At 46.5% G+C, this 59,869-nt stretch overlaps 1 protein-coding gene and 1 long non-coding RNA gene across 2 annotated transcripts; one reads left to right on the top strand and one right to left on the bottom strand.

Annotated features, from left to right (window-relative positions):
* Nucleotides 1–21,671: 21,671 nt before the first annotated feature.
* Nucleotides 21,672–38,706, bottom strand: LOC140581493 (uncharacterized). Its single transcript, XR_011984572.1, has 2 exons — nt 38,540–38,706; nt 21,672–21,978 (listed from the first exon to the last, which is right to left on the bottom strand). It is a non-coding gene; the product is annotated as an uncharacterized lncRNA (long non-coding RNA).
* Nucleotides 38,707–38,776: 70 nt separating this feature from the next.
* Nucleotides 38,777–40,782, top strand: LOC111836537 (transcription factor HES-1-like). The gene is made up of 4 exons (XM_023797897.2): nt 38,777–39,198; nt 39,312–39,407; nt 39,574–39,661; nt 40,001–40,782. Exons 1-4 carry the CDS (start codon nt 39,091–39,093, stop codon nt 40,501–40,503), a joined length of 795 nt encoding a protein of 264 aa, XP_023653665.1. The 5' UTR covers nt 38,777–39,090; the 3' UTR covers nt 40,504–40,782.
* Nucleotides 40,783–59,869: the final 19,087 nt, after the last annotated feature.

Genomic DNA, 59,869 nt, shown 5'->3' with positions numbered 1-59,869 from the left:
CCAGTCTAACGAAGGACACTGACGTTCCTACCCACAGCTACGCTTTGATGAGCGCCAGGCTGCTGTGGATAAGCTCTCCCTTGGCTTGAATGAGAAAGCAGGCTGCATGCAGAGCCTCACATTCTGTTCTTCTGGCTCTAGTAATTCCTCCTTCCAAATCTGATCCACCTTTTCTCCACGAGAAGGAACTTTTAAGGAGATACAAGGGGGGTCCGGATCTTTTCATCTAGATCCATCTTGATTCCACATCTTCATAGGTGAGATATTGGGAAGAGACATGTTAGCTTGTGGTGATAGCAGGTATGTATTTGTATCTGGGACTTGGGTGCTCGACTGTTGGACCTCGGATTGGCTGTGTGTGTGTGTCTTTCCTTGCTCCATGTGAAGTGGACCTTGGCCAACCATACAGGAAAGAGACCCACACCAGTCTAGACTCACACTGTGGTGTTATCAGTCATACTGGGTATATACAAGTCTCCCTGTAGGTCCTACATAAGGCACTTTTCCTATTTAATGTGACACAATTGTTTTCTATGATGGATATTTAATGAATGTTTTGAATCACTTTACTTAAGGGACACAAGTAACAAATAATAATAAATAATAACTCTGACAATGACTCTTTATGCTCAACTGGTTGGTTGAAACAAAATCTTCATCTGGATTTGTACTTTCTGAACCTGAACTTTCCACTTCTGCCAATTAATTTTATTAATGAAATCATCTTGTTGTTGCTGATTATTTTTCCTTAGCAAGGTTGTGTTTCCGGTTGATCTGTAGGCAGCAAATCCAGCAGACATGTTCCAGTCCACAGGGATGACTGGTGGAACTGGGGGGCCTCCCGGAAGGGGTGGGATGCTGGGACATCCATCCCGCGGGTAGTTCCAGGTTTTGTCCTCCTTTTGTCTCTCCACGGTCCCCTGCGCCAACTCTTTCCAAGAATGGCTGGGGCAACTAATTTCAAGCAGCAGGAGGCTGGGTTGCAGGAAATGGGCCCCCACCGGGCTGAATTATCAGTACCTGCCACCCCCGGACAGGCCCCCCCACCCCAGCCCTGCTGTGACACATGGGGCACCATGCTGCTTTTTGGCCTTGCTTTGGCCCGCTTTTGGAGTGGTGGGGGCTGTGGATTATTTCTATATAGAGATCCGCGGTGCATTGTGAAGGTGACATGCCACACAGACTGTCTGATCTCATAACCTGCAGCTCATAAACTCTCCACACAGGAAGTGTGGCCCCCACATGGCTTTGAGGGCCGTAGGGGGCCTCCACTCTCCATATTACAATGGTTATTGGACCCCCAGCACCCGCTCTCGACGGATTAGGAGATCCTTCGAGAGCGGGCGCTGGGGGTCCAATGACCAACAACAACAAAATGACTTTATACAGCTGAATAATTTAAGATTTTACAACAGCAGGCAAGAGGACTGACAGCTTATTTGCTTATTTAGTCGCTAAGACGATCGCATGTCCAGGTTTGCAGTCGGATGTTAGATGTAAAGATGAAGAACCTTTTTCGAATATAGCCTGACCCCCCCCTTCATTGTACAAGTCAGTCTTCTTACTCTCGGGGCGCATGGAAACCCCTAGTTTTGGTCACACTGACAACATAAACGCAGCCTTGCAGTACTCTGTGAACCACCATATTGCAATTACAAAGTCTTCAAAACAACACTGCTTTTTTCAGCTTAAATAGAAATCAGAGGCTCATATTACACTTTCAGGTTCTTCATGCCCCTTTGTTCCATGAGAATAATTTCATAGGAATCTCATCATTTAGATTATTGGCTCATTCTTTCCTGTCCGTCTTTCGTCATTCGAGGCGCGTCCTACGCTACCACGGGACTCTGCGGAAGAAGCAAAACCAAATGATAATTCGAAACTCATTTCATATGTAAAATGCTTATATTGTTCAAAATTGACACTGGAGATGAAACGGAACGTCATCGTTGATTTCTGGCAAACGGTCCCCGAGAACAGAAGAACCTTTTGAACAATCAGAGCTTGACCGCATTCTGCCGCCTCCCAAACAGTTAGGGTCGGAGCTTTCTTCTAAACGCTTTGCTGTGTGGTGGATTCGCTTAAATGATTCCGAAAGGCAAAACACTGCCAGCAGGAAGATGACATATAGTCTTCGCAGGCCCGTGCTACGATTGGCTGTTTGCAGCCACTTTATGAAATGGGATACTTTATAAATCTGAATATCAAAGTTCATTCACTCCTTTGAGGAACGCCTCACATCCACGGACGCGTGTGACAAAACCATTTGTGCAGAATCCCCGCTTTCTGTCCGAGTGCGTGTTTAGGAAAATAAAAACAGATAAAGAATCAAATGGGGCTGAAATAAGGGGGGGGGTTGCCTCAGGGTATCGTGGATAGAGCTACATTGTGTGTGAGGTGCAGAGGACGGGGCACATGTGGGACCGGCAAGCCCGACAGGCCGCCTTAGTCCATAAATCTTCTTCTCAGCCGCTGTAAGCAACTTTGACCGAGGGAGCGGCCTGTGGCCGGACCGGGCCGTGACCCGTGGACCGGCCAGGCTACCTGCTGCTCCGCACAATGTGATTGGACACGGTTTTCATGATGATGGAGGGTGCTCGATTTGACATGCTGACCATTTTGAGATCCCCCCCCCCCTCCCCACCCCCTTCGGCCGTATTGGGCTGTTTCTTCCGCCTACATGATCACATACATTCCGTAATTCCACCAGAGTCCTATAAGACTCTTAAAAAAAACAGGTCTTGTTCTGCTTTTAGGTACGTGGCTGATATCACTGTGCATGCACTTGTCGTTACGTTATTTTGTATTTTTTATTTTGCAATTGTCCTACAGTCCTATTGAAACTACTATGATTGGATGGTTGGGATCAGTCAGGGCCCATTTGTTCTTATTAACCACGTTTTGATTTAATCCTAAGCCTAACCCTAACCCTAACCCTGCTTCTGTTTCAACAGTTATGTTTGCAGAAATTCCAAGCAGCGCAAACCTCCATTCCCCACTGCCTGGCAGGGAACAATTACAGGCAAATCACAAATCTATTGGCTCATTGTCATGTGATTTTATAAATGCCTCTTTAAATAGGAACCACAGGGGTCGCCCTCCCAGCTGCTGTAGTTCTGCGCTCCACATTCAATTTGTTCCCGTAGGCCCCTGCTGCTGGGGTAATTGCTGACCTGAGCCCCCTACCCCACCCCAGTGCCTCCGTGAACTTGCTTCAGCATGTGGGGCTAAGAATGTCCACTGAGAGAGGTTATCACCCTCTCGCCCCGATGGTCGGAATCTGTCCTGTCGTTGGTCAGTATGCCTCCTGCAAGCCTGGGCCTCTCCTGGTCAGGTGTTACACCTCCGACCATGCAAACATGCACACAGGGAAGGGATCGTCCTGGTGATTAAATTATGGGATGGGGCTGCAAACAGATTAACAGTGAAACAACAGAGTTGGGGCAATTACATGCTGAAAAGACAAGCGACTGGGGCTAATGAGGAAGGAGTTATGGTTAAATCATGTGAGTCTGGTCCTACTTTGAAATGGTATGTGTGCTATAAAACAGAAGTAAAAAAAACAAAAGGTGTAAGTAATTTGACAGCGACCTCACGCACATGTCCACAAAGTCACGAGGCATCTGCGTTCCATGCATAAAAAAGGACGCTTCAGTTTGGGATCAGACACCGGACCTTCTTTCCGGGGACAGGATGGACAGAGATAGATGGTCAGGGTCATCAGCTTCTTCTGGAACAAAGGGCCCAACACCTTATCTTTAACCCTCAGCAGCCAATCGATTGGCTGCGGCCCATTACTCATCGCCCGTGCCTGACGCAAGGTTTTCATCGCCTTCGCGCGGCTGCGACGCTGCATTGTTCCCCGGCATGGAGGTGTTTATTTACGGTGCCTGACGGGTGCAGAAATGGGGGAGACGTTTCTTCAGAGCCATAAATTACTCTGCAGGGATAAACTATGCATCAGAGCTGGTGTACAAAGGACCCGCAAGCTCACGATCATGGGCTGGCAAGCTCACGTTTCCTGTTCATGTAAATATTTAATAAATTCTCCAAAGTAAATATGACTTTCTACTTGTTATTTTATTTCAGTGCTTTGCTTACTTAGCAAAGGGCGAGGGATTAAGTCTCAGAAGCTAATGAAAAGTTTTAGCTATTATCTTACCTTGCTGGAGTCACTACACTACATGGGAAATTTAAGTAACACTGAAAAACATATAAACCCGCAGTATGACTCTACAATTATAAGCAATTGCTAAAATGAAGCATTAATGGAATGTTCTTTTGGAAAAGCATCAAGCATAGGCCTATAGCGTTGGTTAAAAGTGTGTGTGTATGTGTCTGTGTGTGTGAGTGTGAGCGGGTTTACCTATCCTTATGGGGACATAATGTCCCCATAACTTGATAAATATCCGTTTTTTCCCCCTTATGGGGACCGGTTTCCTGGTCCCCATAAGGGAAAACTCTATTTTATAAAAATTGGTGACTGCTATGAAAAAACTAAAAATGCAAAAACTCTTGTATTTTGTTAGGTTACTTATGGTTATGGTTAGGGCAGGGTAGGGATTAAGGTTGTCATAGTTAGCGTTAGCATTTTTCCCATTGAAATGAATGAGCGGTCCCCATAAGGATATGTTTACCCTACATGTGTATGTGAGTGAGTGCGCTGTTACGCCCTTGAGCGACGCGATGAACCCTGATAAAGTCTAGAACTGGCACTTTGGTTGAAAACCTAGGTAAGGCGATGACAATGACAATAGAATGATATAAGGACAAGAACTGAAAGGGGTGGGTGTAAAGGTAGGGGCTAGAGTGACATCACAAGGGGGGCATCCCTGCTAATGTAAGCCATTAGGAGAGAGCTCGGGGGATCCCCAGTTCCGGTATGATTGGGATCAAGGCCCCGAGGGTCAGGAACAAAGTCTATCCTTTTGTTTAAGAGCATTACCTACTGCCACATTACCTCCAATGTAAAAGTCAGCAGGGGCCATGTTTGGGGCTGGGCTGGTGGTTTTGTTAATATTACTCTTGAAACTACAGGGTTTTAGAGCCACATGGAGTTAGACAGAATGAGTATGGAGTCATCGACGTGGAACCCTAGCGTTTGGTGCATCTCCAGATCTCGACACGTGGTTCCTCCCCCTGCAGCTGCTGGTCAGGTCTGGTCGTCACCTCTGGTGCTCTTAATCCAGAAGGCTGGACCAGCAGCTCTTGTGGTCGCCCTCACACGTCTGAGGGAAATGTTAATTGTCCGCTAAGCTGCGCCAGATTGGCTGATGGCCTTTAATTCCGCAATCCCCCATTGCTTATCTGAGCTGTGATTCTTATCCTCCTTGCAGGGGCTTGTCTTTGTAGACTTTTAGGTGATTGTCGACGGGCATGGCGAGGGGGCCGTTGCTCCTTAACATGCGCTGAGCTTTTCTCCCTCTTCATCTCACTCCATTGTCCTGTTTTGTCTGTAGGCCATTGAGCCGCAGTCCCATTGTCCTTTTCACGTAGGAACACAGATGTGCTCTTAATTCGTATAATTCATCCCACCCCCTACTCCGAAAAACTTAAGCTTGTATCGTAGCCGTGATCCCAACTGCTGTTTTGGCAAACAACCATATGTACAATGCAGGATCAAATGGAAATGGGGGGTTGGTGTTGTTTTGCCAATTGTGCCAGCGGTTGATATGGAGCTTCATGGAGAACTTCAAAGCCTTTCCAGCACCTCAAATCCCAGCTCCCCACAAGCCATTGCTTGAATGTAATATTGATGTGTCACTGCTTCCAGGACATTGTTCATCTTCCCAAGGTGGAGATAGACCTGCCAGCTATGGCTGCAGCTTCTGAGGTAGGGGGGGATGCTCTTCTTCACCAGTGTAAACATTGCTCCAACACCCCCGCCCCGAACTCCCCATGCATTATTTTTCGACGTACTTTCTTCCATACTTTTAAACTCTGCCAGAACAATTTAAAACAGCACATAATACAAGGTTACACAAAAGAAGTAATTACAAATTAGCGCTTCACAAATCTATAGGCAATTACCTCATAAGACTAGGCAACAATTTTAAACAAAACAATTTAAATCAACGCAAATCTAGCAATATTACAGACCTACAAAAATAATAACATTTAAGACTAAACAATCTCAAAAGTTATAGTTTTTAAAACAGACACATAATATATATCAATAACAATACAAATGCAATAATTCAATGAAAACTCCCAATGAAGTTAATAAATATACACATGCTGTCAGGCTCAGCCCCTGCTGTGGTCCTACCGTGTCCCTTCCCCGTTTGACCAGCAGGCGTTGCTGGTCATCCCGTTCTTTATGTTAGTCCTTGTTCTCCTCTGTTACCTGTCTGGTCATGTGGGTCAATGTGTTGAGTATGTGGTTGTCTGTGTACCCTTCTGTCCTGTGTTCAAATCCCGCCTCCTCTGTTTTTGTATTTTGCTCCCTAGTGTTTCATTTGAGTTTCTTTAGTTCTTGTGTCTGATTTTGTAGTTGGGTTTGGTTTTGTTCCTTGTGCCCCTGCTTGTGTCTTTACCTGTTTAAATTCCCTAGTGTTGGTTTCTGTTTCCCTATGTCCTTAGTTGGTTCTTAGTTTCCCTGTTTTTAGTTCCTTTGAGTTTATTAGTTTCACCTGTGCCCCGTTTCCCTGGTCTTTGTTAACTAGCCTCACCTGTCCTGTGTTAGTCTCGTTACCCCTTAGTATTTTAGTTCCTGCTTCTGTTTAGTTCTTCAGTGGTTCATTGTGTGTGCGTGTGCGCGCGCACTGTTGTTGATTTGGTTTGTGTGATGTGTTGTTGTTGTTTCATGGATGTTTGATGGTTTAGATATTTTCAGTGTTCAACGTGTTTTCGGTTTTTGTTATTTAATCCCCTTCAATTTTTGACCCTCGTGGTCCTTTTTGGTTTTGTAGTTTTTTTCTGTTTTTTAATAAACCCTGTTTGTTTTTCTTTGAGCCGCAAGTGGTTCATCCGCCCTTTTTTGTGCCTGATGCCACGTCCTCGTGTCCGAGCCGCCTGGAGCCATGACACATACACAATAGATACACAAACACTTAATCTAAACACAACCGAACTCTAGCCACATACGAAATCTTTTTGAGTAGATTTGATGGCATGATGACATGCAGCATGATGACAAATTTTTCAGCAAAGTCTTTTATTTTTTCACCCTGAGATGGGTTGGCATCCCGTCGTAGGGTATTCCCTACCTTGCGACTGATGGTTCCAGGATTGGCTCCGGAATCCCCCGCCACCCTGCATAGGACAAGCGGGTGTAGAAAATGAATAGCAGGAAGGATGAGGTATTTATTTTACTCCATCCAAAACTTCAGACATACATGCAAACACAATATTCCTAATGTCACATTGAGTGATGATCAGCCATAGATTGTAGGAACAAGGAGAAGACTTTCGCTGTTTTAAGGCGTCATCACCATAACATAAAGGTTCCGGTTATCACTTGGTGAGTGTTAATACTGCCAATGGAAGAGTCTAGCAGTGTTTTAGAAAGTGCTGTTAGTGGCATGTCTTATAAATACACGAGAAGAACTAAAGAGGTCAATCTGCTACGAAAGACGCTGCGACACCTGGGAATGGTGTTAGTTACGGAGTTGGACTGGTAACCCAAAGGTTAAAGGCATAGCTAAACGAGTAAATATATTTCAGGCAGCTCTCATGCACCATAGTGCTACAGCAGCAATTCAAAACTGAGGAGGAATTCCTACTATTTTTAACTTGGGTTAATTCCGAAAGGGCTTCCCCACCAAGTCCGAGGCGCAGACAGCTGAACCATCTGCCGTCGAAGGCCATTTGTGCCCACTGATGGGCACAGAGTTAAAAACAAAACAATGTGGACAATCAGCCCAAACAACTTGTTAATGAATTTATGGGCCAGGAGACAACACCGTGCAAAGTAAAACTACAGGACCCCTACTACAGCCTTACATGGTTGTAAACGTGTATTAACTAGATAACAGGACTTGTTTGGAAGCATTTAAGAGAGACAAAGCCTTCATCCTCACAAAAGAAAGTTCTGAGAAAAGAGCAGATTCTATTTAACAGATGAGGAGCTTCATAGAGATGGAAAGGAGTAGGCTTTAGGTGGGGGTGGTGATAGCCCCCTGGTGTCTTCTGATAGACTGTAAAGTGTTTGAGGGTGGGAGGGCCTGTTATCTTGGCTGGAAATTGTGGCCATGCTAATTTGCTTACTTCGGCAAGCGTTAATTAGGCCCATGAGCTGTTGTAGGGGTGACCCCCCCCCCGCCTGTCAGGTCAGAGAAAGACATTTGTGACATGCAAAGTTTCAGCTTCAAGTGGACATTGCAAAATGGCGGTCTGGGGAGTGAGCCACACAAGGACCCTCCAGACCCTCTGGCCTCTGCTGGAACTGCCCCCCTAACTCAGAGAGAGGGGCCAGAGCGATGGTAGCGGCACCGGACTGGATGCCTGGCTGCCCAAAGTGAGCAAAGGCAGTCAAGATGCTGGCTTGAGAAAAGAGCACTCTGTAAATTAAGCTCCCACATCTGGCAGCCATGTTTTTGTGACCTCACACGAGGGCAGCCAATAGGATAGAGCTTAAGGCGCTGAAATCCCCAAAATTTACCGTTTCAAGTCCCAGATGTGTGTCACCTTTCTCTGTACAAAGGCCCTTCTCTGAATGGCCCAGTAGAGAGGAGCAAAATTAATTCCTTTAATACAGCAGATCTTGTTTGGAAGTGGACAGTGGTCTCAGTGGCCATTCTGAGAATGTTATCTGACAGTAGGTTCCCTCTGTTTGAACCAGGCTTAGCACACTAAGACCTGATATTACCATTCCAATAGTCATACACCAGGGACTGGGGAGGGGGGGTTGGCTGGGTCAGGACACGGGCAGTGCCACTGGTGTGGAGTGGAGGGGGGGGTTTCTTTGCACTTAAGATTATTTGCAGGGTGGGGGGTGAGGCCCATGCCTGTGTTTGCCTCTCCTGTAATTACAGAGCTTTTGTCACAGCGCAGCCTAAAGCCGGGACCCATTCCCCTGGAGTGTGACCAGCTCCCCCAAATCTGGCAGCCCGTCCACGGGAGCACGCAGGCCAGATGCGCCGTGCCAGCTCTGCCACCCCCTTTCCCCCACCCTGAGCTCCCATCCCGTGACAGTCTGTCAATTTCACAATAAATCAGCAACTGTGTTGGATTCAATGGGCGACAAGAAGCGATCCTCGTAGGCACAGATCCATTATAAAAGCTATTCAAGAGACTTATTTACTGTTCAGATGCTAATTTTTCAATTGTACTATTCGTTATTTCCCATAATCCGATCCCTGATGCTGAGACAGCATGGCAACAACACCCAGTTCGTCTTAAAGAGGCATTTTACGCAAGTCATTAATGATTTGCACTCCATTATACTAAAATTATTGGCTTAAAAATGTATATTGAAAATGATATGATCTTAAGAGTAAATGACCGTGGGTGACACTAAAGTGGCATCAAGGACACAATTTCTCGGAAATCCTTTTTCTGAAAGCGGCCCAACGGGTGTGTAAGGACGACAAATATTTGTGCTAAATCTAGAAGATGGGTTAGAGCTCTGGGAGTCTGCAACTGTCACACTTTTGAAAATGGGAAACTGGTTTCCCCAGTCAGTTAATAATCAAAATAATAATACACACAGAGGTTCGAACCACTGCTGTCAAACTTCTCATCCTAAAACTGTCATTATATCTCATTTGTTTTATCTCCTTTAGAATTTTTTCGACAAAGTACATTTTGATTGCCTTCATTATTCAAAACACAATTTTATCTTTGTGTCTAAAATTATACTGATACAATTTATTAACTGCATTGTGTTTTGATGATTTTTATAATGAAATCCATGTATTTACTGTTTATGGTTATACTTTAACCAATAACATTTTTTATCAGAATCAGATTCTTTATTGTTTGTCCAATACAAAGTGTGTCAATGCAAGGATATACAAGATAAATAAAAATATAAATAGGTTATAAACAAGCAAACTGCAAGTAGAAACGATGCAGGACGTAGTAGCGTAACATTAAAGTACAGCTGTGCATACTGTATGTGTACTGACTGCAATGGTGGAATGTAGAAATCAAATATGGACCAAATAAATACATTCAATGACAGAAAAAAAGTGAATCACCCAGACGCAGAAATTAAATGAAAAGTGGCAGAAATTAAATGAAAAGTGGCAGAAATTAAATGAAAAGTGACGGAAATAAAATGAATCTGCATGTGGTGAAAGGTGATGTGACTATCACAATGACTATAGTATCAGATCAAACAGTATGGGCACACTATTGGTCCCATGTCAGTGTGAGTAAGGCCTTTCAGTGTGTGACTTCAAAAAGTCCAGTCTTATCAGTTGTATATGGAGTTCCCCAAAAGTTATTTAGAACATAAAGGTCAGAGGACAGAACCATCGCCAATACGCTTTTCACCTTGATGTCAAACATAATGATGTCACGCACAATGATGTCACACCTCAGCTGAGGTGTGTCAGTTCATAAAGTCATTGATGTAAAGTAGACACTATTAGTCAAAGCTTATCTTTCCCAGAGTCACAAATAACACTAATATTGTGCATAGACAAATGCTGATTCTTCTTGCTTTCATGAGAAAAAAAAATCACCGTCACACTGAAGGGCCACAATATTGCGCCTTACGGGCTGGAAACATGAAAATCCGGTATAAATACGTCAGAATGCACCGTTAGCTGTGTAAGGCTCTCTATGTCAGAGATGTGACTGTGCCGCCATAATGAGTCACTGCACATGTGAAACGGGGACCATCTCTCAGCAGAGTAAAGTCCCAGAGGTGTGAAACCCATTACCAACTGCTTAAAACCGTTCCTCCTCACCCCCGGCCATTTATTTAATGGGTTTATGAGGTGCCGGTGGCAGTTCCTGCTTCATTATGTCCAATTTAACATTAATTTGCTGGAATCACTTGGGTGACGAATCTGGCACTTAGAAGGACTTAGAGTGGTTAACGCCGTCGAGGGCCTGACAGCGACATTGCGGGCCTTGAAGTGACTCATTTTAAAGATCTGTTTATGTCTACTCTGGCTGGTTTAAACTAACCAGCAATTATTTAAAAGTTAAAAAAAAACTTAAAATCATTGTGGCATTTTAGAAAATGACCCAAAAAGAGCCGCAACTCGGTTTTTTAGTGGGGAACAATTAGGAGCGCACTGTTCTGAAATTGTTGTTTTGAAGGATAGAGTCTGCGGCTTTAGCTAATGGACACGGCCAAACAGTACGGATGGGCGTGCAGAGAACGTCACCGTGCTCTTGGGCAAAAAGCACTTGGCATTTGAATGCGCAAATTGTGCAGTGTTTTCTTCAATTGGTACTTTGCATTTCCAGGTTGAAAAATAGGCCTTTTTTTTCTTACACTGAGGTATTTTTCTCTGTCCAAGGCTGGCGCTAGGTCTGTTGTGTCCGGTGTTGCAAGAATTTTATATTTTGTTTAAAGACACATTGTAAATAACAAAGAAATAATATACTTATGCTGTGGTTGGTAGAAGGGAGTTTTCATATGTATTTTTGTGGTTCAGTTCAGCCGTCATGCACATTTGTTTGTTCAGATGGGTAGGGTATGAAGGACACCACAATAGGCGCAGGACTTGCTTGAAAGGGGCTAATGTATGCTAACTGAAGGTGACTGAACTGTCCTCTGTCATTAAATAGAAACCCTTTCAGACTGGCCATTAAGGCCTTGAACCTCATGCATAGAATCCTCAATAGGGGATTCCAGGGATTTCAAGCGTTATTAAAAACAGCACAATATGTTGTTGCATCATCAGCCATTTGCACGTGCGTGCCTAAAATGACTGCTCAGTATGCAAGTTAGGATTCCATGGATGTCTAATATGAGCTAACAGTCACCCCCTTGGCAGGAAATGGATCTCTTTACCTGTTCACCTTGGAACTTGGAGGGGGGGTGGCCTGGGGCTCTGTACCAGTTATAGAAGGTTGTTGGTTCGAATCCCATGCCTGACAGAATAGCCACATCGTTGGGCCCCAGCGGTGCCGGATGGACACCTGATCCTGCGCTCAGACCCCAGGCTTCCCTCTCACCTCTATATGTAGCTGTATAATAGACCATAGTTGATCCACGATCCGTACGGATCCTTCCCCTTGTGAACCGCAGATTAATTGCTAAGTCCAACCATATAGTTTAACCAATAGTGTGAAACACTGTTTTACTGCGTATGTTACTTTTTAAAATAATAGTTCCCTGTCTCTCAATGATACGAAAGTACTCAGGACATGGGAGAATTCCCCCCTTTTGTGTAATACGGGGGGGGGGGGGGGTATGCAATAAAAAACTGTATGGATTCAATAGCATTAGCTTTGGCATCTTAAGTGAAATCCACTTCCCTCTTTATTTATAAATACATTCAATGACAGAAAAAAAGTGAATCACCCAGACGCAGAAATGAAATGAAAAGTGGCAGAAATTAAATGGAAATGAAATGAATCTGCATGTGGTGAAAGGTCATGTGACTTCCAGAGATAACGACTTTTATTTAGTAAACTCAAGAAAATAATTTGCAATCTTGAGAAATATTCCCATAGTACTGTTTAAAGTGCAATGCCAAAAATGCCAGGTGTTTCGACAATTTTGGCCACTACTGTAGAGTAACAGAGTTACTGTCATTATACAGGATCTGGGTGCATCTGTCTCATCTCCAAATCACTGGCTCAAAGGTCAACAGCTCATCATTATTGGCCTCATTCATTCTCAGATTATGATCGATTTGCAACCAAGTGCGTTAAAGGATACCTGCCAGTATAGATGATGTCATGACTGGAAGACGCTGCACGGTGCAGGCCTGCGTCTCAAGATTTCATTTTCCACTACCACCAAGAACCGAGCCCATACCAGACCCGTACCAGGAACTGGCGCTTTTCCATTGCAAAGTATTCAAGCCGTACCCGAACTGCAGCCGTGCTGACATGGCCCTGCTTTATTGGCCAAAAGTGGGACCAGACCGAGCTATTTGCATCACCACCATCTGATTGGTCGAAATGCATGGCGATACCGGTGTTCTGCACACGGATTATCTGAAGGAAAAAGTGTATATTCTATACATTATTATTAGCATTACACATTGCGATGTATTGATGCATTTCCAATTACTCGTACTTCCAACCTCCTACTGAAAAACTACTACTATAGAGCACCTGAATGAAATGGATTCGCAATGCAAATTGATGCAAGTTAATGTTAATTCTGCTAACATTTCATACTTGCATAATGCAGCAATTCTCAAAGAAATGCCAGCAAAAATTAGCACACGGTAAAATAACTGCACGTACTAAATCATGATGTACACCGTGAGAAAAGTAAATAAGAGTCACTTCACACAGTTTAACTTCACTTTCACTCTCCGAACCCGACAATGCCTTTACTAAGCTGATCCTACTGCAGTGGAACACCGAAGCAGACTGGAACCAGGCTGTACACGCGGCACAGCTCGGGTGCAGGTCAGGGACGGGTCGGCTTCTGTATGACAGTGGAAAAGCGCCGTAAATGATTAGAAAGGGTCGGTGGAGCTATAAAACACTGTCAGCGATCGTAAGTCTGATGGGAAGGCGTGCTCACCGAGGCCATGCACAGTGAGTGATGTCACGGCGCCGTGAAGGATGTGCCAAGAGGTGCAGAGCCGCCCAAGTGTCTCCTCGGAGTCGTTAGGGTCCTTTTAACAGGTCTGCGGGGTGACTTATTATGTGCCTGATTGAGTGTGTCGGGCCACACCTGGAGTCTGGTCTACTGGGGAGGGGGGTTGTGGGTTGGGGAAATGGCCCAGTTTGCAGGTAATTTATAGGGCCAGCCTAAACATCGCTGCTATGAACTCATCAGTGACTCAGCTAATAGCTTAACCTGTGACTGATTAATCTGTGACATCATGTTCTGTGTTTTATGGAACACGAAAAAGCCAGTTGCTCCCAGAATTATTTATTAATCCAAAAAGGCAAAAATTACACCCGATGCTAAGTAGATGTGAGGCTGTAGATGTGTTTCTGGACCAACACTACAACCTAAATAACCAGAGAAGTATTAACCACAGTAAACAAACTCATTATAAACACTGTAGCATCACATACGCAGTATTCTGGGTGAGATACAATAAATTGTTCTGTCTACAGAATAGGGGTCTGGTTTAAAAACAGCTTCCAAAACTGAACTTTAATCAAAATTGTCAAAGAAAATCTGGGTGGGAAGGTTTCTGTGAGTGAAACCGTCCATCACAGTCTGAATTAAATTAGAATTAACAGACTAAAAACCAGGAAACTACTCAAAAAGACCATTTATGTTCATTACCTCTGGATAAAATTCGGCTTGCCAGCTACCTCAAGATTTTTCTTTTTGCATTTCAAATGCTGTTATTTAACTAATTATCCCTTAGAAATTGGTGTGGATAATTGTCATCATAACCTAAAAATGAACAACTGTATACCAGTGAAAGACCAACCTTAAGAGCTACAAGTTTCCACCGAATACAGATACGGTTTGATCGAACTTCCTGTAGTGTGTGGGACCCCTGTGAGGAGGTGCCGTCTTTCCTAAGGGCTTCCCCTGCCGAATGTGCAACAGTTCCTGAGATAATCTCCAGGTTAATGTCGGGAACAATGCACAAGTGGTTATGCAAGGTGGATTGGTCGATGTAGCGCTGTACAGATTCAGCTTTGCGGAGTGTAAACATAATCAGAGCAGTCAGAGAATCATAATAACCAAGGAATCAGTGAATGGGCACATTTACATGCAGGGTAAAATCTTCCGTTTTACACAGGAAGCTTATTCCTTCAGAAAAACTCAGGTTTACAGGAAGTCCAGAGGTTGTGTGATGGTTTACTGTCAGCTGATTGCTGCTTCGCGGCGAGTCGCGTGTATAGGTCTGCCTGTGTGTTTTGCGTTTTCTGGGTCAATGCTGGAGCTTTTGTTGTGAGCGAGGATATGAGACAAGCGAGCGTGTGAACGCGGGTTAGCTCCAGTGACTGGGACACGCAGCATGTGGCGGCGGTCACGGTGCAGACTTCGCAGTCAGATTAACACTTCATCTCTATGCCAGCCATCGGCTGCAAGGCAGCCCCCGGGGAATTTCCCAGACCACCCGCCTGAGGTCATGACCCCTCCATCCTCTGGGCAAATAAGGATGTTTTTATAGGGTGCTTAGTGAATCTGAAAAATGAACTTTAACAAGTTTTAAACTGACTTTGTTCCCGCTATGGCCCAGCAAAATCAGATAAAAAAACAGCTTATTTTGATCTTCAATTTTAAATTTTTAGCTTGGTGTTTAGATATTATTTATACATATAATACAAAATACATGGTGTGTTTTAACTGCTACTTTTTATGCATTTTTATCATATAGTTTGTGAGTGAAATATTGGAAACACAATATAATATATTTTTAAAACATATATACTCCGACGTCATTAGTGAAATATCTTTATAACAATTGCTAATTTATGCTTATTGTATGTAATCTGAGGAGTGTTTAGGTGTGTGTGTCTGTGTTTGCGTGTGTGAGAGCGTACGCCAGGGGCCAGTAAAGCCAGGAGGTCAAAGTTCACCGACTGCCAGCGAAAGATGAACCTTCTCCAGCACCAAAGGCTGGCCCTTGTTTATGGCGGCTATCAGATCCTGCGGGCCACGTGATAGCTTTGTAGACGCCCGGCGGGACGTCCCCACCCAGGCTGTGCTTGGGCACACCCGCCCCCCCCCCCCGCCCCCCGCCCCCCGCTCCTGCAGCCCTTTTGTTGTTCCCACGCTGATAAGGATCTGGAGTGTGCCATAAAAAAAAAATATAGATCACCGCGTGCCTGCCATAAAGCGACCCTTCTCCTCGGCTGCTAGGCTCACTCAGCAGTCGCCCTGATAAGACCCCCCCCCCCCCCCCCTCAACCCAACCCCGTCCCTTCCCCCGGCGCCTCTCCCCCCCATCTTCACCCACATAGCTGTCGCCTCATTACCGCAGAGGCCATCGAGAATGCTTCATTAGCCGTGTGCTAACGGCACTCCCCCTGATCAATGGGGGGTGGGGGGGGAAACAATTGCTAGTGATACTTCTACAAAGGTTCCTCGGACCAGCCGTGTAGGGATGGTCGGGTTCTGTTCCTATGAAAATATACAAGTCATAGGTCCTGTGTACCTTGAATTATTTGAGCCGAATTCCTATATATGTCATCAGTTCTATATCCCTGTGAGATGTTTTTTAAACTCACATTCACATGTCAGAATCACTTGTCGGCTGCCGTCGGATTTATGTTCTTAACGACGGAGCCTGTTCAGAGCTCCGGATGCTCTAAACCTCAGAATGCCTCTATATCCAGTCTTTGTTAAAACACACGTCAAGTATAACCCTCTGTTATCCGATGGCTGTGAACATCAAGCTGCTTTAGGGAGATCTGAGAGTTTCCACAAGGTTTAAACCTTCAAAAACCACTTGTGTCGGAAAACGAGAGAGCACCAGCTAAGTGTGTCTGAAATAGATTTCAGAAATAATTGTCCCAGGGAGGAGATCCCATTCAATATTCTACATATGCTTAATTTTTAAAAAATTAGATTGCCTGTAATGAAATAGCTTTTGTTTTGATTTCTGTTCCAAGCTGCGAATTTGAATATGTCAAGACCCCGGAACCAGACAGTACATTTGTAAAATCATTAACTACCTTTTATGGTGCAAGGTTGTGGTTCCAGGACGTCAGTTATGACATCACTTCCTTTTATGGTATTAAATGTACATCTGTACAAACTCAAGACGAAGCGTTAATAGGTCTACTTAGTTTCATGTAATCATCTTTTATGTCAATGGAGAAACAGAACAAAAGACCATTTTCCTTGAATGGAAGCAATATGAAAATAATTCTCTGTATTTCTTTAGTTTTTCAGGTCCTCTGTGTTCTTAATGGGTGAAATATTCACCTTCTTACTCTCTTCTCTGCTGGGGTGGGCCTCACCTACAATAAAATTTAGTTCAAGCTGTAGCAAAGCCTGAATGTTTGATTTTTTTTGTATGGTATCAAATTTCAGCTTTTTACAATGCCATGATTAATTAATGTGCTATCTTTTAAGCTAACACTGTGAAAATGTATTAAAGAAACACTTTAGTCATAAATAGTTTTTATGTGTAAAAAATTGTTCTGTGAAATCCTAAAATATAAATTAAATGTTAAAATTAATGTAAACCATGTGTAACGATGAGAAGCGTGGCGGCTTGGTGGGTAGCTGGGGGGGGGGAGGGGCCTGTCTCTCTGAGGGAGCGTTTTGCTTTTCCTCTCCTGGTTTTTTTCCTCCTCTGGTTCCCTTCAGGTCCTCTCCTTCTCTCTCACAATCCTGAAACATGGAGGTGGGTGGTAAAGTGTGCCTTGTGGTGAAATGGGGTACTGCCTACGATGTCCTCTGCCTGGTGCCCTATACTTCCCGGGATAGACTCCATACTCACTGTGACCCTGTACTGCAGTGTTTCTCAACCCAGCTCTCTGGAACCCTGCCAGACAGTCTACAGTCCAGACAGTCTACAGTCCAGACAGTCCCTACCAGGGCTGGGAAACACTGCTCTACTGGATCAGCAGTATGGAAGATTGATGGATGTGAAATAGAAAGAAAAAAACAGAGCCGATGTTCTGGTGAAGGCTTCAGCCTTTAGGACTTTCCTAGCATTTTTGCATCTTCACAATTCGCCCCAACACAAGGGGCCAAGAAGCATTTCCTTTTATACTTCTCAGAAAAAAAATCAGATTTCTAATTTCAATCTAAATATCTGAAACATTCAGAACTGATGCACTGTATTCAGTAGGAGTGTCAAAACCATCCCAGGGAAGGAGCAAGGAGCAGCTTTGCTACATTTGCTAAAAACGCCCTTAGGAGGCTCACAGGTCACTAGAGGTCACACAACACGAAATCCCTGTAAGAGATCATGGCAGATATCTTCAATAGCCTGGCAGTATATGAATTTATAAATATGCATGATTTTACTACTGAGCGATTAGCACAATCTCGCCCGGCCGTTGAGTGCCGCCCCAACCTGTCCTTGAGCACCACTGCCCCCCCCCCCCAAGCCCACCCAGAGATGGTCTTTGTTCTGCAGTCACGATTCCTGAAGGGCCACGTGGCCTCCACATACTAATGAAAGCTAATGAGCTGCCAGAGAGATGAAGGCCAATGTGCCTGTCAGCATAGCGGTAAAGTCCCCCCCCCCCCCACAGAGAATTCTGGAAATCGGGCTGTAATCTGTTTGGGGAATGGTGATCTACGGTGTGGGAACTGGCGGACGGGAGACAGCTGGTTCTGAGAGTGCGACGGTTTTTGGGAAAGGATGGCCCAGCAGCACGGAAGCCCCCACCTCAAGCAGGAAACGGGCTTCAAGGATTCCCTCTGCCAGGAAACGATTGCCCGCAGCCTTGCGCTCTCCTTCCTGGAAGCCCTGGTCCGGGCGGCTACTCCCACCTGCCCTCTGCTTTCAAGGTCCCTGAAATGCCAGTGGTAAGAGATTAGCTGAGTAGATGAACGGGGAGTCGGAAATCTGTCTGGATGGCCCAGGTGGTTCACTGCCATGACCCCAGGCTTGTAGGCTTGTTGCCCTCCAAGGGAAGTGGGAGCTTTAATGGACCAGACACTGCCAGAATGCATCCAGTTGGGTCAAGTCATCCCATTACTCTGATTCACACTGAAAAAGCCTCGTGCACTAGAGGTGAGACAAGCACAGCTAAATGCCTGTAGGAGGGATTCTGACGTGCAACACACTCCAAGAGAAACCTCATGCACGCTTACATTTTTTCTGCCATGAGCCTTATCTGCTTGCTCAAACTCTTGGAGAGACATCGTAGCATTAAAAGCAGATAATACTTGTGGTGTTAATGGTTCAGGAGCAGAAGCTGCTTTAGGGTCTTTAGGGTAAGCAAACTGCTTGGGGCTGCATAAGGAGATTAGGCAGAGGATCCAGACAGGCTGCAGTAGCAGAGGATCCACGCCAGAGTATCAAGTGAGCATCCTCACTGGCTGCCAAAGGCTTTCAGCTGAAAAGCCACACAGGTTTCTCACAGGATTTATAAGTAGCTCAATTAGGGTGTGGAGCCACTAGGAAACACAATATAATATATAGGAAAATGGCCAAAAGTCAAAACAGTTCAGCTAAAAACCAATTTAGCCCAAGCCTGATGTCCACATTTTGCGGAAGATATTAGTTTAAGTCGTGGAAGTTCCTATAGAATCAATAGTATCCCGATGGCACCCAACTGTCTCAGTCTTTTTCTATATAACCCTCCTAAAGTGACATCACACATGTGATTGTGATCAGCTCATATTTCTCAGATCTTGATCTTCCAAGAACAGTTAGTGGTAGTTTCCTTACCATGTGGGAAAAGCTGCTGAATCGGCAGAAAGAGAATAAATCCAGAAGAAACCGTCAGGTGTGTATGAGACATTTACGGCTGCTCCACTGACCAAGGAAAAACCCCAACATCTGTTACGTCAATCCCACGTGTCTGCGTTGTTGGTGGGTCAACAGACGGATTACCCGCCGACTTAAGAAAAACAAAGATGGTACATTCATTTTGCAGGTGGTTTCCTTTCCTGCAAAACTCGACCGGGACCAAGTAATGAGCCATGAAGCACCCCAACTTGGCCAAGTCACAGGGTCCCTTGGAAATGAATGGTAAAAAGTCAGCTTGCATCCCAGCTGTGCAGAATATCCCGGCTGAAAATTGTTTATTGTTCCTTTCCTTCTTCAGGAAGCTTTCAGAATCTTTTAGGGAAACCTTTGAAGGCAGTAAACAGAGGGACTGCTGTTGTCACTTAAAGAACATAGCAGACAACAGGAAATGAGCAAAAATGATTCCATCCAGAAAAAAACGATTCCATCCAGAGAATTAGTCACTATAGCTGTGTGCTCTCCTACAACCAAGAAGGTCACACTTACTCTTTTGTTCTGCCCACTTGTATGATAAAGTCTGTATGTCATTCGGGTTCAGTAATTAATGCTAATGACCTTTACTGTCAGTTTTCAGGCCAAGACGTGTGAACCCATAACCTCCTGCCACCAGCTCAGCAAAACCAGGTACTGTGCCCCGTGTGCCGAGTCATCACAAATGACAGGCGGTCACCCCCATTCCCACTTTCCCATCCCCACCTGTGGCAGCAGCCGCTGTGTGAAACACGCAACCCCCATTCTCAGTGTAAGGGGACACCGTGAGGGCCTGGCCGGGGTGGAGGGCAAAGGATGGGGCCCTGGTGGGTGAAAACACGTGGTGGTTGACAGGTGCTAAGGGGGATGGGGGCCAAAATATGATGCTCGCTTGAGCGTGTGAAGAAAGTGGCCTCGACTAAGGATCGCTGATCTCTGATGTTTTGTCATCTGATGTATGGATACCCAAGCTATGTCTTCTTATTCGAAACATGGCTCCCGGTGCTTATTTATCTATTCTAGTAGCCTTCCTTTAACATCCCACTGCTTCTCGATGTAACACTCAGCGGGGAGAGTGTGAATATCAGAACAAGCAACGGTGCACTAAACCTGCAGGCTCCGATGACAACAAACCAGGCGGCATCGTCCTCCTTAAACTGTCTCCAGACCTGCAAACCTGCCACTGAAACACAAGATCATAAACACCCAAAACATTCAGATTCAGATTCAGATGCTTTATTGTCATTCTCGTTTCCACAGCAATGAAATGTTATAGGTGCATCCTCTCCAGTGTCACATAAAAGCAGTAGTTACATTAGTCACAGTAGTCAGAAACATTGCTGATTTCATAAATAAAATGCTGTGTAGTGTTGCATGCGATTGGCCTGGATGACTTTAGGTGGCTGTACTTGTTTAAAACATGACTAGTATAAATATGCGCTGAAAATGTCTATTGAAAAGCACAGAGTGAACTCTGACTGTGAAGACAGAAGGACGTTTTAGAATATAGAGTGATGCCGTCTCCCTGTAAAAATGGCTCCTCTAACATGACGTGTCAGATGTGTGTTCTGCAGTTCAATAGTTAGAATCTGAAGTATTTCTGTAATTTGCTTCACGTGTTTCTGATATGTTACAGATCGACTCGCCCGTGTCCCAGGCAACATAGGATCTCCCCGTAGATTTTAAAATATTCTGAAAATGTCAACAGATTCAAAATCATCATTTTGTGAAAATATTGCATTAGCTGTGATTTTACTTGCTAGTTTTGAAAAGCCATTTGCCTAAGGTGAAATGAGTCAAGCACAATCCACTGGAAAATTACATGTCTAAAATCGGATAAGATTTGCTATTGCAGGAAAGAAAAACAAGGTTTGTTTATATGTTGCTGGGGTGGAATTTTGCGTGTCGCTTCGAAGCTCCTGTGCCCATCTGTATGGTACTGTTAGAAGCTGTGTCTCCAGACATGAGACAAGACTGGGTGCTGTCACATCTCCACCAGCGCAGGAACAAACAGTCATAGCTAGAGACAATGTCCCCTCTTTCCCCGTTTTCCAGGGAAATCTGTCATCGGGTGTCATGGGATCTTCCTGCATCTTGTCGGAGTCACTTGATCCCGCCGTCTGCCTCGGGGATCCTCGAAAGGCCTGCCGTCTTGTGCGCGGAGATGAAGCACAGCAACCAAAGATGTGAGACCCTCCTCACGGAATAAACCGAGTCACCAGGAAGCGTCTTCATTCTCGCGCCTGACTTGCTCTGTGTATCAATATGAACGCATCAGTGGCGTCCGACAAGTGTGCCCGTGCAGACAGACGGCGCATTTGTAGGCCGCGCGTCTTTGGGAGGCCAAGGTTAGTGTTGGCGCATCGTGTGGTTGGATGCTTCGCATCTGCACTCACCCTAAGTGCTTGTTTTGTACACTCTCTGTGTGGGGTTTAAGTGTCCCTTTTTTGTGTGGGTTTGTGTTCCTCTGTGACAGCCCGGGGTCCAGCTGGACGGGGGAGGATCCTGGCACGCCTGCCTGACAGCCGAGGCCACTGGGACGGGCTCCCGCTCGCCGGAGGCACTGCAGAAGGACCATACGGGCGTCGCGTTTAATCGCATTTAATCCCCCGCCGAGGTTTCGCCACCCCTTAGCGTTGCTATTTTCCCATGCAGCTGCTTGGCATCTGAGCCAGCGGAGCTCACGCGGATCAGCGTGGGCGGGGCCTGGAGAGGGGTGCGGCTTGGCCAGGGGGGGGCGGGGCTTGGCGTGTGCCAGGCCTGCGGTCCCACGCGGAGCACTGGGCTGCCGTGTCATTCCTACGGCTCCTCACGCCTCTCAGCTAATTATCGGAATGATCAGGTCGGTGGAGAAATGTCAGCAAGTAACCATCCATAACCTGTCTAACCTGAATCCCGTCTGAAGCACACCAGCCATCTAATGAAGGGATCTACTCAGTCCTTTAGCTGATGAAATGCCCTAAATTTACCATGAATTCACCCTAAATTACTCTACTAAAAAAATACACAGTGGTTTAAATAGCCAGTTGCGTCAAATTGTAAGGTATGTCAGTTTCTTAGGATAAACAGGTCTTGCTAAATATATGTCTTAACGTACAGCCGGCGGAGTCGTCTGGGAATGTCCCTCCTGCCCCGGCAGGCTCCCTGCTTGGGCTCCACCCACCACCAGTCCCCCTCACACCCCCCCAAGCCCCAAATGCTGTTGTCGTCGCCGAAAGACGCGGTGCGTCACCGCGACATGTGGCAAGTGGGAGGGGGCCATGCGCAGCAGGTGTGTGCTGGTATTTTTAGCTCAGGTGAAGGGGTGGTGACAACTCCAGGGGCGTTGGATGGGGGGGGGGTTCAAGCAGTCTCAAAACAAACTGAAGCATGGGGAGAAGAGGTTCGAAATTAACCAGGATGTCTCTGGGCTTCCTGGACTTCTTGAGCTGGCACGGCGCCCACGGCCACATGGGGTGTATCTATTTATAAGCAGCGCTCTGTGCCATAGAGAGGCTGCGCTGTCCTACCCCAGGACTGAGGCAGGCTGTGGTCACATGACCCCATCCAGCTAGGGCCCCTGAGCGGATTCGGTGCTCCGCGGGCATCCTCGGATCGAGCACACTTCCTGTTCTGATGGTTTTTTTGTTCCCAGTATTCCACACTGAATCCCACTCCTGTAATCGGCCTACATTTCGCATAGTAATTGGTCTCCAGGGGATGGAGGAGGGGGGGTCTGATGGCCCGGAGAAGGTGTGATCCGGAGCGCGAGCGTGGTTTTCGGTCGAGTGCCGCAGGTGGATGGGGGGGGGGACCATGCTCCCACCTCCCGCCAGACAGACACGCAGCCAAACCACGTTTCCACTTCCTGCCGGAGAGACCTATCAGGAAGAGGCTGCACTCACCTCTCTCTTGCCAAAAAGGGCCGGGGGGGGGGGGGCGCAGGCCACAGAAGCCGTGCCTCTGGGGGAGGGGGGGACGGTCCGCTTCCCCTCCTCCTCTTTGGCCTCCGCAGCACACCCACAGTGCCCCTGGGAGAGGGGTGGGGAGGCAGCCAGCGGGAAGCCGGAGCGCGCGCAGGCGGCGGCGGCGGGGGGGGGGGGGGGGGGGCGGCGAGGGGGCGGGTGAGGCGAGTTCAGCGAAGAGCAGCACTTTCCCACAGTCTGGGGATTTGACACACGGCTTGGGCACATTCCGCAGCCTCCTGCCGCCGCCGGGTCAGGCAGACAGTCAGGGCACGCAGCCTGGGGGCGGGGGCGGGCGGGGGGGGGGGCACTGTGCGCCGGTTGCACCCTTGGCACTCGTTTCAGCATGAAACAAGTCATGGGGGGGGGGGGGGGGGGGGGTGGTGACTCCTCAGCTGTTAACTCTTGCCTGACACACTGCCATAGATGTTTCTGTATTTTGTCTGAAGACACAAAATGCAAATTTGATTTTTATCCTACAGTGAAATTTGCCTACACCTTTAGTGTTCTGCGCGTAAGTCATAAAAAGCTTCCGGGGGGGGATTATTTATGAAGATTTTGTCTTTGGCACAGGTCTGTACATATCTTGAATTAAATAGGCCTTCCGGAAGCTACTGGAACAATAACACAGGTCTGTATGTATTACGAACTTATACAGGTTCAGGCTGAATAAGTGAATAACTGATGTGCTTTCAGTCATTCAGTCATTCCTTCAGGTCTTGCAGAAGCTACCAGAACAACAGGCTACAATGAACCGGAACTCTATGTCCCTTTTTAAAGACTTGCCTGACACCCCCGAGCTTTTTGGGGAATCTGAGGGGCGTTCGAGGGTGGGGAGGGCCGCAGACTTACCCATTAATCTTTCATGGCGATGAGCTTGGGAGGAAGGTTCAACAGGTCCCAGAGACCCAGAGGCAGGGCCATTTCCTCACCCCCCCTCCCCCCCAGGAGCCCCGGGCTTCCTTAAACAAATGCTCGGCACGATATGGAGGGGAATGGGGGGGGGGTGTCATCCACACGACGATTATAATCTGAAGTAGAAACTAAATCACCCCCCAGCACAGACCACCCATGGCTCTCTGCCGGCACATCTGGGCTAAAAGACCAAACAGAAAGTGGGGGGGGCAGATAAGGGGAAAAAAGTGTAAGGCATAAATTATTTTCACGTGAATGACGGGGGGGGGGGGGGGGGGGGCAGTAAAGCAGCGCTTTCCGCGGGCAGTAGGATGCATACCTACATGTTTCTTAAACCAGTCCGTGGGGGGGTGCAGGACTGTCCGGGGGTCCCCGAGTACCAGGTTGGGAAACACTGTACCAGTGCAATATCAGCCGGGAAAAGCACATGGGGGTGGGGGCAATGAAGGGTGAATTAGGGCCCAAATTTCGATCTTTGGGCGACAACAAAGCCAGGAAATCAATATAGAGATTGGGCCAGCAGCAACCCCCCCCCCCCCCCCCCCCCAGCAACCTCCTGACATTGTCACTTCCTGGGTAATTAAGAACTTGCCCCCTGTCTCTGTCAGACGCAAAAAAAATCACCCCCCTTCTCTCTCTAGGGGCAATTGGTGAACCCCTCATCTGCAAAATGCCGGAATAAAGGGCGGTTTGTTCAGAAGAGTCGGAGCAGGAGAGGAGGCGGGCCGCGGAGATGAAAAGAGGCCGGCATTTCTCCCCCGGTACAGTCGGCGTCTGACATGGGAAAATGGCGGGCAGAAGAATGGGAAGCTTGTTCGCGCGACTCTCGGCCGACTCGACTATCTGCGGGAGACAAAGACCCATATTGCAGAGGATGGGAGATGCATCCCCCACCCCACCCCAGAAAACCCATAGGTCTTAGCATCACAGCAATTGATGCTCTTGTGGGAGAAAAATGGCGCATGTTCCAAGGATTGGCCCCTAACCTCGGTCTGGAGAGTCTTTCGTAGGCAGTGAGTAGGACTGGACACCTGTACGTAGGCCAGCAGGTAGGGGGAGGTGTGGGGCACGGAGGGTTGGAACTCCGTGCTTATGATCAGAAGGTTTCCAGTTTAAATCCCAAGGCTGGCAGAGAGTGGCTTCACCAAAGGGCTCTTGAGCTATGCCTTTAATCAGGCACATAGCCACATAGTAAAATAAAAGGTTTAACCTCCCCCCCCCCCCCTAAAAAAAAATGGCCTGCTTCGATCAGTCATGTGTCATGTGCTAGGTAGTAAAATAACGAGTTTCGACCCACCTCAAAATGCACCCCCCCCCCCCCTACAGAAGGGGACCTATCAGCAGGGTCGCTAGAATTTTAGCCCCCCGCTGTCCCCTGTATAGACATTCTCAACTGTGCATTGATCGACCTAAAAGCATCTGCTAAATTTAATGTAAACGCATAGATCCTGGCGTGAACTGGAGAGAGAGGCGTCACGCCTAGAGGATGTCCGCTTCCCTGTGAGAGCAAATGTCTTCCCCAGCAGCATCAGATGGCCTCAAGCACATCCTGGCAGAGTCTAGAACACATACACAGTCACAGTCACAGTCACAGTCACAGTGCACCCAGCATTTATAACTCCCAGGACAAAGTGACCTAAACCGGGCACCCTTGATGCACAACTGCTCTCACCTGGGCCCTCTCTTGCAGCCCCCCGCCCACTGGACACAACTTCCCCAGCTGCCACCCTCCCCAACCTGAAACACCATGCCTGCTGTTGGATATGAGATGCCCCAGGAACATGATTGTCTCAGAGGTCTGAACCTGTTGACCTCAACCTGGAAGTAAAGAGGGGGTCAAGGTACAGAAATGGGGGCTACTTCTTGATGTGTTTTTATTTTTATTCCATTCTAGGGAGGCTCCACTTAGCACCTCTGGCAGCCCCCTGGAAATCCCCTGTGAAGGTGGGGGGGGGGGGGGTTATTGGCTGCTCCTTACTGCCTAATGAGCCCCCTTTGATGTTCAGAGCCCAATTACTTCCCACCACTGCTCAACTGCGCAAACAGTGAGGTGTGCAGCTGGTTAACTCTCACTGGCGAGATTGCAGGGCCTTCCATCGGGACAGTGGCTGGCACGCTGCCACCGGCAACGTAACCCCCCCGGAGAGCCTTCGGTGGCATCCTGCAGAGGTGACACAAAATGCTGACACCTCCTGCAGAGACCTGGCCCTCATCTGCACAGACGACCAACACCCAAACAACCGGGCAAAGGAGAACTCAAGTATGATCGAAAAGAAAATGCAGATGTCTGTCCTTCTTAAAGAAAGGGAGCCTCTGTGAGTCTAAAGCAGGACGTGAACAGAGGAAGGTTTGTCTTTTGTAGGTTATGTTTCTCTGCTGATCCAACAAGCCTGTGAGCGCGTGTCTAGCAGGAAACTGGAAAGATGAGATTACCGCCTCGTTTCCACCGGCGCGGTGCCTGAACCGGTGCCGAACTGCACTAGTTCTGTGTATTTCCACCTCAAAAAACTGACCCTGGCTGCAGCATGCGGCTCCCCCCATTCTCACCAGAGAAAAGCTCCTCTCAGAATTTGGAACCGTAACGTCAGAGAAAGTGGGACGGGATTCAATCCATATCCGATATAGTTTTGCCAGCTTATTAGCGAAATAACGTTTTTTTTTTTTATTCTGTGGAAGATTAAAGATTGATTTGCTGGCCAGATTTAATAATAAATTATAAGTGTGTCTCAGGTCGAATACATAAAATATTGTGGCGCTTGAGTGGCGAAGAGCTCACGAGGCGGGCAGCAAAGTCAATTTTTTTAGCTGACTCTTATTGCGTGACCCTTAAAAGGGCAGTGGTAGAACAACAAGCGAGAATAAAGAATAAACTCACTTGCACACACAGACGCGGGAGCCTTTAAGGAGGCAAAAGTGGATACAGGTAACAGAAACGCATTGCAACGAGTCATCGACTCTGGAAACTTTATTCAGTTTGGCAGCTTAGAAAAACTTGTATTCCGAGAAATCCAAAAAACGGAATACATATGAACTTCTACTTTCTGTTCTGCCTACGTAACATTTCCGTTCCAGTTAATGGGCCGGTGTGTATGCAGGTTTTTGGGATAACCTTTAGGTCAGCTGTTCAAACCCAGGTGTGAGGACTCTTCAGCCAATCAGTCCTCTAATTAGTAATCTAATTAGGGAGTTGTGGGGAAAACCCACATACACACCCGGCCCTTTGTGGATAAGATTGGCCACCCCTGGTTTAGAGCATACAGGTTGACAGAAAGAGATGGAGAGAGGCGAGGGAATGAAACAGAGAGAGAGAATTTATCAGCAAGTAGATTAGTACCTAAGAGGTCTTAATTTGACCCAAAGACCGCAGGTTCAATCCCACAGAGGGCCGCTTTGCTCTCAGTTTCCTTTGGATAAATAAATAACTCAGAATAGATGGGAAAAGTATGTTCTAGACAGAGGGGAAGAAGTACACAACCACCTCTGCTGGGACCCAGGCCCTGTGCGGGGTGGGGGGGAGCCCATGGTTATTGTGTGATCTTATCTGGCGCGTGCCTGCTCTGCCCCGGAAGGGGGCTTAGCCCTTTCCCACACTCCACATGGAGTACGGGGAGCTGGGGGGGGGGATTTGGAGGGGCTCTGTCTGTCAGCGCCGCTCTGCGCTGGCTTGACGGCCGGAACATAATGCTCCTTCTATACAGTTTATCTAAAAAGACGCCACAACCCTGGCATTTTGAATTTGCATGCGTGCGTGTATGCCTTTTGTCCTACCCCCCGCCCAGCCTCAGTCCCCCCCCCCCAAAAAGAGACTTCCCTTCCATATTCCCTTTTCAGCTTAAATAGTCCTCTTACTGGATTAGCCCTCCTACCCTGCTAAGATGAATGGATGTATGGAAACATTTTTGACATTTATGTGATTCGGCAGAGAAAAAAATTCCCTGTGCTGCTGAATGGATCTTTTTATTTTTATCATGTTTTCTTATTATTGCTTCGGACAAAAGGCCACTCTAGGGCTGCTGGTTCTCAGGGGAACCTCTTGAGACCCCAGGACAGCAATTCAGGTGGCAATCGCAACAGGAATTGGTCTGACGGCCAATGGCCCTTCGCCGGGCCCCCCGGGGCCTCAGCGGGCCCCTGTAATGTTGCTGCGGACTCTCTGGCTTCTCGCCGCATCCCTTTAAAAGGACACATTCATGGGAAGAACAAACTGGGTCAAGTCTGAATCTCAATGGATGCAAGTTGGATTTAAGGGACTCTGAAATGCAACTGAGTACTACTGTCATTCTCTTTTTTTTCCACAAGACACCGATGGAAACAAATCGCTCGCAGAAACACCATGAAATCAATGAAATCTTCACTCCCACCCAAGGAAAACAGGCTACGTACATAAGATCTAGAATTTGCTAGAAGGCGACGTCTGTCAAAAAAATAAATAACTATCACCTCCAGAGAGCAGACGCTGTCGATATTATAAATAATAAAGAGAAAGAAAAACATCAGGAGACCTTCAGTGAAGTCGTGAGCTTCAGACAGGTAACCTCCCCAAAATTTATTGTAATATGTTCTATCTGTGGACTGTGAAAACAAACCGTACCGTACTTTGATTCCGTCTATATGGCTAAAATCTGTTATTTATGTGAGGTGTGGAACTAATGAGGCTTCTTTTGGTCACAAGAGTAGGCTTACACATCTTCTTATGTAGCATCCTGTGCGGCAGATCGAGTGACACTGGGTGACACTCTATAGCTTGCTGCTTTTTTTCTTAAACATAAACAGGTGTGGTCCACTCTCAGTCGAGCGGGGGATCGCCTTCCTTGGAGCTGGCCGGCGTTCTGGCAATAGGAAGTGCTGCTTCGTTTTAAGTTGTAATTCCACCCCTGACTATTCAGGCCGCTGCCCGGTAAACACAATTCACGCCTGGGAGATGCAGCTCACCCCCATTAAGTGTCATAAACAAACCGGACAAAACAGCCGAACAGGAACTCCGTAATTTCTCTGGCAGTTAAACAGGACAAATGGGCGATTCCGTGCGCATGCTGACAGAGGGCCGCCGGAATCAAAATATCACTTGACGCAGCCGCGCTATTCTGTGTGTGATGCAGGCCCTGATTTGTCCGGCGGCATAAGTGCCGCTTCGGCAACCTGAGAAAGGCTGCCGGTTCCAAATTACAGGTGTTATTACATTTCATAAAGGAAGAACAGCGATAGGTGAATAGAACAGAACATAATAAGCGTTTGTCAATATGTTGTTCTCTCTTTAATTTGCCACAGATCCACACCTCATCTCAGCTGAGCTGACCTCTCAGACTGTGACAGTCTAGAATCTAATGGGGCGGTCATTCCAGAACTACACCCCCCCCCCCCTCACACACACACACACACTCTCCATCTCTGCCTTTCATTCTTATGATCCAATTAATGCTTTGCACACTGGTAATTAATGACAGATCAATCGTAGGGTCCGTTCTTCTTGCGGAAAATCTCTCTCCTTTGACGTAACACACAGTTGGGGTCTCTGGTTTCAGCCAATTGACATTTATTAACTATAGCAGAATGTTTCTGTCATTATTTTGCAGTATATAAGTACGCAAGTCGGTTTCAGAGGGCCGGCCTTGCAGCTGTTTCCATATTACACCAAATGGGGATGCCTTTTCCCACATGCATGCAAGATGCAAAATCCTCCAGCTACCAACCTGTCTAATATAACTGTACCTTTCCCCAGTTTTTTTAGGGACAAGAAAATCATCTGAAACTGCATTGGGAGAGAATAACTGAGAAGATGAAAAAAGTGAAAAATGTAAAAGTCATGCTTTGCACTGACAGTATTTTGATACTACATCTAAACTGCAGAAAGAAAAGATATTTATAGATGTCCTTCAAAAGCCCTTGTTCATCCTCACAGAAAGGCAGCAGAAGCAGATCCAAATCACTGCATTTTACTATCAAAAATGCTTATCAAAGAAGCAAAATAGGCTCTCAATGGTGCCACAATCTGGGGATTTTTGTGTTGCTCAGAAGAGAGGAGTTTCGATGTTTGCTGTCATGAAGTGGATGCTGTAATGAATGAAGTGCGTTGGCCGGTCCCTGGTCCTGAAAGTATAATCACATACTCCCTGCTGCATGAGAGTTCGTGTCCAGTCCATCTCCTTTCACATCATTCCTTCCCCATATGCCAGACTTGATATTCCTCAAACGATCGAAGATGCAAACTTTTGGAAATACTTTTGGACTGTGTCTGTTTTCTGTGGGATGGGCTGCATAAACTCAAGGCACCTGAGCAAAGCGGCCAGCCCATTTGGAAAACCTTCCCCCACCCCACCTCTGCCCTTAAATAACCCCCCACACCCAAATGCCCCATTTAAATTGGTATACAAGCCCCCAGCCCACCTGCTCAAAGGGGACTGGGCAGGAGTAGACCTACCCCTAACACACATAAAACCAGATAGACCCCAGGTGAAAGCAGATTGGCCCCCTCCCCTGTCACTCATTCAATCAAAACATATCATTGGCTAATAATAAGGTTGGGCCCTCTGTATGAATTATGATCCCTCTTATGCCCTCCATCATAAAAAAATAATAGAATCACCCCCAGAACAATTGCTCCCAGCTGACACCAGTGCTGACCACAGCACACAGTGAAGTCTGCAGTGATGGTCTGCAGTGATGGTCTGCCACACCTGAGACAGACACCTTGCTGTCTGTGGCAGGGGACAGGGTCCCATTACTCCTAGGATGCGTGACAGCAACTCCACTGATGATGCTCCACAGGTGAGTGCAGACGTCATATTGGGGAGTGGGGGGGGGGGGGGGGGGCAATGGAAAGCTTGGAGTGCTGTTTTAAAAAGCCGTCATATCCGCAAGGGAAGGATCACATGGAAAGAAAGTATCAGAAAGGCCGCTCTCCTTGCCGACTGGCTCAGCTTTTAACATATACAATTCTTTTTAACACCTGTCAACCTTATACAGTACTGTACGTGCAGAAACACACACACACACACACACATATATATATATATATATGTATGTATGTATGTATGTTCATTTAACTGGATAACGTAAACAAGCCCTCGAAAGGACTACAAACCACACTGCATAAATATTTGCATCTTTACATTCGAGTCTTTCTGCTGCATCGCATTTCTATCTGCGGCTAACAATACCCACGATGCATCTGGCAGTTTCTGGTGCCTTTGGCTAAAAAATGAAGGCTCTGGACTCTTGGCACACATGAAACATGTGGGGATACAAAACGCACAGATGCATAAGTAAATAACTATCCATGGGCTATATAAAGGCAGGAAAGCGACTGCTCTGGGATTCTTTATATGATTTCTCTAAATAGCGATGTGGTTAATGATGTTGTCCCAGGTTTGATATCAACTGAACAGTGACCTTTGCCCTAGGCTCTATATTGTTGCTCCCGGTTAAAGACTTTTCACTTCCAACAGTCTCATTTTAGACTTGTAGTTTGCGATTTTGTTGGCTTTTGTCTTTTAATACTGCGTGCTGGTTTTGGCTTACAGGACACCGAGTTCTGTGACTCCCCATCCAGTCAGAGGGCCCAGGTGTTCCCCGTTCCCTGCAGTGTCCAACAGACTCAGGGAACGTCAAGCAGAACACATGGCAGTATGGGTGGTGAGATGTTCCGGTTCTGGGTGCTTTGCATCCGTGTTCTATTCGGTCTCACATCAATAAAAGCAAGTTTCAGAAAAGCATTGTGTCAGATGTGGCCGCTACATCCGCTGGAGGGACATGGACAGGCACGGAGCTCCAAGGACACAAAGGCCAAGACAAAAGGCACCCAAAGTACTTTTGCGCCGTTTGCCATCACCGGTGCTCCGCGTTCCTGCCGGGACAGTTAAGATTTCCTCTTTTCAAATTGAGCTTTTTGTGCCCAGATAATGGAGTGGATAAATCGAAACTGGTAGCTCTGCAATTTAGAAATAAAAAGTTCCGCCAGAAGAGATTGTGTGAGTTTTTTTGTCCTGAAAAGAAAAAAAAAAAAAAACGTGTTCTTTGTGACAATCAAGAAAAAAGGAAAAACTGGAGGAAAAAAAAAACCCTAAACGTGTGAGGATAATCAGCAAGGAGGTGGGAAGATTTTTAAAGTCCCTGGCAGAGGCCCAGCCAAGGTCTCAAGGTTATCCAGCACTACAGACTCCCACGGGAAAGGTAGGGAAGATGGCATTCCTCCCGGCTCGGCAGATGAAGTGTGTGGGACGCACTGACACTGCTGACCTTGCATCAGGTAGGTGGGCCTTCCAGAGACTGAAAGGCCTCTGTCTCCCCCTGGCACGGAGATCTTGGGGGGGGGGGGGAGCCAGCCGTCACAGACAGGGCCTCCAAGAATTATTTCAGCCTTTTATCCTTCACCACAGACCTCCGACTCAATCCGCCTTTAACCCTGAAGGCGCACTTAAAAATAAACTTTTAAGTGGTCAAAATAAAAACCGTAAATGTTAGTTGTGTTACTTGTCTTCGCTGCTGCGTTTCTGACGGCTAAATGCGACGCCTCATATTTCAGTGTTTATTCTGAATAACAAAATAGCCAAGCTTCCTGTTGCAGGTGACCATTTCTGTCTGTCTAATGGTTATAATGATAGATGCTCAGGAATCAAATTGGTTTTTTGCCAATGAAATGTTTCCCTGCTGTACTGTGCATCTGTAAAATAATATACTTGTTCTTCGATTTTGGGTGAATTTAAAATGTCTTTCTTTGTTAAATTTTAGGTAACTACTTTCATATAAAGCATTGGTGTCGTATTGATCTATAAGTAGATTTTTCTAGTACCAGTGATACTTTTATTCATCATCACGTGTTTGTTTTGGGAGAACTGTGGGTTTCAAACTTTATTTGAAGGGTTACCTTCTCTACAATCTGGGAAGAGGCAGTGCTTCAAGCCAATAGGTATTCAGGTCGACTTCCTCTCGGGGAGTAAAAGTGCAACTCCACCCCCCCAATTACTCCTCAAGACGGCTCCCTCTCATAAGTTGCCATCTCAGATCAAGTGGCCTCTGCGTCTTCCAGGCCAGATCCAATAGTACTGAGGGAGCTCTTTTCCAATATTATATTTCTTGGCTGTTCCTTATGATAATAAGTCTTTGTGTTTGAAAAGCATGCCAGAGAAATGAAACAAACAGCCTGTATCACTGTGATTGTGAAACACTGTGTTACCTTTAACGCATTGTATGTCAAGCGAACAGATTGAGAGCGTGTAAAGGTGTGCGGCAATTATGATGTCAGATTTCCGATACTGTATGCACGGTTTGTGTGCACAAAGCTGCACCACATTAAATAATAATGAGCCCGTGTGCACCGCTGATAAATTAATAAAGTCCAGGTCTTCAAAGCTGGTCTCTTATCTCTGGTCAATGAGGGTACCCTCCCTCTAGAGCTGGAGATCGATAGCTTTATGCGCCCGTCATTAAAACGCATTCCTCTGTTGATGAACCAGCATCCCTTTCAGACGGTTTAACTGATGCAGTCGGCAGGTACAGATTGCAAGGCGCATTTCAACTCATACTGTGAGAAGATTTTTGGTATCATTTCACATGAAGCTCACAATACATTGATAGTTTTTAGAATCCCACATAACACTGAACACGGGGCTGTTGCTGGAGAAGGGGGGGGGGGGGGGTAGGTGTATACCCTGGACTAAAGGGGGGGGGGGGTCTCCCCATTCGACAGAGGTGACACTGGAGGCCAAAAATTCTTTGCTACGCCCCAACAGATATTTGACAACAGGTATTCATGTATCATGAAACATATGCACTACTGTAGTATTATTTCTGCATCTTCATGCATTACTTGCATTTTGCCATTTGTGGCTACATTACATGGTGTTTCAGCAGGTAGCACTGTGAACTCACACTTCCAGTTTTGCAGATTTGTTTCCTGATTTATGTGTGTGTGACAGACTAGCGTCCCCTGTTCCATTCCCTGCGCTTCCCAAGATGAGCAGTTATGGAAGGTGTATGGATGAACAGTATTATTCTGAATTATAATTATGAAATTTAATGCCCCATACATGCCATCTATAGAAGGGGCTATTGCATCTTCTTTACACAATCGCCTGGGTTGTTCACCATGCTAAAATCCAGGTAGTGACAGATATTTGCTGTATGTTCCTAGAGGTGTAGCGTCGTGGCCGGGCTTCAACCTGCTGCTAAACAGCAAGAGACTGCTAATCAAATAGCCGATGGGAATGACATGATATGTGTTAAGTGCTGTTAAGGAAAGATTTTTGAGGCAGATGAAACTGTTGTTCCGGTGATTCCGATTTGCATACGTTGAGGGCGGGACATGTTTATTTTGCGCAAGCTAACACAGCTAACTGAAGTACATACCAATGTAGAACATGAAGGTCACACACAGTAATGAAAGGCTGGATACTTGTCAAGCCTTTTAATAACTGCCTCGAGGAAAAATAATAAATTTAACATCTTTATATCTGTTTTTTTTTGTATATATATATGCTGTTTTTTGCCAAATCACACAGACACATTGGCATTTACTCACACTGTGTACGTCTCGAGGCTATATGCTCAGGTAACCTAGTGACCTCCAAATCAACCGGCACCCCAGCCCCCCCCCCTCCACCCCCACCCCATAACAATCAGCTTCCCTTTCTCTGTGCTCTCCAGCTCTCTGCCCAGTGGCTATGTTCACAGAGCGATAGAGTGTCTCTTCTCTAAAGAGGTATATGGACATATTCCAGCTACCCCACCCCCAAATACTGCCAAACTCCCTCCCCCCCCCCAAAAAAAACACATGCAACATGCCTTGATCAGTACTCAGAATTCCTCTCACACTTCCTCTTTCTCCACATACAAGCTGACACCCCTACAGACCCACAATGTCCCTTTCTCCATGTTAAAATTCGAATTTATATAGTGCCTTTCACAAGGTGCTTTACACGGCTGTACTGTTATACATTATTACATTAGCCATATGAATCTATCAAATATTCATAAAAGTGAGACTTCGTGAACATCAGGAGGGTGCATTGTAGTGCAAGACCATGTTGAGTAACTGACACTCTCCTGTTGTCTGAAAAGCACATATTTTATTTTTCCTACTTGAGCGTCCCCTGAGAGCACCCCCCCCCCCCCCCCCACGACCCCCAGCACCCCCGTGTGCTCATTTAACATGCCCCCCCCCCTTTTTAAAACAGTTGATATTACAAAGGCTAGCCCTCAGAACACTTTTCTCCGTATATGGAAGAGCGAGCTGCGTCCATAACGACCTCTCACGCACGTCCTGAAGTGCCGTGAAATGCAGAGGCTCGGAGAGGAGAAGGACCAGCGCATTGTTCTGAAAGCGCATCGGGACACACTTCACGCGACCCCCGTGTGCCCACGATCGTCTATCATCTAATTGCGAATGAATCTGGTTGCGAACATGCACTTTTATTTTACAAGCCCGCGTTGATTAAGCTGCCTTTAAGTAAGATGTGCTTGTGTTGTGATGGACAGAGTACCCACGTGGGGTAGTTCTTCTGCATGTCTATAGTCCAATACCCTTTTTCATTTCAAACATAGGCCTATATGCGGTTTCACGTTCATCAGGCAGTCATTCAATTATTCTCATATACAGTCAAATGGAAAGTTGTCCCTTTAATAATATAGGCCTATCGTTTTCTACGAGTTCACGTTAAGGTTTTGGTACGATACGCACCTTTGCGCATCAATAATCTGTAGGCCTACTTTTCCGTAATGAATAGATCTCTTAGAAAAAAAAATTAGGTTCATGGCAGGAATGCCAACCTGGCATACCCCCGGTTAAACAGAAACCGATGGTAACACTTAAGTTACAATAAATACCACTGTCACCCCAGTCAGAAGCGAAAGATACCCCACAAAATAACATCTACAGTCAGATGCACGCTTTGATTCGGATATAGGTGAGACTGTGAGACGCATCACTTTCTTTCATATCGCGGTCACGCCCCGTTGGCAAGGTGTGTGAATGCGCGTCTTCGTTCTCACGGTGGAATGAAAACCAAGATGCACGTTGTTCACAAGGAACAGGTCGCAGCCAGCTGCACATCACAAAAAAACAGAGAGAAAAAAGAGATCTGGGCGAGGCTAGAGGTACGAATGACTAAGAGGAACCAGCGAAACTGGCATCTAGGACCCCGTGGAACCTGAGCGTGAGAAAGTTAGTCAAGCAAGATTAAACTAAGGTCGAGGAGTGGGGGGGGGGGCTGGTTTACAATTTTGTTTAAATCAGTGATCAGCTAACCACAACTTTAGATCGTACATAGGCACTTATGTATAACTCACTTCTGTAGACGTAAAAGATATCGACGTGCATGTTTTATCGACCTGTTTCGTGATATGTCAACACATTTTCTTAATTGGTTACATAAAACTTTTTTTTCCTTAAACATTTGTAATATGTGTCGGCAATTAGGCTAAAACGAACCACTGAAGATTACAATTACGGAGTTTGGGAAGTTGGTTTGTATTCATAAGGCGAGTTGAATGGGCTGTTAAATCGTTTTAGTTGATAGTTATGAAATGTTAAGCACGTGTTTTTTTTTTTAGTTTGTCAACACTGCATTTTCCCATAATATATAGTTTTCCACTTTTATTAATATGCAAATCGAGCCTTTATATTATAAAGAATATCTGACGCAGATTAAATGAAAACGGTCATTAAAAGAAAAACATTTAATTTTAAAAATGTCTAGCTCATCTGTGGTCATTGCTGGATTAGGAGATATCTTTAATGGTCTATATATAAAATATTAGGTGTAGAGGAGCCGCCTTGTCTTGACTTTAGCGCCTCTATCGATCTCGCTGTCTTTCAGTTACAGGATGCGGGTCGATAAAGCGGCGCCTTCTCCCGGCCGCCTGCCCGCCACGTGTCACGGGGTCTGCGGCAGCTGGAGATCCGCACACCGCAGGGCTCCAAAGTCCGCCCCCCCGGGCTGCTGCTGCGCTCCTCGCATCGCCGCCAAAGGTTCACAAATGTATCCTTCCGGAGATTACTAAAAGCAACTGTGCCGTTTAATGTAAACGGCACCATCGATGTGCGAAATTTTTATTTCGTCCCTAAGCATATAATTGGGCATATTTTGAACATAATATAACACTGGTTTTAAAAACATAACCACATTGCCTACATAGGTTATTTCTTTTTTATTTTTAAGTTTGAGTTCTGTCTAAATACATTTTTAAATAATGTATATTTAAATTAGGGATATTGCGGTGCCAGTAACTTAAACTATAAATAATGTTTTGGACAGTTAATTACAGGAAAGGCAATACAATGAACTGAAGAAAATTGTTAAAGCTGTATTAATTATTGCAGTTGCATTATATTTATTAATATGTGTTGAATGCTCCCCAGTCCCGATGAGGGGACAATGCAGCGCGCTCGTATACGCAGAAATAACTTTGGTCTGTCTCACATTCCTGCAAGCCAGATCCAGCTCGCGGTGGGCGTGGTTTTCCCAGGCTCGAACACAGCAGCTGCTATTTAACTTCTCTCTAATATAAACCACCACCGCCACCCCCAGCCCAGCAGCCAAACCTCAACCACAGCAGCAATAAAACATCCTGGCACGTGCTCCACATTCACAAAAGCGATCGCATGCCGACAGATGTCAAACTGCCAGGCTCGCGCAGCGCAGCGCTTTAAAGACGTAGGGCAGACTTCGCCGCGCGCTGGCAATTAGAGGCTGCCTGCAAACGTGAGCCGTTTGGGTTGAGAGTATTTTTGCGGCTTTTCGTACCTTTTAGAAGTCTGCACCTCAGAACAAACACACCTAAACTGCTTCAAGCATTTTTAAATTTTGCATTTTTAAGAATGATTATGATACTCCTATATCTATTAAAATGACAAATAAATTATATTTCACCAAGTTTTAACCTTACTTTCACCATGCTTTAATAATGAATTCAGGATCAATTGATATGATCATTAAGTAATTAAATGCAAGGTTGACTTCATCTTGATAAGAGGAAGTTCGAAACATGTCATTTGATTTTACTGAAAGTTGAAAAGAAAATGTCTACCTGAACTAGTTAACTGCCTGATATTAAATTTCCTTATCATGCAAGTTTATAGTCTTTTATACTGTCAGAATCTTTATCCCTGAATTATGTACCGCCAATAAGTCTGCTTCACAATTTTTAGTTCGTTGATTATTTACTGAATATTATTAAAACATTTTTTTATACATCTTAAATTGTATAATATTTTCTGTAGTTGTTGCAACAGAATTTACATTCAGTGGAGTATTAGAATTGTCAGCTTACTTTCAGGGAGCAGAAAGGAAAGCGTTAATATGTAACAGGGATGATTAACGGCGCTGGCTTGGCGGCGCCCCGCGCTCGGCCGCGCGCCATTGGCCGTCTGCTCCAACACCAAACAGCCAATGGAAGGCGCCCGACCACGAGCCATCTTCCCCTGCGGCCGCGTGTCCCCCAAGCTGATTGGTAGAAAGTTACTGTGGGAAAGAAAGTTTGGGAAGTTTCACACGAGCCGTTCGCGTGCAGTCTCAGATATAAATACTGCCGGCGTACGTCTGCCATCAGACAGTTGTAACGTTGATGGGTGGATCGTAGCCTCTTAACCAGATACAGTGTACCAATTATTGCGCTCCCTTATATATTTTTGTGTTCATAGAAAAATATTTTAATAGGAATTTCACTCGTAAAAAGAAGATATATAACCGAAAAAGTGATCTTTAATCCACGACCGCTGGAAACCTAATTATAAGACTACTTACGAATCGTTCATTTCGTGGAGGAAGGCGGACAGGATTCCTAACGTCCTTGACTCATTTGTGGGATTGTGCAGTAAGAAGATGCCCGCTGACATGATGGAGAAAACCTCATCTTCCCCGGTTGCTGCGACCCCGGCAAGCATGAACACGACTCCCGATAAACCCAAGACCGCTTCTGAACACAGAAAGGTAGCTGTCGGCTCGAATGCCTTGATTGTACGACGCCGTTTATATTTTTTGACATTTTGTCACCTTCTTGAGTCAAAAAAAAATCCATACATGTTTTGCTTTTGTCTTTTTAGTCATCTAAACCAATCATGGAGAAAAGGAGGAGAGCAAGAATTAACGAGAGCCTTGGCCAGTTGAAGACCCTGATATTGGATGCACTCAAAAAAGACGTAAGTATCGCACTGTATGAGTGTCCGTTTTAAACACTGTCCTAAAATCCACTTCTAACTGCATTTAACGCGATTCCGCAATAATCGGATGGTCAACAACTTGCTGCATTCTGAAGCTTTACAATCAAACGACGTTTTGGCTGATTTTTCTGATATTTTTACATAGAGCTCCAGACACTCAAAGCTGGAAAAAGCGGACATCCTTGAAATGACTGTCAAGCACCTCAGGAACCTGCAGCGAGCGCAGATGACTGGTGAGCCGGCGCGCGCAGCGCTTACTGCTGATGTCTCCCAGACTTCCGTCTGCGGTTTAGCTGCTATTCGACAGTAATTTCTACCAAGTTGGAGCATAACACCGTTCCCACGGTCGTGCATTATTTATAGAAATGCTGTTTAGGTGGTTGTGTTATGGGCACCCAAACATGTTAAGCCTTTTATTGGACGATTTAACGTTTTGAAGTTCGCAACTGAATTGCAAAACAGAGCTATTTGTTTCACAGTCCTGTTAAGTGTTTTGACAATAGTAGTTTAGTTGTCCTCAGAACTCTTAAACGCTTTGCTTAATAAAATTCTCATTTCCCCCCCCTCAACAGCTGCTTTAAACACGGATCCCTCCGTCCTTAGTAAATATAGAGCCGGATTCAGCGAATGCATGAACGAAGTCACACGATTCCTGTCCACCTGCGAAGGGGTTAACACCGAGGTCAGGACTCGGCTCCTCGGCCACTTGGCCAGCTGCATGTCCCAGATCAACGCCATGAACTACCCGGCCTCTCACCAGATCCCCGCCGGTGCACCCCATCCCGCTTATGGACAGCCGATCGTGCAAATCCCCAGCGGCTCTCCGCAGCTCAATGGGGCCCCTTGCAAAGGGGGTTCGCCGGCCGCTCTGCAGTCGGAAACCGCGAAATTATACGGCGGGTTCCAGATTGTACCGGCCACGGATGGTCAATTTGCCTTTATAATTCCCAACGCGGCCTTTGCACCAAACGGAGCGCTTATTCCCGTTTATTCAAACGCCAGTACGCCAGTCCCGGCTGCCGTCTCGCCTGGCGCCGCCTCGGTCACCTCGGACTCCGTGTGGAGGCCGTGGTAGAGGCGCCTCACCTAAAGGACTGGAGGAAAATCAACTTTTGAGTATGAATATGACTTTTATTAAGAGTTTATTTTTTGTAAGTGTGTTGAAAGATCATGCACTATATTTGTACATATGAGGGGACATTCATATTGAACGGATATTTGTATTGTACTAAAGTGTCTTGGACTGCATTTTTTTATATTTGAGGTATCGTTTTTCACTTTGTGATGCCAAAGATATGTTGAATGCTCTAACATTTCTTCTTTTTGGAAGACGAATAAATCTTATAAGAAATTAGCACTGGTTGTCTCAGTGTTCAGTTTTGCTGGCTAATACGTGTGGCTTTTATTACTTTGTAAATCTATATGTTTCTGAGTGAAATCATTTAACACTTACCCTTAAACGAAGCCATCTACTCCTTAAGTTTCAAAAGTTAGTTGGTAGGATATGTAATCGTGTATGAGTACCTATCTAACACCATGGAACTAATGATCGAATATTTATATTTTATACAGTTTCCTAGTTTCAAGTCTATCATATCCTGTAGAAGTGAGAAGCCGTCAAACTCACACCAAGGTGATACAAATAGACGTATTGCAATTTCTGTCGGATACACAATACGTTTCCTGCAAAATAACTAAACACAAACGAATTCATTCTATTCGACTTTTTTTTAAGAATCAGGACAACCATTACTCAGGAGTCAAATAACCGACAAACAAGCAAACTAGACTATTTAGTTTCGGAAAAAAACTGAAAAGAAATGCAGAAGATGCATTATTGGCCTGTTATGTGTAGTGAAAGTCAAAGGTGTTTGATTGAAATACTTCATTCGTGGTAGTGTGGAATAGTCGTGCCTAGGTTTAGCTCAATTCAGACCGACTTACTTAAAATGGTTAAATATATAGGAAAGAGTAGACGGGACTAATTAAGAAACATGCACTTCATAGTGGACTATGCATTTAAAAAAATAGTAGGCTTATCGATGGGAAGGGAGTGAGGTCATAATATAGGCTACATATTTATACGGAGAATAAATATGGCTAAAGTTACTGATGCGTGAAACGTGTGTGCAAGTGAAAATGTTTAGCTTACGAAACAAATTTAATAATGTGCACAGGATTCATTATAGATCACATGGTCGATGTTGATAATATGGCTTACCTTATTTGTAAAATAAGTACTTAGATGTAAGAAATAAGTATTGAACATTGAAGTATGGAGCCCTTTAATCCTCATTATTTAAATGGTGTTCCATAAATTAATAAGGTTTAGTAGCATTTTAAACTTTATTAAACCAGTATAATTGGTTTTGAAAGACAGAGGAGCACCAAGTCATAAGAACGGAAAAAGATGACCTGGCAAACAAGTGACCGTAGTTGCATCGCGAGCGCCATCTAGTGAGATATGCACTTCCTGCAAAACTGGATCTTAGTTTAGCGTTTTCGATTAATGACTATCTTGCAACGTTATAATTGTGCATGGAAATAACAAAGCCGATTTTGGCATCTGGTTAACATAAGTGCGATTTTAATTAAAGTGTAATTTTATTCAGTTATACCGTCAAGAAAACTTGATTGGTTACACCACCTGTCCAATCGTCTTTGATGTAACTGGGCTGAAAATAACCTAATATTCTCAAAGTCTGTTTTTCTTTAGAAAATGCAGTAAAACGCTGAAGTATGTTGGAGTGATGTTGCATGTTGTAAAAAATTGGTTTAATTTATCAGAGTGCTAGCATTCTGGGGGACAGAGGTGAAGGGCACGGATGACATGACCCGCTGATTGCTAGATGTGCCTTGGCTGACAGACGGGCGGGCAAAGTGAGCCAGGAAGCAGGTTTCGTAGGCTGACTTCAACGCCACTGGGGGCTGAGGTACAGGTAATCGCCGGGATCCACCGCCAGGGCTTTCCGCAGTGCTGCCTGACCAGCGACTGACCCAGCATCCATCTATCCATAATATTCCTTTAGACATTGAAGGTAACGGCGATCCAGAACCAGGAGTCACCGCCCCAAATCATGTGTGACGCTGAACCTGAGCAGGTAGCTGTTACTGTGCAGCTGTGGGTGATACGGGAATCGACTCCACAACCTCCAAGCGATGCGGCCCGCAGCGGTAGGGATGTGATTGAGACCATGTGGAAGCAGGGCCTGCAGGGTTGGGTGGAGGGGGGCATGTTTACAAGCCGCAGAGCAGAAAACGGCCCTCGAGACAGGCCCAGCCCGGGACCCGAGCCCTTCGGAGGGGGGGGGGGGGGGTCATAAGTCTCCCAACGCAGGACCACCCCCGCCTCCTTCCCCTCCAGGATCGCCCTGGAGCGGCGGCGCTTCCTGCGGACCGGGGAGGCCGCCTGAAACCGCGGGCCGTAAACCAGCCCCGTGCTGGTGTCGTGTTACCAGGCCGTCCGCAGCAGCGCGCGCGCAGTAACACCGCCGCTGGGGTCGACTGTAGCTCACGTCAATTAACTTTTCCCACACTCCGTGCGCATGCCATGTGGGGGGCGGGGGGGGGGTAATCGCTCCCCACTTCCTCCCTGTGCTCTAAGTGCTTCCATATGGCACACTGACGCTTCACAGTCCTTTGATTGCAGCCCAGACTTGCAGGAGCTGTGTGATTTAAGCCCATAGCTGGCTATTCCGAGCCCCTGGCCGCCTCGCTCTGTGGCCAAGGTGTCTTTTTCTTTCCCCCCCCCCCCCTTGCACCCCCCCCCCCGTACTCACATCTCTCCAACAGGGGAAGGTTGTTGTTGTTGTTTTTTTCTCTTTTCTTTTTTTTTCTTTCCTGGCAGGAAATGAATAGCTCCTAGATGAGCTCAGGAACCTGAGAGGTCGTGAGAAAGCGGCGAACCCCCCTGCACAGCCGGCCTTCTGCCAGCCGCCTGGGGGTGGGGGGGGGGGGACGCGGGTGAGGAGAGCACCTCCCTGACGCACGTGCCCACACACACTCCCCCGGCCGGCCGCCCACCTGCCTGGGAGAGCTGATGGACGTGCCGCGGCAGGCGTGGGTGGCGAGGATGGGGGGGGGGGGTGTTGGCGGGGGTGGGTGGGGGTTTTTGGGGAATGCTGGATCCCTGTGCCCCCATACTCTGATGATATCTTTCAGGCACTGAACTGGGCTGTGACTCAGTGTCTGGCCAGTGATCCCATAATTTGTGGTAAGACCCACAATAACAGTACGTGGGCAACCAGGCGGCCTTAAGTCCAGCACGTTGCTGGTTCGGATCCTTGCCTCATGCTAAATTTAAAGCGTTCCAGTCGTTGCTAAACGGTATAAAGATATCTCAGTGGGAAATTCATTTTTTATCTTTAGTTTGCCTTTTAAAAGTGTGTCTTTTAATCAAGTATGTACAGAGAAAAACAGTAAATTGTGTGTTTTAAATGATTCCTTGCTGTGCCTGTTATTGGGCCCATATGTCTGTTCTATTCAACCCTTCTTGGGATTTTTGTTACCATCCATCCATCCATCTGCCGTAACCTTCCCAGCAACTCTGTCATCAAAGTTCAGGGATGTCAGCACACGAAAATCAGCACTGTGTCCACTGGCAGCAAACGCCGTCGCGGTCGCATGAGCCGAAACTGACTTCACTGCAATGTTGGTTTCATGTGACGCCACACGGGTGGATTCTCTGTCACAGACGTGATTCTATTTGAAAGACTGTACCCACACTCCTGGTATCTCACCTTCTTATGTTTTGACTAGATGCTGAATAATGTTGTTTGCTGCTGACACGATAGAGGACGATACAGTGTAGTCTGAACTGACTGGAGACCCAGCGAGGAGCTTAAGGGGAACGAAGGCAAATATGGTCTCACTCTATTTAAAGCTCTTCAGTTCTAGCTGTACGTTAACATTATCCTTGCTTTCAGATGCCATACCTTCCAGCAAAGATGGGGAAACCGTTTTCTCCTTCTTTCTTCAGCTGGTGATAGAGGTTTAACGTAAACTCTGCCCTGCTTCCTGTTTTGTTCATACTAAACCGTCCTGGTAATTATTCTCGATCAGTGTCATGATACAGAAGATACAGCTCAAGGAGCTTTTTTTTGGTCCGTCCTGTCGTCACGTACTCCAGTTTGCAGAGGGGGCGCCACTGCACTGACAGCATGGGCAGTGCCCTTGAACAGGTGTGGGGGGGGGTTGAATTTCTGTCCGTGCTCCTAAAGGGTAATTAGGGGGCAGTAAGCGAAAGCGGACCTGTACAGAAATAGCCCCAGTAGCCCTGGAGCGTGGGGGCGTCTGGCCTCTGCCCCCCCTCATGCCCCCCCCCCCCAAAGTGCTCCCCTGTGGGATGCGGCAGGGTGCCCTCGCAGGCGATGACACGCGTAATGGCCTGTGGCTGCCCGTGCTCAGATTTCGTCTCCACAGCGGTACATTTAGGGATCCGTGCTGAAGGAGACAGCACAAGGGGGGGGTGGGGGGGTCGTGTGCGGGGCGGGGGGGGGCAGTCTCTGAGATTCGCTCTTCCTGCATATAACATTTAACAGGCCCAAATCATGCTGAATTTCAAGCACTCGGGTTGTTTATGTATGTGTGTGCGTGTGTGTGTGTGTGTGTGTGTGTGTCTTTGCAATCATTACATTGTGAGCACCAGATTTCCAGATTGCAATTTTGCTCGTATAAGATGCTGGGGGAAGGCACTTTGGGATCAGCTGCAAAGAAAAACAATACGTTTGTTTCAGAGCCGCGCACATGCTCAGAGATGATGACATAACCAACGACAACCAAAAGGCAGCTTGTTAATGTCAGCGTATCAAATACAGTTAAATGGATGCTGGACTGCATGACCTGTCTTAATGTAAGGATTCTGGCTATTTAAAAGACTAGATTGCAGTGACAAGTATAATTCAATCCTAGCTTCAGTATTTAATGTATTTGAATCTATATACATATAAATTTACTATGTATATATTCACATGCTTTTAGCAAACCCAAAGCTTTAGCGGAAGGATAGATACTTATCCAGTCACATGACTAGATTTGCAACACACGTGCAAGTCTGCATGTTTTGTGTGGTTACCCCAATACTGCTAATATATAGCGATTCTGCGATCTGTGTAGCCGACTCCTGCCGAATGCTTGGAAGCCCTCCAGTTTCGGAGCTGCGCTTGGCATACATGCACATGCATTATGCTCCTGTGCATCTCTGCCAGCGGCAGGTGTGACGAAACATCACTCAACCTGTCCGGAAACAAAGCGGAGAGCAGAGGAACGCCAGCCCAGCTGCAAGGTTTGCGTTTTTTTCTCTGCTACTAGAGAGAATAGTGTAGCCAGTAAACCAGCCTCACTCTGAGAACCCCAGTGAAAAGGGTTCGCATACAAAGTGGGTTTATTTGTCATTTTATTTCTTGGCTTGAGTAATGACTTAATCTAAAGCAACTCGGGGGTTGGAGCTGCCTACTCAGTAGGTGCTCTTGCCTGATAAAAATTCCTTTCTCTCTACCCTTTCCCCGTCTCCTTTCATTAATGCTCAACCCAGACATTTTTAGGGTCTCCTCACAGAATGCCGTGATAGAGCCCCTTTCAATAAACGTTTTAATGCCACATTTATGCAGAAACTTTGGAGTGGACTGACCTGCTTTTGTCTCAGCCTTCCGGCTGTCTTTGTGTTGGCTTTCGGGTTTATTTGGCTGGCGAGGGGTTACGGGATACCTTCCTGAAACTAAGATACTTCTTAGAATGACCTCCGCGTGTGCTTGGCATGGCGTATGTGTTGCCATAGTTTTAGTCTCACGCGAGGGAGCGAGGCTTTGTGGCACACAAGTCGGTGATCCTTGTGAGAACGGAAGGCGGGGAGATGCCTCCTCAGATGTGGCACTGAGAAGCCGAACAGGTGGTTCCAGAAGGTCCAGAGGGAGCTGACATTATGTTGCGGTGTCGGATTCCTAGATGGGGCACGGGGCTGCACTTTCTCCAAGGAGTGTCATCGTCCTAATCTCACGGACCTTGACTGGGGAATTCTAAAAACAGGAAGACTTCAATCTACAGCCTTCTCAAAGGGCCGTGTTTAAATTTGGGAATGGCGAATGACAACAGACCAGATTCCAACTTCGTAGGTGGCAAAAACGTGTATTATATGCAGCGGAAATAAGTCTGGTTAGCAAAATGAAATAAATGGTAAATTTGAGTTAGACACAACACTATAGTTCCGCTGTACTATATATGGAAGGAATGATGTTTATCAAATATCACAGGTTGGGCACTTGGTCTTAAAAGCATTTCATCTGCAGGCACATCACTCTTTGGAAGATATTTGGGTATCTCAGGTCTTTCTGCAGTTATATCCTTTAGATGAAGAGAAAATTACAACCTTTTCATTTAAAGAAGAGAACTAGAGAAGTATGTTTAACGAAGGAGAATCTATTTTAGTTCAAGCCAGGGCAACGAGAGGGGCAAAAAATGTACGATACTGCGGTGCCTCTGTGTCACGCCTGGCAGTGTCACATGACCTACGCCGTTGTTCCCTCTTTGTCTGTTTTCTGAAGATATGACCACAACAAGCATGGACTGATAAATGAGTAGAGGTCTGAATGTCTGTTTCAATGCAGAATCCACTCCCAAAGAAAGATGAGGATGGCAGATAAACTGGGGGTGTAGAGCTGGCTGGCGGTATGTTGAGTGGGGGGGGGGGGTCTACCCCACCTCGCACCTCTGCCCTTGACTCGAGCTGGGGGCTGGGTGTGGCCCGGCTGTAAAGGCTCTCGTTTGTAGAGGTGGTGGTAGAGGTAGTGTATGGAGGTGTGTTTAATGACGGATGGATGGTCGGGGGCTGAAATGAGCCTAGGGGCATGCAGGCCATTTGTGCTCTGATGGTGGAATAGGGGCTTGGTGTGACTGAACCAGAATGCTTACAAAGTCATACCCAGAAAGTCCATGCTAGGGTTTAGGCTTATTTTCTTCTGACACACAGCAACTACTTTTCCTCTCCTTCGACGTGCTGTGAAACACTAATTAGACATTATGTACTTATAGGAGGACACATGCCACACTGTATTCGGGCTTCTGAGCTGGCCCTCATGAAGGAATTAGGTCTGGCTATACAGGGAAAGGAGTTGTTTTCAGATAACATGTGGAAGATACAACAGCTCCTTTGTGTTTACAAACTACATGGTCAATATATATTTTTAGCTGTTTCACCAGGACAGAATTGGTTGAGTAGCATCTGACAAAGGCCTTCGTTGCAGGCAGGGCTCTCATTTGCTGCGGCCTGCTGGAATCAGGGATTAGAAGGCCTGCTGTGGACAAACGTGAAGGAGGAACCTCGCGGTACATTCATCTAGGCCACAAATACTGCCAGCGGGGGGGATACTTGGCCTCCTGAGGAGGAAGGAGAAGAGGGAGAATGCGGGGAGCCTGGGACGCGGGTCAGGGTCACGGGTAGGACTGAGCCTCTTAAGGCAACAATGCTAATCCTTTAGCATGCTTGGCTACCCTGGTAGACATTTCCAGAATGATCAGACAAGGAGGTGCTCAGCAGAGCCCTTATCTTGCTTTTAGGGAACCAGCATGAAGAGTGGTTTGGGTGGGGGGGTGGTGTTTTCTTTAGTAGAAGCCCTTTGGCACAGCCTTAAGGGAACATGGTGGCCTGGGGGGGGGGGGGGGGCTACATCTCCACGATGGGGCACTGGAAGCCACTCAGTAGACAAAGAGTAGGAGTTTGGGTTCGAGCTTGGCTGGTGGCAGGGCCTCACACAGGCCCAAAGAAAGAGGCACGTCCACTCACTTCCCCACTGTCTCACCCTTTATTTATGCTATTCCACCCCCTCCCTCCCCCCCCCAAACACACACAGACGTACCTCCGGACTGTGTTTATTTTTGCGGAGCGTTGAGGTGAGATAGATCACCGCAGAGGGGCCCACGGTGATGGCCGAACGTGGGGGTGTTTGTATGACAGGGAGCGGCCACTTGCATAACTCTGTTGGGCTGGATTAGAAGTTTAGAAGGGCGGAATCGGTGGTGGGGGGCTAGGGGGTGAAAATACCGTGTAAGGCTAAATCCATTGGAACGATGGGGGCTTCCGTGTTGCACGGTGGATGAGCACCACACAAGGCTTCTTCACACTAGGGGGAGGAGGGGTTGGACTGGGGGTGGGGCCAGGGTGCTTTTTTGATTAAAACACCCCCTGCTTCTCAGTGCTACACCTGGTCGGGCCCACGGAAGGCTGCTCAAGTTTTTGCATATGTGGTGTTTGTGTGTGTTGACGTTCAGGAGTTTCGGTGTTCGTATGTTTGCCGGTGCTTGTGCATGTGTTTGTGTTGACAGGACGCGTACGGCGCGTGATGGAGCACGATGCCTGCGACGGCCACCGCAATTTGATAGCTCACAAAGGATTTGGGGCACAAAAGACAGGCAAAAGTGACTCGTGTCTTTGGAATGCGCACATTTCGACTTGAAATTTATGGCATCAAATAAAATGAGGATTCAGGAGCAGCTTAGCTAGCAGCCATGACCTGAGAGAGAATGCTTTTATGAAATATCCACTGCGTTGTGTAGCTGACGGCAGACAGCATAAAATACTTCCAAGCTGCATAGTACTAAAGCAGAAGATGATCACTCCCTAAGCTGAATGAAGGCATAGCAGTAATATGTAAGTGATCCCAGTCCAAAACATGATCTTGATCTGACAATGTTTGTATCAGAATCTGCAGAGAAGCCATTCCGAAATGTCTCAGCAAGTGTAAGGAGAAACAGCAAACAATAGTATCATTTTATGTATCGTGGAACTATGAATAAGTCACAATATTTCTATTAGTGTAATTCATCGTGCTGATGTTTAATTTGAGTCACTCACTCATTTTAAAATTATGTCATCTGTTGATTCGTGGGAATTAGACAAATAGCCTTGTGTTCGGCCTTGGCAGGCTTGGAATTATTCGGGGGGAAACTATACAGTTGTAAGGCAGATTTAGGGTCTGTGTTTCTTTATCCCAAGTCCTGGTTAATTATTAGCTCCTACTTTTGTCAAGAGTTTAGCCAAAATGTCTCCCTTTATTTCAGTCGAATGGGCCCTGACTTTTTTTGTGGTGCCTTTATTGGCCTGGCAGTTTGGAAATGGATTAGTTTTTAAGCCGGGCTCTTCCGATGCTGAGGGAGACTTTTCGTGGGGGGATGGGACGCCTCATTGTATGTCTGGCCTGGACCACATCTGAAGTGGCCTCGTCTATGCCGTGTACCTGCATGATTAGGGATGGTAATCCACTGAGCCGGGCCTCCGGAGAGTTGCCAGCTCTGTCACCTGGGATCCAGAGTGAAAAAGGAAGAGAGGGGAGATACTTGGGTTGCATCTGAGGTCATTTCCTGTTGCCCTGTTCCTGTAGCAGAAGAAACTGCATTACCTACTCGCGTGACTCCACCCCCTGACATTTTTAAAATGGGGGGCATGATGCGTGGAGCGTAGCAGCAGAGATGCGAATCACACGCCTCCTTTGTGCCCCAGGAAAGTGCTGCAAATGGGATTAAAATAGTGGATTATGGGGGATATAAAATGGATTGTGCAAAGCAGCCTTTGATCCTCATGGAAATGGGGGAGGGGCCAGGATGGAGAATGGAGGGATTTTCGTGGGGAAATGGACCTTCGCCTGGTGATCGTAGCTCCCGTAGCTTACCTCACTCGCTCAAGGCTGCTTGGATTTTAATTGTTTTTCCTGTCTGAAGAACAAAAGGCATTTATAAACACGAACAGTACTGTAATTACAAAAAAAAAAAAAAAAGGAGCCGTCACATACGCAAACACGAGAAAATCAGGCAACTCCACACGCACGCTGTAGCAGTGGGAAACGTACACACACCTATGTATGGAGCTGCCTATTCCAGCCATCAAGCCAACCCCAAAATAATTCATCTATCCACCTTCCAGTTGCTTGGCCAGTTTGGCTTCTCTGTGAACCTGTAGCCTATCCTAAGAAGTACGGGACAGGGGGCACCCTAACTGGGATGCCAGTCCTGCACACTCACAGTCACACACCATTGGCCATTTATAGCTGCCCATTCATCTAGCTCTGTATTTTTGGACCGTCGGAGTACTGGAATACACGGAGAAAACCATGCAACATCAAAAGAACATGCAAGCTCTACACACATGGATCAAACTCCCAACACTGCCCACTGTCCTCAAAGCAACATATTTTATGTTTCTTCCGAGGTGGATAGTTCAGGTCCAGAAAGTAAAAGTCCAGACCAAGATTTTGTTCCAACCAACCCATTGAGTATAAAGAGTCACAGTCACGGAGTACTCAGCTGGCTGGTTGAAACAAAATCTTGGTCTGGATTTTTACTTATGTATATTTATAACAACACTCCACGTGCCACATAAGTGACTATGGAAGACTGATGGATTGACCAATAATAGCTACATATTAATAATGCAACATAAGAACGGAGCACCTGTATTTTTGATTAACTGTTCATCCATATGGTCTTGTCAACTAGTGTAAAAATATTCTGACTTAGTCATTCTTCCTTTTTAATTGCACATATACAGGTATAGTACATCTTCGGGAATGCCATCTTGATTGTGATTGATTATCAATATGTACGATAATTTGAAAGTTGTCAGGCATAAAATAGTCCTTATTTATGTGTGGAGCATTCCTCTTGATATATATTTATCTTATTTTTATTTTAGTATTATTAGGATTTATTTTAGTAGTATTAAATCAATGTAGGAGGGAAATTTGTAAGCAGCTTCAAGGTTGGATTGAGGAACGTATCGTGCCTGTTCTTCTGTTCGGTAGCAGTCACACTCGTCACGGGGCTCTTTCGTTAGCACCTACTCCTGAATTTTTAGACCCCGTGTGATTCTGAGGTGCTCAGCATAAACTCACAGAGCATCTGGGGGATGTGGTGCGGGAAACGAGGGGAAACGAAGAGTAGGAGAGCAGGAGACTCCAGAAACGGACGGCTCACAGAGGGTACGTCTCGTTCGCTGTTGGCGACAGAGCCAGCGTAGGGAGGAAGGTCACCTCTGCGAGGACAGGTATCTTCTGGGGACCTCCAGAACTGCCCCCACGATGACACCTGCCCAACCCAAGCACCCGAACCCAAGTCAGTACCCCACTATGGGCCTGTTTACCTTGACGTTTGTTCCCCAGCCCAAAAGTGACAGATCTTTTTTTTTTGTTGCTCCAAATATATATCTGTAAAGCTCCCTACTTTCCGCCATTTTTACCAATGTAACACTTGTAAGGGTTACGATGTTTGTGGTGTGCGTACGTCGTCGTGCGTACGTCGGATACATCCTGTATTTGCCGCAGATTATATAGCTATGGCTGATCACTGAGCCTTCTTTCAAAAAAATAGCGGAAAACATATTTATACAGTAATTTCAGTCTTAGGGTGAAACTAAAGCAACCGCTGTGGTTTTTTTTTTTTTTTGAGAAGAAGTTGGGCTTCAAGACGCCCAAAAGGCACGGCGCCCTTGTTAACGCAAGTAATATCATTAAGGCCAATTATGAGTGGAGCGTGTCCGTGACAGTTATTACTTGTGCCGATGACGCTCACGACTTTGGGCTTTTCTCACTGCCGCTGCATGTTAGCTTAGCAGGAGGCTGGCAGCTCCATCAGGCTGCACAACAGACCGACTGATTTAGCAATAGGCTAATGAAATAACAGCCGCAGCGTGGTGCCCAGCGTGGGGGCTTCACAGCAGGGCTGGGGGGGGGAAGCCTGGCTGGCGGTGGCAGGTACTCTTCATCCAGCCTGGCGGGGGCCATTTTCTGACAGCCCGGCCTCCTGCTGCTAGAAATTTGTCGGCCCTTTCTGGCTCCTTTTCTGAGAGGATTGCTGTAAGGCCCCGATTAGAGACCAGGGGAAGTAAAAACTTGATGAGGCCTTGGGGTGGATGTTCCAGAAGTAAGAGCCCCCACCCACCTCTTATTCTCCTCTGGGGATCCCCTGTTTTATTTGCTTCCCATCCTGCTGTGGACAGCTTTATTGCCATGGGTCGTTGGCGTCCAGGGGATGGCTGGACATTGCAGTGGAAAATAAAGTTCCATGACTGGACCCTCTGAGCACACCATCAAGGAGACCATCTCTGTAGATAAACAACTCATCTACAGAACTCTGCCTGAACCACCGATGAATTCAATGAAGGCCACTGAGGCTAAACTAACAACTAAAAGGGTTCCTTGAAGATGTGTTCTTCATCTGTCCCTCTACCATTCCTTTAATATCCTCTCCTCAAATTTATGCTCAGAAAACTTGCCTTAAATACAGTCGGTAAAGCAAACCATTAACTCGTTTGGTGGAGAGTGTGTAACTCGTTAAGACCTTCCAGTTTCAAAAGGAGTCCATTGTCAAGGGTTTTTGTCAAGCTTACTTTTAAACATGTGACTGTGGCTTAAAAGCACTATCAACCTTAGAAGTAACACAATGTGCATGCAGTCAATTTTCCAGCTGTTATTACATACATGTTTGCTATTATATTATACAACTGTTTGCATTATCTCTATCAACTCAAGCCTTTCGTATCTGTAGATTGTACTGAGAATGTAAAATCTTAAAAAAACATCTAGAAAATCCTCGTCATTTCCAAGTCAAAGAAATCTTAAGTGTAAGCACAAAGGACTGCTGGATTCACCGGCTGATTTAACAATTAGCAGCTCTTTGCCATGAAAATTAAATTATATGCCTTATTGTTGGACACTCTAAACTGAATGCTTGCCCAATTTCATTCAGTTTTTCCTCCCTGTGTCATCTGAATGGACACTGGTGAGAAACAGTGAATTTATTCCTGTTGGGGAGATTTGTTTGGGCTGGCGTTCCATTCCATTCTTCTTGCACAGCTGTGAAGAAAGTGACTGTTTTGATTGAATATAATAGATCTCTGTCCATCTGGGTTTTCCTGGTGGTTCCTCTATATGGGACTAGCAGTCAATTAAGCTTGCCGCTTCGCTAACCCCTGTCCGGCGAAACAGGAGTGGTAAAACCTCGGCGGGAGTCTCCCCCATTGGGCGAAGCCTTTGAGAGAGTCCCAGAAAGACATTCAACAAAGGCGCGCTCCTCCGTGTGTCAATGACTCCTCGCTTTGTGGCCTTTTTCGGCCCCCACAATGGAAGGGGGCTGCTCTTGTTTGCCCAAGAGGAGGTTTAATGGCCCATCGAAGGACAATGGGGCGGCTTTCACCGCACCGAAAGCGTATCCTGGGCCGTAGGGACGGGGTGGGGACAGGACGGCCCGGGACATTCGCGCCGATGCGGGTGACTGGCAGGGGGAGAAAGGAGCCCTTTGAGACCACGAGCAGGTCCCAGCTGCCCCCATGAGCCCCTCACCTTGCCCCTGAACACCCAGGACCCTCCCCCTCTACAATGGGCAAAGCAAGCGTGTCGAGGGCCTCAGATTGCCACTCCTGAATAGGATCGGAAGGGTAAACATCAGCACCACAGACGGTAAGGCAAATTCGCAGTCCTACCCTCCTCCATTGACCCCGTCCATACTCCTTTGAGCCCCTCTTCCTTTCTTTGCTTTCATACCACCGTTCCCATCCCCAACCTTTCGTCTGATGCTATTTTTCCCATACCTTGCAATGGGGCGTGCGGCAGGAATTACGTTAGTTCTGCCCCAGCTACTCTTTTCGCTGTGACTCTCGGGGTGGCAGGTATTTGGGGCAATTATCACACAGTCATTAATCATGGGGACACCGGGGTCCCGGTGACAGCCTTAACGTGATTGGCTAATAGGACAAAGTGGCCCGCTATATCAGAGAAATATCAACCGTTTACAATTAGTTGGTTTTCGACTGGGCAATTTTCTTAATTTTCAAGGCAAAAAAATTCACTTGACACCCATTATACATTAAGATATTCTGCGCCGTTGTGATTGTGAGTGTTTCAATTTGGGGGAAATCAAATGATAAGCATTCGAGATCCATATAGAAAACCAGCATTAAGAAGAAAACCAGAGTTACGACCCATTAGAATCCAGATATAGTTTCTTTGTTCAAACCTTAATTGGTTTGGCTTAGATACTTTTCCCCTGCATTAATCTACAGTTTGAACAGGAGTTGCCAGATTGCCCATAGGTGTGAATTTATGTCCGATTGTTGCGTTCCCTGTGATGGGTTGGCGCCCCGTCTTGGGTTAATCCTTGCCTCGTGCCCGTAGCTTTTGAGACAGGCTCTGCACCCTCACAACCGTGCACAGGACAAGCAAGTATGGAAAATGGATGGATGGATGGGGATGAATCTACAGTTCTGATAGCGATGTTTGTATTCCCATTTTCAATAATAAATTTAATACGGAAGCTTCTGTAATTCCAGGCAACCAGAGCAAACTACAGGGTTGGTTCTCTGCCAGAAAAATGATGAGCTTCTGCTGACCTTCCTCACCCAAACTCAGATGCTGCATCCAGATGCTCAGCTAGGAGTCACCGTCCCATCAGGCTGAGTCTTCATTACAACTAGAGGTTTATGTGGCATTATAATGAGTCTCCAGTAGCAGCCATTGGTTTCTAAGTGAATCTAATGGCTCCTTCCAGTGTCTAAAAACACATCAGTAGATTATTCTTACTTTACCATTACTGTACATAACCGTTTCTGTTACAATTGCTGTTATACCATAAGTTTACTTTAGCTAGACTTCAAGGTCATTTTCCTTAAGTATCATATCATTTTCTGCAAATTCGATTCCGATCATTGATTCAAAGTATTGACCTGTGTGATGGGCAGTGTGCAGCTCTGTAAAACCCTCCAGGTTCAGCAGGAACCGCTTTTCGTGTGTTAAACATTTCGCCATCGTCTAAAAACTGCCCATAACCTTTAAAACCGACACGTGCGGCAACCGATTGCTGTCACAGCACAAATGCACATGAAATGCGTAATTACTGTGAAATATGAATGAGCATATAAAGGTTAAAATGCACGATAATTTCAATGAAGTGAACCAGTTACGTACATCCCTGTCTATAAGAACTGACACAATGTATGCAGAAGACCTTTTCCGCGTGTTATTACATACGCACATGGTACTTTAACTGTCTTTATTTCATGTAGCGTTTCTGTGTCTTCAGTTCTTCCTGCAGAGAGCTATGAGCCCACCCCACTGATTGACGACTGGTCCAGCTTGGCCAGAGTTTTCGGTCAGCTGCAGGATGGTTAACGAAATAGAGTAAACTTTGGCTGACCCAAATCTCCCTGACAGCGAGAAGGATGCCACTGCGCTCTTTTCTAAGCAGACCGTCCAGGCCAGATATCTACATTACTTTACTTAATGGTTTCTGCCATTAATAAATTAGTGTTTGGCTTTTTGTTTTTTGATACGACGCAGAAGAGACCTGAATGCTTTTCACTGATACGACAGCTGTCTCTCTGAAAAATAACCCTTCATGAGTGCAGATAATGCTGGTGCCGAGACTAAAGAATATCTTTGGTCCAAGTGTCCAAGTTCACAGTAAAGGAAGAAGATAGACGGAGTTGATGGCAAGACTGAAACTCAGACAGCAGACACTAGAATGAGTTCATCAGATGTGGGGATGACTTTAGTCTGAATGTCTCATAGGAAAAAAGATCGGGTTTGGTGAGGGGGGGGGGGGGGTCACAAAAGGAGAGATTCAGGCCTGGTTGTGGGAAGCACCACAGGGGGCTCGGCGATCGCTCACTGTGCTTCCCGGTGGGGGTCTGTGGCCCCCCGCGGGGGGGGCGGCCCTGTTCTGCTCAGGCATTTCGTTTCTATCAGGTGATGGAGTGAGTCTTACCGCCCCCCCACCAGAGTGTAGGAGTTTCCCACACAGAGCAGCATCACCCAACCCTAGGCAATGCACTGGGCACAAGCAGACTGGGGAGGTGGGGGGGTGGCTTGGCAGATGTCCTGATCCCAGCGTTCCCAGTGGGAAGCCCCGGGCATCCCACTGTGAAACTTTCAGGGAATAAGCATCACCTCTGCCCTGCACCCATCTGAGGCCATCGAGGGCCCCCGCCCAGTGCTGCAGTCACACTCAGCCTTTATATTTACATTCCTAAAAAACAACTTACTTAACTTCCTTACTTACCTACTTAATGAGTAATATTAAAATTATGTGTTTGTCAGACTATACACTGAAAATGTGACGATTTTGAATTTGAGTATGGGAATTTATTTTTCTTTTTAAAGAGAAAAATACTGCTGCATTTCCTTCAGCTAAGAAAACCATCTGTAAATTATGACACATCGGGGATGAATATTAAACATCTGCACCCAGTGAGGCCGGTAAAGGCAGCAGTGATGGTCTCCGGTGCGCAAAATGTACTGATTCCGGTCATTTAGTCGTGGAATCACTGAGGATCCTGTCATATAATGGGGGCAGACGGACACCAGGGTTGCTAAAAAAATACTTTTGCATGGTGTTCTGTGAATTCACTCTGTGGCAAAATCACAGGCACCAGTATAAAGACTCAGCTGTGTTGGAACAACTGGGATTTGTTTGATGCAGGGCAGCCAGGGCTGCCTGGTAGAGGGAGTCGGTAGGTTGACCTTGTATACAGTATTTGTTTTTTGCCTTTAAGAGGTTTAGTCTAGTTCTGAAGGTCTAGGGATTTTTAGCAGGTAAGTGGTTGCCATAGGATACGGCTCAGCTGGATAGTTTTACACTTAGCATCAGGTGATTCCTGAGCTGTAACGGGATTGGTCTTTTCTCAAGAGTCGTATGATTGGCCGAGGGCATTGATGTTATTGATCTCTCTTTTGTGACTGTTTCCTGATCTTGCCACTAGGCCTTACACGCCTTTGCTGAAATAAAATCAAGCACATTGTTTGGGATGTTGAATGACAATGTACAATGACACCTGCCAGTCCTATGCGTCCATCACGGTTTGCTGTCTGCTGGAATAGAGGTATCCCATAATGCCATAAGAAACACTTAAAGATATGATGCAACTCACTGGCAATGTGATTTGACACAGAAGGTGTGTGTGTGGGGGGGGGGGTTTAACTAGAGTTTGAGTTAACTTACTGTGGGAATGGTGTTACTTTCAGGAGCTCTACCGAGAAATGTTCAGGTAGTATGACTCGGGGAGAGAAATTCCAGAAAAGGACCCCAGCATAGCGGACGGGGGCCAGCAGTAGATGAGGAGCAATGCTGGGCGGGGTTGGGGGGGGCTTCCTGGAAAGGCTTCCACCGATGGGGGTCCTGGCTGTACCGGCAGTTAGCGGGGTGAGCAAATGAAACCCTGCTGTGGGGGATTAGGGCCATAAACTCTGGACAGGACGGCGTGTGTCTGTGGGGGTGCGGGACGTCCGCCCGTGCTCCCCCCCCCCTCCCCATCGGCCCTCCTTGTGTGGCGGATGTTACTCCCCCCACACACGGGGCCAGGTGCAGCTGTGCAAACCGCAGGCCCCGGGGACTGGAGGAAGAGGGGGCGGGCTGGTGCGAGCATGGGGGAGGGATTATTTGGGTGGCACGTCCGGAGGCCCTGTCTTAAGAAAGGCCAGACACTTGGCCTGAGTCAGGGCGACCCCCCACCCCCCCTCAGATGGTATGTGCCGCTTACCTCATGGTGCGGCCTCGCCTTCCCCGCCAATGTCTGAGAGGGTGCGTCTGGGAAGGAAATATATTGGCAAGGGAGGGGGGAAGAGGGGGGGAAAGAGAAGACGGGACGCATGACAGAGAGCGCGCATGACGGCACGGCTGGCGGGACAAGAGGCTACGGAGGAGTGCGGAACCTGAAGTGCTGTTTTTAGCCTCGGGTCACATTCCTGTACGGACACATCCCAGGGGTGGGGGGTCTCTGTCTGACAGACGCCAGCGCCGTGACCCACGGGTGCCCCTCGGAGAGAGGGGCCGTAACCTGCAGGTGCACCTTAAAAGCCAGACAAATGTCACGCTCAATGGCTTCATCCCTAGACATTACCCCCCCCCAGAGCTATCAGACTGAAGCTTCGAGCGACATCGTTACAGGCAGGGGCGATTTCCAGCAATGACATTTGTCCCGTTTCATCGGGGCGGAAGCTGACTCACAGATGTGTTTGGATCGAAGGCTTAAAGGGAGCAACCGCCGGACCTGTGGGGCTGTTTTAATGACATCTGCAGCATATAATGTCTTGTTGTTTTGCGTCTCTGGAAGGCATCCTTATCCAAAAGGTAGCCCCCCCAAATTCCTGAGTGGGTTCTAAACCCAAACGCTGCTGCGAACATCTGGGTTCTAGACCAGCCAATAGATGTGCTTGTAGGGTCTGGGTTATTTCTACAGCCAATGACGGTCCTCACCCAGACATATTGAAATTAGAGGCAAAATTCTGGAAAACGTACGTTTTTATTTATTTATTTTTCTCACTAAATGTGCCTCAGGCTTAAGATTAAAACGATCAGGATAAACATTCATTTTCTATACATAAATAATTATATATACAAATATGTTTTGATGTGTCTATTAACAATTAAGGTCTGTCTGTCTTTTCTGAGATGAACAGTCACAAAAGGTTCCCTCATATTAAAAAATAATAATAATTAATTGAAAAAGAAAGGGGTGACTGTTGAGAAAAGCCCCCGCGTGTAGACTTGTTCCCTGGGATTCAGTGGAGGTGGAATGTACTTTTCAAAGGAGGGCCTCTCGAAGCTGTCTGAACTCGCTGGGGTCTCCCGACATCTCTGAGGACCCCGCCCCCCCCTCCGCCCCCCCCCCCAACTTCCCCGGTTTTTCAGAGAGTTACATAAACAACAAAGACGATAAGAAGCAAACTGTGTCTGTGTGTCTTTTGGGCCCATTTCCCTCTCATTAATTGGAGAAAAAAATTGAGGTATTTTTTTCCCCAAAATTTAATAAAATCAAAGAAGTGGTCAAAAACACAGATAAGTAAACACTTATTGCGATTGTGTCCTTTTCTTCAGCTTCTCCATTTATCCAGATTAGACCCTCATAAACATCAACTGGACTGAATCTTCAGCGGAGCCTCCTCAAAGGACGCCCTGTGGGCGTCTCCTCTATGCCCCTGTAGCGTACGGGAAGTCATTTTATTGTTCCCACCGAATGGTTTCAAAGTTCTTCACGTGGTAATTGGCCTGAGCCCAGCGGTGGGCCCCTCTGTTCCCCTTTGACTCGGTCGGCACCGGGGACTGGAGAAGCTCGATATGGAAACCAGCTGTGAAGCCGCCTCCAGTACCTTCTATGGCGGATAAACCCAGACCTGGGGAGGATTTGGAAGCAACTGAAACTCCCTGTTGGGTTTAATAATGATCAGATTTGTAATGTTGTTCCACAGGCTTGGGTCTATAGACACGGCCGGTGTCCTACTGGGGAAACACATGTGCTGACAGGGAAGTGTGCTTCTTAATGGCAGTGACTAATTGTTCCAACAAAACAGGTTGTTGGTAACATGCCTGAGACTCACATTCCTCCGCATTAAAGACTCACTGTTAAAATGCCACTCGTTAAGTTATAGTCATTTGTAGACAATCCCTTAGTTTAGCTATGGATGTCAGTA

This window comes from Paramormyrops kingsleyae, chromosome 21 (assembly GCF_048594095.1).
Source record: "Paramormyrops kingsleyae isolate MSU_618 chromosome 21, PKINGS_0.4, whole genome shotgun sequence".
NCBI classification, from domain to species: Eukaryota; Metazoa; Chordata; class Actinopteri; order Osteoglossiformes; family Mormyridae; genus Paramormyrops; species Paramormyrops kingsleyae.
This window is presented reverse-complemented; position numbering and strand designations above follow the sequence as displayed.

Coding starts and splice junctions, on each gene's coding strand:
- LOC111836537 (XM_023797897.2), top strand. CDS start 39,091: ATGCCCGCTGACATGATGGAGAAAACCTCATCTTCCCCGGTTGCTGCG. Junction 39,408..39,573: donor TGGATGCACTCAAAAAAGAC/GTAAGTATCGCA, acceptor ATTTTTACATAG/AGCTCCAGACACTCAAAGCT. Junction 39,662..40,000: donor GCAGCGAGCGCAGATGACTG/GTGAGCCGGCGC, acceptor CCCCCTCAACAG/CTGCTTTAAACACGGATCCC.